General features: G+C 42.3%; 1 protein-coding gene across 2 annotated transcripts; it reads left to right on the top strand.

The window, feature by feature from the left end:
* Nucleotides 1-20,023: 20,023 nt before the first annotated feature.
* On the top strand, nucleotides 20,024-71,392 carry BOD1L1 (biorientation of chromosomes in cell division 1 like 1). Of its 2 annotated transcripts, XM_074992501.1 has the most exons (27): nucleotides 20,029-20,474; nucleotides 21,042-21,166; nucleotides 22,899-23,089; nucleotides 26,118-26,720; nucleotides 27,562-27,711; nucleotides 30,945-31,114; nucleotides 31,345-31,468; nucleotides 31,795-31,939; nucleotides 35,386-35,461; nucleotides 36,440-42,665; nucleotides 44,836-44,903; nucleotides 45,736-45,802; nucleotides 49,018-49,061; nucleotides 50,549-50,636; nucleotides 53,242-53,306; nucleotides 53,518-53,587; nucleotides 54,889-54,962; nucleotides 55,591-55,675; nucleotides 56,898-56,971; nucleotides 57,245-57,317; nucleotides 60,933-60,967; nucleotides 62,756-62,804; nucleotides 64,058-64,092; nucleotides 64,196-64,280; nucleotides 65,110-65,272; nucleotides 68,270-68,413; nucleotides 70,040-71,392. In XM_074992501.1, the coding sequence occupies exons 1-27, from the start codon at nucleotides 20,274-20,276 to the stop codon at nucleotides 70,146-70,148; spliced, it is 9,339 nt and encodes a 3,112-aa protein (XP_074848602.1). In that variant the 5' UTR covers nucleotides 20,029-20,273; the 3' UTR covers nucleotides 70,149-71,392. The 2 variants fall into 2 exon arrangements, with proteins under 2 accessions (XP_074848601.1, XP_074848602.1); XM_074992500.1 differs by lacking the exons at nucleotides 68,270-68,413; nucleotides 70,040-71,392 and adding an exon at nucleotides 67,216-67,792 and having other exon boundaries at nucleotides 20,024-20,474.
* The last annotated feature ends 697 nt before the right edge of the window (nucleotides 71,393-72,089 follow it).

Below are 72,089 nucleotides of genomic sequence, written 5' to 3'. Positions count from 1 at the left end.
TCACCTTTTACATAGGAACTATTTGCCAGTGCCAGGCAAGTGGGTGTATGGAGGGACAGATACTGTGCTTAAACCAAAATAGGCACTAGTAAGCACTTGGATAGAGAGATGGTGAGAAACAGGGATTGAAAGACAGAAAGTGTGCTGCATGCTTGATTTATTAAACCATTAAAAACATGGTTTTTAACTTTGTCCAGAAATGAAGAGACAATCTCTCCAGTTCTGCATGTCTCCCACTGATCTTCACATACCAGGGTGGCCTCACCTATATGGAACATTTGGGCTACGTCTACACGTGAAGCCTACATCGAAATAGCTTATTTTGATGTAGCAACATCGAAATAGGCTATTTCGATGAATAACGTCTACACGTCCTCCAGGGCTGGCAACGTCGATGTTCAACTTCGACGCTGCGCAGCACAACATCGAAATAGGTGCAGCGAGGGAACGTCTACACGCCAAAGTAGCACACATAGAAATAGGGATGCCAGGCACAGCTGCAGACAGGGTCACAGGACGGACTAGCGCTTCCGGGGCAACAGCTAGCCGCTCCCTTAAAGGGCCCCTCCCAGACACACTCAGCCTGTACAGCACGTGGTCTGAGGAGCCATAGGCACACAGACCCCGGGCGATGCAGGCATGGACCCCCAGCAGCAGCAGCAGCAGCCGCCAGAGGTCCACCCAGCCCTCCCGGCAGGAGCAGGGCTTGCCCTGATCCATGCCATGCGGGAGGCAGCTGAGCACCTCCCTGCTACACCGGAGGAGGAGCTGCCCCCAGGGCAGCAGGGCTCAACCCCCAACCCTGCAGCACCCCGCCCCCACCCCCGCCTCACACACCGGCAGCTGTGGAGCTACCCCACCAGCACCGACTGGTGGGAGCGGCTGGTGCTTGAGGAGTGGGATGACGACCGCTGGCTCAGGAACTTCAGGATGAGCCGGCAGACATTTATGGAGCTGTGCCAGTGGCTCACCCCCGCACTCAGGCACCAGGACACTGCCATGCGGCGTGCCCTCACAGTGGAGAAACGGGTCGGCATCGCTGTCTGGAAGCTGGCCACTCCAGACAGCTACCGATCCGTGGGACAGCAGTTTGGTGTCGGCAAGGCCACCGTCGGGGCTGTCCTCATGGAGGTAAGAGAACCAACAGGGGGAGGGCAGGGCAGGGGAGGGGGGCCCGGGCAGAGGAGGGCAGGGCAGGGCCACACACACCCTGCTCACCCCTCATTGGTGCTGTCCCATGTGCTTTCCCTGCAGGTTGTGCGTGCCATCAATGCCATGCTCCTGCACAGGCTCGTGAGGCTAGGGGACCCAGATGCCACCATCGCGGCCTTCGTCACCCTGGGCTTCCCCAATTGCTTCGGGGCTCTGGATGGGACTCATCCCCATCCGCGCCCCGCATCACAGTGGAGGACGCTACATCAATTGCAAGGGCTACCATTCTGTGGTCCTCCAGGCCTTGGTGGACAGCCGGGGCCGTTTCCAGGACATTTATGTGGGCTGGCCTGGCAGCACCCACGACACCCGGGTTTTCCGGAACTCGGGCCTGTGCCACCGGCTGGAGGCGGGGACCTACATCCCCCAGCGGGAGATCCCTCTGGGGGACACCACCATGCCCCTCTGCATCATCGCAGATGCGGCATACCCCCTCCGGCCCTGGCTCATGCACCCGTACACGGGCCATCTCTCCACTAGCCAGGAGTGCTTCAACCAGCGCCTGAACCACACGCGCCAGGTGGTGGAGCGCTCATTTGGCCGCCTGAAAGGACGCTGGAGATGTCTCCTGACCCGCCTGGATGCGGGCCCCAACAACATCCCCCTGACTGTGGGCTACTGCTGCGCCCTGCACAATTTGGTGGAGAGCAAGGGGGAGGCCTTTTTCCAGGGCTGGGCTGTGGAGGCCGGCAGGGCTGACGCGCAGCCACCCGCTGCCCCCAGTTGGCAGGTGGACCCCGAAGGGACCCGGGTCCGGGAGGCCCTGCGGGCCCACTTCGATGATGAGGCTGCGGGGTGAACTCTGCCAGGCCCCCCACTGCTCACCCCTTCCTCCACCACACTCCCTGCCCCAACGCCCACACCATGGAGCACCCAACCGCACCCCCCTCCCACTTTTCCTGGACAAATGACAGCAGGCACTTGTGGCTGAACTTAAACTGCTTTTTCTTTTAGAACTTTTTTTTTTTTTAAACTATAAATAAAACAAGAACAAACTATATACAACATGTGTGGAACCAAAGTAATATGTACAAATAAAACAATAGTAATAAAAAAGTGTGTTCAGTAATAAAAAGAACACCAGGGATCATAAAGGGGAGAACTATTTACATGGGGGGGACGGGGCAAACGGGGGGCACAAAATAATAAGTCCCAACTATATACAAGGGGGGGGCCACGTCCCGGGCCCCTCGCCCCTAAAGTCCGGCACTGGGCGTGGGCGGCCGGGAGCCCCGCCACGGCCGCAGCCCTGTCCGGGGCTGGCTGGGGGCGGGGCGGACCGGAAGACATGCCCGGCGAGTCTCAGCTGGCTCCAGGGGTCCCTCGGCACTCCGGCCCTCGGCGGTGGGTGGCGGGGCGACGGCGGATGGGACGGCGACGTGCGGAGCAGCTGGTGGTGCGGCGGGTGGAGCAGGCAGGGCGGACGCTGCAGCGGCTGGTGCAGCATGGGGAGCCAGGTAGTCCACCAGGCGGTTGAAAGTCTCCATGTAGGCCCCCCATGCCTCTTGGCGCCAGGCCAGCGCCCGCTCCTGCAGGTGCAGGTGCTGCTCCGCGACCTCCAGCTGCCAACGGTGGATGGCCAGCAGCTGGGGGTCCGTTGCCGTCGGCTGGTGGTGGCGCGGGGTCCGCCATCTAGCCCGCCGTGGGGCCGGTCGGTCCTCGGCCGAGGGGCTTGCCTGGAGTGATGGCCCCAGAGGGGTCTCCAGGACCACTGATGCCTTGCCAGCTCTCTCTTCCAGTCCTTCCAATGGTGCAGGTGCGGGACACAGGAGAGGAGCAGGGGGAAGAAGAATGGAGACAGGCGTTAGTGTGGGCCCCAAGCCGTGGCCTTTGTCCCCCCAGCCCTGTGCTGCAGGTTCCCCATCCCCATCCCCGGGAGATGCTGCTGTGATGGATGGGGTTCAGGGGTCCCCCTGCACTGCACCCCGTCCCCTGGTGGGAGCGACTCTCACTTCACTCCACAGGGTCTGACAGGAGAGGTTTCTTAGGCCACAGATGCCCAGTTTCTCCCAGGAGTGACAGCACCAGCTGTCGGAAGAGACAGTCCTTCCAACCCGTCCTGGGGAGAAGACCCCAAGGGGTGCCCCTCTGGGATGCAGCTTTCCCCCTCCTCAGGCTGGCTGCCTTCCAGTTCTCCCTTCCCCTAGCCTCTACCTGTGGCCGCCGCCCTCCCCCTCCATTTCAAAGCCAGCTCGGCTCCTCCCTCCTCTTTGTTCAGGGCAGAGGTGTCACCTGCCAGCTGTAGCCCCACGATCATCCTTTGCCCCTGGGAGCTATTTGGCTCTTGTTGCTTATATCTAGCCTGTCTCCCTTTTGCACTCCCCCAACTCCATCACATGCTGCTGCTGCTGCTGTTGCTGCTGCTGCTGCGGCGGGGTGTCCCACCCCCTCCTCCCGGGGGCCCCTCGAGGTTCCGCTCCCCCCTACCCCGGGGATGGGGCATGGCACTGTCGTGCAGGGTGGCGGGGGGGGCGGGGCTGATGCACTGCTGTGAGGGACATGGCCCTGCTGTCCTTGGGGCCATGGCCATGTGAGCATGTGGGGGGCCCTGGACACATATCTATTACCCCCCGCCCCTCAAGCCCAGGGGTGTACACCAGAGGGGGAGGGACATACCTGTCGGTCCACTCCCACGGTCCAGAGATCCCCGGGGGGCGGAGGCCCGGCTGCTGCTCCAGGATGGCAGGAGGAGGATCTGCAGCCCGGATTCTGCGGAGCAGGAGCCCCCCCCGCTCCTGCTGCGATGTCCCAGGGGTGGGCTCTGGTGGGGAGCCCCCGGGGTGCGGGGCTTACCTCCGGGGCGGACTCCGGCTGCAAGGCCTGCTGGGGCTCGTCGGCCGAGGTATCAAGGGTGGCCAGAGGGGAGGAGGTGTGCCGGGGGCCCAGGATGTCCCTGAGCTCCCTGTAAAAGGGGCAAGTGACGGGGGCGGCCCCAGATCGGCCGGCCGCATCCCGGGCCCGGGAGTAACCCTGCCGCAGCTCCTTCACCTTACTCCTGACGTGATCAGGAGTGTGGGCAGGGTGACCCCAGGCACCCAGGCTGTCGGCCAGCCGAGCGAACGCATCCGCGTTCCGCCTCTTGCTCCCCATTACCTGGAGCACCTCCTCCTCGCTCCAGAGCCCCAGCAGGTCCCACAGCTTGGCCTCCGTCCAGGAGGGGCCCCGCTGACGCTCGCCAGCCTGGCTGCCCACCTGGCTGGGCTGGCTGCCCTGGCTCCCCTTGGGGAGGGTCCCCTGGGGGCGCTGGGGGGGGCTGCCGGGCAGCCATTGCAGGTGCTGGCCCTGTTCTGGGTGGCTGAGGGACGTGCAGGCTGGCCACGTGTCTGGGCTGCTGCCTGCACGTTCCCTCAGCTTCCTGCACAGGAAGGGAGGGGGAGGGGACCTTTAAGGGGCCGCTCCACGTGGCCACCATTGAGCTGAGGGGCTGCAGAGAGCGTCTCTCAACCCCTCAGCTGATGGCCGCCATGGAGGACCCCGCAATTTCGACGTTGCGGGATGCGCAATGACTACACGGTCCCTACTTCGACGTTGAACGTTGAAGTAGGGTGCTATTCCTATCCCCTCATGGGGTTAGCGGCTTCGACGTCTCGCCGCCTAACGTCGAAGTTAACTTTGAAATAGCACCTGACGCGTGTAGCCGTGACGGGCGCTATTTCAAAGTTAGTGCTGCTACTTCGAAGTAGCGTGCACGTGTAGACACGGCTTTGGAGAGTCATAGTTACGAGCATCACCTACCTGATCATGTCCACAAAATTAAAAGCACAGTCTCCACCTAAACCACTAACACATCTGACAAAGCAGGCCGTTGCCCACGAAACCTTAAGCTCCAAATATCTGTTAGTCTATAAGGTGCACAGGACTTCATGTTGTTTTTGAAGATACTGACTAACTCAGCTACCCCCTGATAACTTGTTTCAGACAGTCATATCCAAAGATAACACAATCCAAAGAGACATACTGAAGTTATTCAAAAATTGAAATGCTGTGAAACATGGCAGTCACACCCAAGGTCCAACAGACTCACCGGGCTGCCCAAAGCAGTCAGCCCTCAATGCAGCCCAGAGCATGCCACAGTATGTATGTATGTATGTATGTATGTATGTATGTCGCTCTCTCTCACACACACACCCACACACATGCCATCCAGGGTGCATCACTCAGTGCTCTTAACCAAGCTGCATGGCACTCCAACAGCTCTTTTTAAAAGGCCCACAGCTTCAGTGACTGCCATTTTGCTGCAGCAGTGGCTGCTGGAAGCTTTATGCCCCTTTGAATTGCTGGGACTCCTTTGCCCCTGCTTACAGTGGGCCTGATTACACCACTCAAAACTGCTTGGTTAGACACACTACAATACATATACTAGTGTAAAGTACATGCCATGGTGCAAATATATATATGTAACCCTTCTGCCAGAAGTTGGCAGCAACCTGGGCCGGGTTCCTTTTCATCCATCTCACACAAAACCGGCTCGAGCCCCCACCCAGTAGACTGGGAAATTCACAAACCCTCTGGGCATCTCAGAGAGGCAATTCTTCCCCACTTGCAAGCACACAGTCTGAGTGCAGAAAATAAACTTTTAATGAAAGAGTCAGAAAATTCATATAGCATAAGCTTGAGAAAATGTCACACCCAGAGTTCATAACCAATCATCAAGTAACTGTCCCAGCTCAAATGGATGGAGCAATGTCCCTTGCCTCTCAGGCTCACCAGTCCAATACTGTAAACAGCCAATCCACACACCCAAGCTTTCTTCATACCCCCCTTTTCAAATTCCCCACTTACAACTCGGTCCAGCCGTGCAGGCCCTAAACATCACTCTGATGCATTTCCTCATTGAGACTGAGGCAATGCCCCCTTTATGCTAGTCCGGCATTCCATTGGCTCCCTGCCAGCTGCCCTAGCAGCCATCTGCCAGTCGCACCTGCCGTCTGCTCCCCCTACTGGCCATCCGCCGGTCGTGCCTGCCGTCCGCCAGCTGCTCCCCCTACCGGCCATCCACCGGTCCTGCCTGCCGTCCGCTGGCTGCTTCCCCTACCGGCCAGCTGCCGGTCCCGCCTGCCATCCGCTGGCTGCTCCCCCTACCAGCCGGCTGCCCGTCGCACCTGCCATCCATCTGCTGCTCCTCCTACTAGCTGGCCGCCAGTCACGTCAGCCAGCCCTTTGCCAATCCTCCTACCAACCAGCCACCCACTGCTGTCTTATGGGTTTTGCTGCAGGCAAAACCCTGTGATTCCAGCTCTCAGTGGCATTCAGCTCTGGGCCTAACCACAGCATCTCAGTAACCACCAAAGTGGATTCTCACAGAATAACTATAGACCCATCTTTAGAAGAGAACTAGTCAAACCAGTATTACAGCTGTATAGCCAAAAGGCTTCCAACCAGCTGGTTTAACCACTATGCCTCCCCAGACATCTGATGAAGTGAGTCTTTGCTCATGAAAGCTCACGCTCAAAACTTTTCTGTTCATCTATAAGGTACCACAGGACCCTTCATTGCTGTTACAGATCCAGACTAACACAGCTACCCCTCTGATACTATACCTCCCCACTTTTTCTGTTCACACAAAGCTTTGGGGGGGGGAGCCCTCTGTAATCCATATCTTATACAGTTATGATAAGTGCCCTATCCCCCACAACAACTTAGAGCATTGGTGAGACTTCACAATTCTTATACTGAGTTTTAGCATAAATTGTGATTTTACTCCAATGTGTTTACAATAGACAAAACCCCATTGCTCCCTTGCTACCCATCAGGCTTTGTTTGCAAGCTAATCACATATGCAAACCTTTGCATTCTCACGCAAATGAACTCTGAGAGACACATTCCTCCCATCATTCATCAGCACTGAGTTCCTGCTGGCACATTCCTTACATATACATAGTATATAGTTAAGAAGTCATAGTAATTATTCATAAGACAACAGAGCACCATTAAAAACAGAAAAAAAGAACTTGAGACTGATTTCAGTGCAACTTGAACTAGTGCTATTTCTTTCCAGGAATCTCCTACATTGGATCTTTCTTCTTCTCATAGAAAAAACTGCATGGTTGACTCTAGTTGACTGGTAAGCTGCCTTTAGGATTAAGCCTATACAGTGGTAGGCTGGGATGTTTGATACAAACGGATCTGACAAGCATGGAACACTTGGCAATTTACAGCACATGGGATAGTACATAATTCGTGCCACAGGACAGTATTTCACATCCAGCTTTAGAAATAATTAGCATCTCTTGTTTCTTCACTGTCACTCGATAACAACTAGGATGTCCATGTCACCCATCGACCCGAGCCACATATGTTATCACAGAAGGGGCAGGTGTTGGTAGCTGTTGGAGATGCATGGGGCAGTTTTTGATGCTCTTTTCTTCTTCTCTGCCTCTCCTCATCTGCACTGCAGTGGGACCTCTCAAATTGCACCACCCCCTCACAGATTATCGTTTGCCACTAAGGACAGTCTTGGGCAAAGCTCTCCCAAATATTGACACTGACTGCATTTTTTCACATGTACCTTCAGCATGTCCTTGTATCACTTCCTTTAACCCCCAATGCTCCTCTGTCCCTCCTGCTACTCTGAAAACAGAATCTGTTTTGGGAGGTGCTAATCAGACATTCGAACCATGTGACCAGCAAAACAGAGTTGCTGATGAATGATAATGGCTTCAATGCTGGTCATGTTTGACTCTTCCAGGGTGCCAGTGTTCATCCACCTATCCTCCCAAGAAATATTTAGGCAGCATTGATAACATTGTTCGAGTGCCTTCAAATGACGCTTGTATGTTGTCCACGTTTCACCTGAATACAGTAGCATTGGAACAACCACTGCACAGAAAACAAGTTTTGTCTTGGGATAGATGTCCCAGTTCTTGAAGACCCTTTGTGTCAGGTGGGCAAAAGCAGAGCTTGCAAGGCTCAGACAATGCTGGATTTCCACATCACTGTTGACTTTAGTGGAAAGATGACTTCCAAGATATGGGAAGCGATCCACTTTTTCCAGCAGTTCTCCACTGACTTCTACAGAAGGTACATAAGATTGTCCGATCAGCAAGGGTTGGTGGACCACCTTGGTCTTTTTGAGGTTCGGTGTTAAGCCGAGATTCTCACATGCTTCAATAAAGGCACTTAAGATGTTCTGAAGGGCTCTGGGAGAAAGAGAAGCAACCATGTTGTCATCTGTATACTGGAGGTCCATGATTAAGGTCATGGAGGTCTTGCTTTCAGCTTTCAAGCTCCTCAGGCTGAAAAGCCTCCATGTTCATTCTATAGACAATCCTCACTCTGTCTGGAAGCTTGCAATCAATGAGATGAAGAGTCATGGCAAACAGTAGTGAAGCAATAACACAGCCTTGTTTGACTCTTGTTTTGATCCCAAAGGGGTCACTTTGGGATCTATTACTGCTCAATAGTGTGGCAGTCATGCTGTTGTGAAGCAGCCTCAGAGCAGCCAGTTAATTTATTTATTTATTTATTTTTGCGGGCAGCCAGTCTTTGAGAGGATGGTCCACAGGGTGCTATGCTTTGGTCAGGTCAATGAAACTCTTGTATATGGCTTGATTTTGTTCATGACATTTTTCTTGCAGCTGCCAGGCAGTGAAGATGATGTCCACTGTTCCTCAGAATGGTCAGAAACCACAATGGGATTCGGGGGAAATATTTTCAGAGACTGACAGGAGTCATTTTGCAAGGATTTGTGCTAAGCTTTTTCCTGTCATTTCCAGGAAGGAGATGCCACAGTAGTTTCCACAGTCCAACTTGTCGCCCTTCTTGAAGAGACTGATGATCAGTGGGTCTCTGAAATCTTGTGTCATCTGATTCCCATCCCACATTTTGAGAATTAGGAGGTGGGTTGATTGTGGAGCTCTGGCCTGCCTTCTTTGAAGGCTTCAGAAGGGATTCCATCTAGTCCGGTTGCCTTGTTGCACTTCATCACTTTGATGGCAGCTTGGACCTCACTCAGGATAGGAAGGGTTGCAAGATCAACCCTAGGCAGTTATTGAGGGATTTGGCCAAGGGATTCTAGGACCTTGGTGGAGGGGCAGTTCAAGAGCTCATAGTGCTCCCTTCAGTGAGAAGTAATGGCTTCATTGTCTTTCAAGAGTTCAGTACTGTCCTTTGATCTCAAGGGATTTATTTAATGGTTTCTCAGTCCATAAACAACTTTGGTAGCATTGAAGAAACCTCTTGTATTGCTATTGTCTGTGAGATGTTGAGTTCTTATGTCTTCTCAGTCCATCATTCTTCAGAGTCCTCATTTTACATTGGACTTCTACCTTGGCCTGAGCTTCCCTCTTCATTGTGCAGTTCATGTCACTTTGAGGCAAAAAGGAAAGCTTTTAGGGCCTGGCAATCAGGTGTTCAATGTCCACATTTTCTCATCAAAACAGGCCTGATACTTCCCTGGGCCAACAGACAGTGGTTTCTCCACAAGCTCCAATGATGGCATTTTCCAATTGACACCAGTGTTCTTCCACATCTGCAGGATGTACTGTTGGCAGCTTCCTTTGGAGGTCACTTTGTCTGATGCAGTCCTTCAAACCTTGTACGCTGATCTTTTGTCAGATCTGTATCCATTTGGCTACAATCCTAATCACTATTGTGGATCGAATAAGGTGGTAATCAGTCCAGCAGTCAGCAGCACTAGACACTGCACATGTGAGAAAAACATCTCAACAATCCCAAGTGTGGACAATGACAGCAAGAGGTGCCAGTGCTTCAATCGAGGATGTTGCCATGAAGGCTTAAATTTGTTTTTCTGGAAAAAGAGGGTGTTTGTGATGGTGAGCTTGTGCTCCACACATTTCCTAAGGACGAGCACTCCATTGAGGTCGCTGTTGCCAACTCCTTCTTTCCCAATGGTAGTCTGCCAGAGGTCTGCGTCTCTTCTGACCTTGACATTGAAATCTCCAAAAAGAATAATCTTGTCTTCTTTGGGGGATGTCTTTCAGGACTGTGTCCAACTGGGTGCAGAACTTCTCCTTCACGCCATCTTCAGCATCTAGAGTTGACGCATAAGAACTGATGACAGTTGCCTGTTGGTTTCTGACAAGCTTCAAGAGGAGAGTCATGAGACATTCATTGATGATGGACAGGGACTTCGGATAGGATCTCTGTCAATTTGGTTTTGATAGCAAATACTACTCCATGAATTTGTTTTTCTTCCTTTGGGATTCCTTCCGAGAAAAAATGTGTACCCTCCATCTTCTTCTCTTAGCTGTCCTTCTTCTGATCTACATGTTTCTGCCAAGGCAGCAATGGTGAATTGTCACAGCTCACAGGCAATCATTGCCATGCATCTTTTGGATCACTTATTGTCTGGGTTGTCCATTAGAGTCCAAATATTCCATGTTCCAAAGTTTACTGTTCGACTTTTACCTCATAGAGGTGAACCCACTGGATGTCGTTATCCAGTCAGGGGGCTTGGGGTAGACTATGTTTAGGGCACCTTTTCTAGCCTCCTCTTCATGTGGGTAAGCAAAGCGGATCCTAAATAGGGCTGCTCAGTTGTGGATGCAGAACGCGGACTATTCTACCACCTCAGTCCTCAAAACCGAATGACTGATACATACATCCACCACCTACGTGCTATCACTAGAAGCTTCCAAATTTCACAATCCTGCTCCCGTCACCATTTGCCAATCACTGTGGGGCTTAAGTTTAGGAGAGTAAGTATGTGGAGAAGACACCCATGCATGATTTCTTTTAGCATGCAGGGACTGTTGCACCACAGCCACTACATGATCCTTAATGGAGAGAAGGCTCAGGTCGAATGGCATGGGATCCAAGATGACTGGGAGTCTCCAGTCTGCTGCAGCCTTCATGCACCTTCACAGCCATTGTAGCATCACACTTGCTATCCTCTGTCTGTTCTGCCATTGAGGACCTTCAGGATTGTTCTTCATGGGTGACCCTGCTGGGAGTATGAGACTCCCTATAGCATTGCTCTCCGGTTCACTGGAACCCAAGTAAGCCATGACAAGGTGACAATCCAGAGAGTGAGAGAAATAATTAGAATACAGATGATTGGTTGCAGTAGTTTCAGATTACTGAGCACAACTGATCCATGATTGCCCTTAAATTCCTAAATTCCATTAATGGATTCTTGCTGTCATATCTCTGACTTTGTTCATGGTATGTCCATTGGCATAGGCCACAAAGACTTCAAATTGGAGAAGCATAGCATAATCTTGTGTTTGAAGAATCAACCATTTTGTATTGTCTTGGATTTTTGTCATCTAGCCCATGGAATGACAGTGCTTGGTCTTCAAAAGCCTATTTGAGGAACTGCCCTAAATTTTCCCTTCTTGTATTAATAATACTGATAATAATTCATCAGTCTTCCTCAAGATTATGTTTTGTCTTTGTAGCTGCAAAGGGAACTCAGTCACTTAAGAGTAGATCCACAGCTGATGTGCCATAGCTCCATGATGATATGAAATTTGCACCAGCTGAAAATCTCTCCCTTAATTCACAACTCCTAAATTGCCATCAATAAATCGACCAAAGTGTCATCAGTCAGAGTTATAGGCCAGGCTATAAAATGTGATAGATATTGCAACCACAGGCAGTATCTTCAGCATCTATACTGTATTACACATATAAATGTTCTATGCACCATTGTAGGATAGGAATTCTATTTAACTTCATTGGGGAAGGGCTACCACAGCTACTCCAGGAACTATATCAGAGTGAGTAGGTAATTACTATTGACCCTGAGACAGTAAACAGTTCCAGAGAAGTATCACCCTTGGGGTGGTTTGCACACAGTGGTTTGCAATGGCACCAGAGGCCCAACAAAATAAAACAAAAATGAGTTGGAAAAGACTCAGGGCCTTTCATTTTTTATTCAAAGATGGACATGACCTTTTTAAACCATTTTTTTAACTCCTGAATAAATGTATTCGGCTTATGTACACTGTCATTGTCCTTGCAGAGAAACTAAGGAGTAGGGCTGAATGGACTTAAGTACTGTGGCAGGGTCAGTCTCATTCCTGGGCCCCAGATCCTCTGATCAGTCTGCTGGCTCCACCATTCAACCCGTGTTACCCTTGATGGGGCAGAGGTTGGTCTGGGGGGAACCCGGTCCCACCCACTCGTTCTGGGTTCCGGCCCAGGGACCCTTGATGGTTGCTACCAGCAAGGGCTGACTCCCATTCCTCTTGCCCCTGCAGCTCTTCTCCCTGGGCCACTTCCCCAGTCGATTCCCTCGGTACCTCCTTCTGCTAGTTGTAGCCGTGGCAGCAAGTCCCCTCCTTTGTTTGGCTCCTCCAGCTGACCAGTTCCCCCACAGTCTCCGGTTGGGCTTCGGGCCTCCCTGGATTGGGGTAGCTCAGCCCCCTGCGTTGCTGAGGCCGCTCTCCGCTTTTGTGGTCTCTGGTGTTCCTCCCAGTCTCCTTCCCTCACCTCACTCACCTTTCAAACTCTCCTCCTCCCCTCCCCTGCATGGAGAAGGGCTTATAAAGGTAACCCTGAGTGGGATCAGCTGGCCCTAATTGATTTAGGGCAGCCTACTCCTCAGCTGTTCCCACTTTGATTGTCAGCCCTGTTCTTTACTCATGCCTTTTCCCTCCTGGCCCCACCCTACCACAGTATCTTGAAAAATACGATTCTGTGTGTACAGTTCCAGATAACCTAAACCTGGTTATGTCATGAAGGGTAACTTAGAACTAAAATTGGATTGCTTGAATATTTTGTCTGACTTCAAAGCATGCAGTGGCAGCTCAGTGATCCCTTGCTCTTAAGATCATATGTTTTTAATGATTGCTAGTATTGCAAAGGGATGTTTCCAACTTTTGTAGCTGACCAGAATCACCAATAATTACACGTAACATTTTGTTTACCAGTACAGTTATAGTCTGGTCCCTTTTCACTCAAGATATAACAGACACCATTTACATTTTTAAAAGTATATATCTAAGTTCACATTCATCTTTGTCTTTGCTTGTGTAACCCTTCTGCCGGAAGGAGTTGGCAGCAACCAGGGCCGGGTTCAACATCTAGGGGTTCCTCTTCATCCACCTCACACAGAACCAACTCAAGCTCCCACCCCGTAGCCTGGGAAATTCACACACCCCTGGGCACCTCGGAGAGGTAATGCTTCCCCACTCACAAGCACACAGTCTGAGTGTAGAAAAGAACATTTAATAAAAGAGGCAGAAAGGGCGATTAGCATAAGCTTGGGAAAACACCACACCCAGAGTTCATAACCAGGCCTCAAGTAACTGTCCCAGCTAAAATGCATTGAGCAATGTCCTTGGCCTCTCAGACTCACCAGTCCAATACAGTAAACAAGTCAAGCCACACACCCAACTTTCTCCACACCCCCAATTCAAATGCCTCACTAACAACGTGGTCCAGTCCATGCGGGCACTGAACCTCACACTGATGCATTCCCTCATGGAATCTGAGACAATGCCACCTTTGTGCCGGTCTGGCGTTCAGCTTGCTCCTACCGGCCGTCTGCTGCTCCTCCTACCATCCATCCGCTGGGCGCGCCATCCGTCCACCGCTGCTCCTCCTACCGGTCGTCTGCCAGTCACACCATCCACTGCTCCTCCTACCGGCCATCTGCGCCATCCGTCCGTCGCTGCTCCTCCTACCAGCCATCCCCTGGTCACACCGTCCGCTGCACCTCTTACCATTTATCTGCCAGTCACTGCTCCTCCTACCAGCCGCCCGCATCCACCGTGGGTTTGGCCCGAGGTAAAACCCTGTGATTTCAGCTCTTAATATCTACAAAAGTGGAGTTTCATAAAAACCACTAGTATCCAGCTCTACCTTTTAACAGGTCATCATCATCATCATCAATAACCGTGGGCTCGGCGCCCGTTGGTGTCTGATGCCTCTCTCACTATTTCCTTCCATCTTTCCCTATCCAGTGCAGAGTGGCTTAGCTTCTGTAGACTAGCTCTGCACCAATCTACTACATCATCTATCCATTCTCTGTGGGGTCTGCCTCTCTTATTCAAACCATCCATTATGCCGAATAGTAGGGTCTTGATTTTTCATTCGTCGTTCATTCTGCAAATATGTCCAAATAGTTGGAGCTTCCGTTTTATCACCTTCTGCAGCAGGTTCTCTTTTGGCTGTATTTTCCTATATAATTCCTCATTGGCGACCTTCTGCATCCATTCTATCCTCAGAATCTTTCTATAACAACTCCTTTTGAACGCCAATATTCTTCTTTTCGAATCTTTTGTTATCACCCATGTGTCACATCCATACAACATGCTGCTGAATAAACACGTTTTCAAGACGCTCAGCTTTGTTCTTAAGCTAATTGCTTTGCTTTTCCAGATCTTATCAATCGCCTTCAAACTCACTCTTGCTTTCGCTATTCTAGTCGTTATTTCCTTCTTACAGTCTAGATCATACGTTACGTTGCTCCCCAGATATGTGAACTTCGCTACATTTTCTAGTTCAATACCATCGACACTGATCTTCCTTCCTATTTCCTTATCCCCAAATAACATTGTTTTTGTTTTATTGATGTTCATAATCAGTCCATACTGCTTCCCTTCTTCATTTAACACCCGCACCATTTTCGCTAGCTTCTCCTCATCTTCCTCAATGATAACTATATCATCCGCAAACCTCAAGTTGTTAATTCTTTTCCCATGCACAGATATCCCTTCTACCTCTTCATTGATCTTGTACATCGCTCTCTCCAGATGTGCGATGAAGACACTTGGCAATATTGGATCTCTTTGTCTCATATCTCTACTTGTTTTGAACCAACTTCCCAACTCCCTGAATGTTCTCACCACTGCCTCTGCATTATCACTGATATCTTTCAACAACTGTATTAGTCTGCCATCCACTCCATATGACTCCCACACTGCCCAAGTCACTTTCTGATCTATACTGACAAATGCCTTTTGAAAAAAAATCGACAAAGCAAGCGTATATGTTTTTGTTCTTTTGTCGAGCTTCTTCTGCTATCAGTCTTAGTGCCAATATCTGCTATATGGTACTTCTATCTTTTCTGAACCCTACTTGCTTGTCTGCTATATGTTCTTCTATCTGTGATCTTCATCCCTCTGTCAATATTTTAACAGGTGAGGAGGGCTAATCAAACCAGCCTTATAGCTGCAGGGTCAAGGCACTCAACTAGCTGGTTCAACCCATATCCCTCTCACTTCTACTTTACTTTAAACCAGGGAGCTCTGTGTAATCCATGTCTTATGCAGTGACAACTACTGCCCTGTCCCCCACAACGACTTGGAGAATTAGTGAGATTTCACAATTCTTATACTGAGTGTTAGCATAAATTGTGATTTTACAACGTGTTTACAATAGACAAAACCTCATTGCTTCCTCGCTACCCATCAGTCTTTGTTTGCAAGGTATCATATATGCACACCTTTGCATTTTCATGCAAATGCTCTCTGGGAGACACATTCATCCCAGACTTTAGCAGCATTGAGTTGCTGCTGGCACACTCCTTATACTTGCTAGGATAGGAACCTCAGCAAACAAAGAGCCCATATCCTCCTTCCCTCTTGGCCAATCATTATCATCAATTGCGGCTTTCAGCATTATGGAGTACTCAGTAGTACTGATGCAATAACTTCTGGCTTTTTGCAGAGTACTATGTTGCTGCTTTAACCATGACAAACATGTCTATCCAGTTCCCAGAACAAGTCTGCCATTTTCTGTAGCACAACCATTTTACATTGTTCTGCACACACTCCCTCATTAAAACTATTCTAGTCCATTTTCCCTTCTGTTTTTGTTTCATAAATATTTTCCTTTTTAGTATACATTTCTTAACACCTCAGCTAAGTGCATTTGCTCCGCTGGTTCTGCCCAATACAGTCTGATTGCCTAACATGAACAAAGCCCACTGAGATGTCTGCCAACTTAACCTTAACCTGTTTTAACTTGACCCACGTCATTCTAATACATATTAAAAATCACTTTTCATTTGTATTTGTACCATTATTCATTATAAACATGAGCATTTTAGAAATCCAATATAATATTTCGTTGGTTTTGTTTTTTCTACAATATTAGATGAACCATTTCCATTCTGTTCTACAATTACTCTCATTTTCTTGCTTTACATCATATTAGCAAGATGCTTTTCCTCCTTTCTGAACACAGCATAGAAGTAGAATGTCTTCAAAGATACGATTTAAGCATTTTCTGGAAACATTGATTTTTATGTTGTTTTACAGCTACCTGGAAATTTGCAGAGAGCTTGTACTTCAATAAGTGCCAGCTGCACAGTAATGAGGCAGCAGGTCCACAAGTCAGTCTCAAAAGTTTAGAGAGCTATTATAGGGGTTATGAAAAATGCCACATCCTGATTCGGTTTCAGTGTAGTTACAGTCATTTCACAAGATAAGACTATCAGAAGCAAGAGCCCTGCAACAATATTAGTGGGTCCATTAAGTGCTGCGACATAGGTGTGAACTCCATGAGTGTTCAGGGGCTCAAGCACTCACAGCAAAAAAAATAGTGGCTGCTCAGCATCCACCAGCCACTGTTCAGAGAAACCACTGATTAGCTGTTTGGAAGCTGGGAAAGGGCAGAGGACACAGACAGGTGGGGAACTCGTGGGGGGGGAGGAGATGAAAGTGAGGCTTGAAGTGACTAGAATGAGAATAGGGCCTCAGGGCAGGGTAGAGGTGCAAGACACCCAAGTTAAAATAAGTGTCTCAGTACCAGTGAGTAAAAGCAGCAACAAGGGGGAATGAAGAACATTGCAAAGAAGCAAAATAGATTTTCTTTCCTTCACCTCAAAGGAAGCCAGATATATTAACAACAGCCCTACTCTTTTCAGGTAAGAAGATGAGACACTGTTAGAGACTGAGGTGTCAGAACTGATGCTGGAACAAATTCGCACATTAAACAGCAGTAAGCCACAGAACAATATGTTCATCCTAAACTCCACCAGAACTTAAATGAAGTGACTGAACTAACAAACAAGCAAACAAACAAAGGCAAGAGGCAGGCTCTGATGCCAGCTAACACAGTGGTTCTCGATCAGGGATACCTGTACCCATCGGGAAACTCAGAGGTCTTCCAGGAGGTATATGGACTCATTCAGCTACTGCCTAGTTTTACAATAGGCATACATAAAAAGCATTATCGAAGTTGGCACAAACAAATTTCATGAAAAGACTTGTTTGTACAGCTCTATTTTACATACCCAGCTTTAAGTACAATATTCATATTCTAATCCATTTATTTCATAATTTTATGGTAAACCTGAGTAGCAAAACAATTTGTCAGTAACAGCGTATTGCAACACTTTTGTATTTTAAGATCTGATTTTGGGAGCAAGTAGACTTTAAAAGTGAGGTGAAACGTTAGTCTTGTGTGCTCTCATCAGACTCCTGAAAGGCTACACTTATCTGGAAAGGTTGAGAACCACTGCTCTGTAGTATTCAGGCAATTATTCAGAAAATATTTTCAGAAGTTCTAACAATAGTGTTACAATAGTAGATAAAAATGTGTGTCTGAAAATTCTTGGTACTGGGTACTTAATTTTTTATTTATTTGTTTGTTTGTTTGTTTGTTTTTGAAAAGGGGGTCCCTTATTTAAAAAAAAAGTTGAGAAACACTTCGCTAATACACAAGGCTGATCAAAACTAAACATAGCCTAGAAATTACACACTCATGATTTAAAGATGAGACAGCAGAAAGTATTTAGTGTCTACACTGGCCGTCAGACTGATGAGCACTGATCAATCCAACAGAGATTGATTTATTGCATGTAGTCACATTACAATAAAGTGGGGAAGGTGGGATACTCCTTTTCAATTTTCTCCTCCCCTGCTAAGAAGAAACTGAACCCACATCTCCTTACATCCCATGCAAGGGCTCTAACCATTGGACTAGAAGTTAATATGTAAAACGACACGACAGCCTCCTTCTCCAGCCAAATTTTGAATGAGAGCCAATCCAGTAGACAGTTGCTGAACGTGCTACTAGACTGGGCCCTATACACAAGATAAATGTTGACCCAGTATTTTCCCTGGTTAGCAATTCAACCTGGAGTCTAGAAAGGATATAGGCATCCAAATGTCTAGAGAAATGTAGTAGTGTGCACACTCAGAGGCAGTAATTTACAGAAGTATGGCTACACTGGGACAGACCAATGGTCTATCTAGACCAGGTTCCTGTTTCTGACAGAGGCCAACAGCAGGTGCTTTAGAGAGAATGAACAGGGAATCACTGAGCAATCCATTGCCTCGCGTCCACTCCCAGCTTCTGCCAACAAGAGATTAAGGACACTCATAACATGTGGTTGCATCCCACACCATCTTGGCTAATAACCACTGGTGGACCTACCCATTGTTCCTTGTAAGATGGGTGTTTGTGCAGCCACTGAGATTAAAATGCTGCCCAGCTGATTGAGTGCCCACAACTAGGTTTTGTTTCTACCGATGGTGCACATTTACTTATGCCTCAGTACGCATAAAAACTCATTTCTGCACACAGATAGAAAAAAAACACATGTGGATGGAAAAGATTACAGGGAACACTGAACCTGTCTTCCATGAACTGACCAAGTTCCTTTTGGATTTTGAGTTGTGGCCTTTAACAACATCCTGCTAGATCTGCAGATAGACTGGCTGGGCAGCAGTTGTGCAGAAAAAGAACAGGGGTTTACAATGGCTATGAACCTGGATATGAGTCAACAGCGTGCCTCTGGATTTTACAGAAAAAAACGTCATTTCTGAAATTTAAAACCCCAAAACATTCACACAGCCAAGCATGATAACTGGGCATAAGATTGCTTCTCCCTCAAAATAATTACTCTGGCTGGATCTACACTAGCAAGTTCTTTTGAAAGATTATTTTTTAAGAAGGGCGGGTCTTTCAAAAGAGTCCATGGAGTGTCGACACACAAAAAGCTTTCTTTTGAAAGTAAATCAAAAGAACGTGGAGCTCCTTTCATAATCACTCTTCCTTTACCATTTCAGGGAGAGCACCTCCATTCAAAAGAAAATGTGTAGACGCTTCTAAGGTCCCTTCTTTTGAAGGAAGTCTTCATGTTCAGTGCCTGGCCCACCCTTTCGAAAGAGCAGGGGCTGTGTGGATGCTCTGTTTCAGAAGAGCAGGGCACTCGCTGGATCCACTTTTTGTGTGTGTGTGTGTGTGTGTGTGTGTGTGGACGCACTCTTTTGAAAGCTCTCTGCAGTGCAGACATGGCCCTTTTGTTTAACATTAGAACCGCAAAGTAAGTGACTTCAAAAACCTGCAGCGCGGACACTGCCAGTGCGCTTTGGATTTACATCCATATACGCAGCAGCAAAGGGTTCCTTCAGGAGTCTCACACCTCCATCAAAGGCTCTCTACAGGGATCAGCCAGGGCTGGGCACTGGGCGGCCCGGTGCGATGGGGAACAGGCCGTGGGAGGTGGGAGCTGAGATGGGGCGGGGGGAGGGAGCGGAACCTGTTCCGTGCCTGGACCACGTTCTCATCCCGAGCTCCTAACCCGATCCCGGATTGTGCCGCTCAGCCCTTCTCGGCTGCCACCTCCAGCCAGAGACACCCGTTGGGTCCCACCCAGTTCCCGCCCTCTGAGGCTCCGGGTGAGTCGCTACCCTCAAGTCAGAGCAGAACGAGGGCATCGACTTCGGCCGCTTTACTGAGCATGCTCGGTTCTTAGGCGCATGCTCAGAAGCAGGGGACCTGTTTGCCTCAGCCCCCTCAGGTGCGCGTGCGCTATCGGGCCAAGGATGTGCCGCTCTGGGGCGCTCGCTCTGCTGGTTGGTAGTGGCGACGGCGCTGCGTGCAGCAATGGGGCTGCGCCAGGCGGGCTGGGAAGGGACGCTGGAGCCAGAGATCTCGGCTCGGGTGTTCCCACTCTTGGAGTGGGGGGGTAAGGGCCCCTTAAAGGGCCAGTAGCAGCCTCCGTTTCCCTGGACGAAGCAGCTCCGCACTGTGGCGCCGCTCTTACTCCCCGCTCGTCGTCTCTCGTGTCCTCCTGCTGTGCCCTTTTACTTCCGGGGCAAGGTTGCCGCGGTTGTTACTGTGTAACCAGCCCCTGTCTGGGGCCCGGCTACCGGAGCCGGCAGCCGCCCGAGCTCTGTGAAGGCCCCGCTCCCTCCATGGCAAGTAACCCGCAACCCCAGCCCCCTCCGCCACCCCCCCCTCCGCCACCCCCCCAGCAACAGCCGCCGTTGCCCGGGGCCGCGGCCGGGGGCGGCGCGGTGGAGCCGGAGCTGGTGTCCGTGATCGTTAATCATCTCAAGAGCCAGGGGCTGTTCGACCAGTTCCGACGCGACTGCCTGGCCGACGTGGACACCAAGGTAAGGGGGGCAGATCGCGGGGCGGGAAGACTCTCGGGGCCGGGGATCGAGGAGGGGCTCTGTGACCGAGACGCGCAGGAGCCGGGGCCGGCGGGCCGGGACACTTAGCCGGCGGGTGCTCGCAGTCTTGCGGAGACTACTGCCTTACTAGAGCGCCTTGGCAATAGCGTTCCGCACCGACACAGCAGCGCTTTGCCTCTTACCGAAGCCGCTGTCAGGTTCCTGGGCGGCAGATCCGTGTCGGGTCCTCCTCCTGTTTGACCGAGGAATGAGGTCTTCGGTGTGCTTTCCTTGCCGTCAGTTGTCAAGTGACTGACTTCAGCAAGGGTAAAGAGGCTGGTCCCTAATTCCACGCTGTTGGTGTAGGTTATATAGACCTGCTTCCAAGAGGGGACAACAGATTGTTTTAAGTAAATAGATTTTGGTGTATGGGCTCTGCCAGTCTTTTTTTTTTATTGATTTTGCAGTTAAGACCTAGGGGTTCTCTTAAGTTTCTGAGCCCAGTTATTAGTAAAAAGAGTTTCAAAAAACTTCTCTAATATTTGATCTCACTTTTTGCCCCTTTAGCCTGCCTATCAAAACTTGAGACAACGTGTTGACAACTTTGTTTCCAATCACCTGGCAACTCACACTTGGAGTCCTCATCTCAACAAGAATCAGCTGAGAAATAATATTAGACAGCAAGTTCTCAAGTAAGTCATAAGTTTAGTTAGTATTCTGCTCTTTAAAAATATGCACACACACACCCCCCCAGCGATAGGTGAATGGAAACCTAGATAAACAAAGTCTCACAACTTCTGTGAAGAGCGAATATTGTCTTTGCTTGAAAGGTTGGCATTGTATCAGGTTATGAAGGTCAAAGTAACTCATGCTGTATGTTGTAATATAGTACTGAATTTTTCATGTTTGCATCAGAACTCTGAAAATTCTGCAAGTAGAGGAGTATGGCTTTGTTAGAATGCAAAACAAAGCAAGCAGTCCTGTAGCACCTTAAAGACTAACAATATCATCCAGAATTTGAAGAAATGGGTCTTTCCCGGGAAAGCTCGTTACCTAATAAATAATATTGTTAGTCTCTAGGTGCTACAGGACTGCTTGCTTTGTTTTGTGAAGATACAAACTAACGTGACTATCTCTCCGAGGCTACGCACTTTGTTGGAATGCCAGGACTACAGTCCTCATAAATAAGGATTGTAGTACTACCACTACCTCATAAGTGGGTGAGTCAGCCAATTATGAGTTAGGATTAGGTTTTGCAGGTTAAATCTTGGGGTATTAATAGGATTATGGCTATGATAGGTATGTCTGTCGTAAACATAAGTTTGTTCTTCACTGTCATGTTAACAGAACAAGAATCGTTAAAGAGACTTTATTTCTATAGGTTGCTTAAAAAGTTTTGTAAAAACTTCTGATTAATATTCCCATAAAAACAACTTTGATAAGCATTTATAGTGAGCATAATTTGTGCCATAAACACACTTACATCATTATCCTCTGCCTGATTTTTGTTTTGCCCAGTACACTAATCTTGATAAGTTGTCCAGTGTTGCTCCAATTTGTTTAGATTATGGCTGTCATCCTGGCGACTTCAGAGACAGATGAGAAATTTGAGAACTAATGTTCTGGCTGTGTGAATAGTGAGCCTTTGCCACCTCTTGCGCAGTTAGTTGTAGGAATCAACACTTGAGGATAGGAGAGAGACATGTACTTTGTAGTTAGGACTTGCTAACCCTGTAAATGGAGACACAGTCTCAAGTGAAATGTAGCCACAGACAACCTATCCTGTTTTTTAGGAGTGTGATGGACAAAGGTTAGGCCATTAGGAAGCTATCTGGTTCAACATTTAACATATTAAATACAGGTAAATTAATTATCTGAACTCCACTGTTTAGTAGTTGTCAGATAATGTCAGTCTAAGAAATTCTAATATTAGGGTTATGAGAACAATTGATATAGTGCTGTCACATTCCTCACTATCCTTTCTGCACAGAAATCCAGCCTTAAACTGATTAATAAATACCATCTTATATACATACCCCCCTAAAACCGAGTGTAACTGGAGTGCCTATAAGAATTTAGCGAATTATGGCATGGCAAGGGGACTGATGGTACAGTGTGGTGTGTTTTGTTTGTTTTTTTGTTTTGTTTGTTTTTAACTATCTTTCATATGCTGCAAGCTTTTTGGCAGACAGGAACTGTTTTCAGCTATTTGTTGTTGAGACAATTTGAGTGCTATCTAAACAAAAGTCAGCTAGGAGTGTTCCTGAAGCAAGTAGATACACTGCTTTCTGAGAAGTTAGTGCCTTATTGGAAGTTGTTTGTGAGGAAGAAATACGCTATGGATGAACCAGATCTATTTAAGGTAGCTTGTGAAAATAATTTTTTTGTAAATTTTATATAAGTATTAACATGATTTTATTCCAGGTCTGGAATGTTGGAGTCTGGAATTGACAGAATTATTTCTCAGGTTGTGGATCCAAAGATCAACCACACGTTCAGACCTCAGGTGGAAAAAGCTGTTCATGAGTTTTTAGCCACATTAAATCACAAAGAGGAGGCAAGCCCCAGTACAGCCCCTGCTGAGGAAAAAGCAGATGCTTCTATCCCAGTACAAGGTATTTTGCCATTACTCTGTTGTCTGTTTTCTACCTGGTTTTCCCCTCGTGGCAAGTAGTATTACTCATCATCACTAGTTCTTCTGTTAACACTAAATGCTTGAGGTGGCAGCAAGATGACCACTGTAAAGAGCAGCCCAGTATAATTATTTGTTACTGGTGGGAGGAGGGAAATGAGGCTAACACTTAATCACAATTTCACGTTTACCTGATGTTACCAGGAAATCAGTGTGTCCTAGAAGTGACAGTCTCAAGGTTGAGTACTCACTTCACAATGGGCTCAAGTAGAATCTAGGCTATACAAGATGAGTAGCCAGTTTTGTACAGAAGATTAAACTGTCTTGATGCAGTTCTTCTGTTTAGAAAGGTTTTGCACATTTAGAAGGTCCTTAAAATATAGTACATGTACAGAAGGAACAGAACTAAAATCATAGTCTGATTATTCAATCTTTCTCCCTACTCTCTCTGCCCAGTCGTAGGTTTTGTAACTAAAGATAACCATCCTTCTGTAGGCTCTACGGCCACAGTCTGTAGTATTTATCCTTCAGTTTTTCTACCACTTGGTCTCATGCCTTTAAGATGGGAATGTGTACATTAGTAGAGCTTTGTGCAATTACAAAAGTGTGGATCTGCATCTGATCCACATCCGCCAGGCTCAGTTCCTCATCCAGTCTGTGATTTGGACTTTACTTGTATCCACACCACAGATGTGGAAGGAAGACATCACAGGTCAGTGATATGATGCAGGGAAAAGGCAGGAAGCAGGAAAGAAGGGGCTGGGGACAAGGGGCAGCAGGAACATGGGACTGGGGCTCTGCAGGTCAGTGCTCACCAAGCTGGGAGCTGGTAAGAGGAAGCCTGGGCAAGGCTGGCCTCAGCCCCTCCTGTAGGAAGATTTGGGCTGCAGCTTCTTGTGTTCTTTCCCTGCTGGCGTGTGCCTGGCGGGGGAAGAGGGAAGAGCCCTGTACAGGTATTTGTTCCGCTATCTGTGTACATACGCATCCGATGTGGATATCCATAGATACAAAGTAGATCTCTGCAGATGTGCAGGGCTCTATGCATTAGTGTATACATTGCTTACATATTTCCAGAGTGAGTTTAACTTAACTGTTTCTTGTGCATATTTCTACTTTAACTTTATCTTTTTTGTATTGTCAGGCTACCTGGCTGTTGATAATTGCCTATTTTATTCTAGGCTTAGAGCCTCTATACGTTATCCTTTCTGGAATCTACATTTACATAGCATACTGCTCTCAAATTCACTCATTCCTCCTGGTCTTATCACCAAAATCCCACTCAGTAAACTCTGTTGTTTTCAGGTTTTTCATTACTTATTTGGTCATCTACAGTATATACTTATAAATTCACTCCTGCAGGAAACCCTCCAGCTAAGTCTTCTTCCAACCATTGATTTAATTTAGACAGGCTTATCAGAGACCTGTTTACAACATGAGCTCTTGTTTTTAGGAACCAGAGCATTTGCTTATATTCCAATTCTCTTTCTATGAGGTCCACTTTTGCTTCTTTTTAATCAGGGGGGTTGAGCAGAGCTGCGGTTAACCCTTTCTTTATCATCTTCAAAGTCACTACTAATAGGATGGGCATGTTATGTAACACCACCTACCTGTTCGATTATATCCACATTTGTGTTTGCAGTTCCTCACAATGCAGTATTTCCTATAAAAAGGAATTAATATTCAGTGTAATCATTATTCCAGATTGTTACTAGAGATACTGAAGGAAACAGGGCCTAGCATTGTTTCATGCAGTACAGGAAACCCTCAAAATGTGTGGCTTCATGTTGCATGTAACTCACTTTAATGTGAGTTAAGCAAAACTTAAAGCTGCTCTGTGGCTGTCAGCCTGCCTAGCTGCAGCTGAGTAAGCTAAGAGCCTTCTCCCTGCTTTCCCCCAGTGGCGTTGCCATCAGGCTGACAGCTGCGCGACTGGGAGAAGGCAGGGAGAAGAAGTCAGGACACTGACCAGCCATTGTGGGTGTGATGGAGTGGGGGATACCTGTGTGTGTGTGTGTGTGTGTGTGGCTCACAGAGGGTGTGGGGCTCCTGCTGAGGATAACCCTGACGACCAGGTAACACCTTTGTACTGCAGACAAAGGAGGAGGTGGAGCCTGAGGGGTTTGAATTGGAACTGGGAGTTAGGAAGCAGTTAGTCTGGGCTGAGGGAGAGAGAGACAAAGGAGGGGGCAAGGCCCTGGCTCTGGGGGCCCCTCGGGGCCTCCTCTCCCCAACATGGATTGGACTGGCTGTCTCTGCCTGCTGTACTGACTCCTCTGTACGATGCTGTGTCCTGTCGGCTAATAAACCCGCTGTTTTCCTGCTAAGTGAGAGACTCTCCTGCCTGCGGACAGGGTGCAGAGCTTGGGGGACCCCAGAACCCCATCACAGTGGGCTGCTCAGTTTCCCAGGTCCTGCAGGGAACTGGGAGCTGGGAACCAAGCAGCAGCCTGGTTCCTGGCTCCCTACCCTGATTTGTGTGAAAATTTGAGTCATGCAGGGGTTGCAAGAACTCAACCCCCCTGTAACTTGGGGTTTTACTGTATTGCACTGACCATTCCTGCAAACTGTGGCGTATATGTTGATTTTGGGCTGATGGACAAAATTCAAAAGTTGAAAGACCTCCATGGAAACTGTACGTTGCTGGTCACTCTCTCTCCTTAGAAAGTGAGGCTTTGCTCTGTTAATCATTGCAGCAGCAAAACAGCATTGAAAGCAAAATGTATCTCAGGTAACCAGATCAAAAACAATTTAGCAAAGTGGCATCTTGTTGATCGTCAGAAACAAATGCGGTGATTCAGAATTAATCAAAACTCTCAACTAATTTGATTTTACCTTGACCTTTCAAAAGAAAACTTTATTTGTTTAGCAGACTTCTGAGAATCAAGTTTCATTTGAAAAGCATTCCTTCAAAAATAATAACCAGTCAATATAGAAATACATATTTTTAACATGCTAGAGAAATCCTGGTTAGCTAATATGTCTTTTTTTCTTCTTTTTCCTCATTCCTTAAGGCATTTCTACTCCTGCTCCTAGTACCAACGTAGCTAGTGATGCTCTGTCTATTTTGGAAACAATAACTTCTCTTAACCAGGAAGCAAGTGCTGCCAGAGCTTCAACAGAGAATGCAAATTCCAAGAACAGTGACAGAACTTCAAAAAGACTCCCATCTCAACAAAGTGTTGATGGTAGCACAGAGAGAGAGCGAAATTCAGAAGATTTTTCAGATCAAGATAAACCTATTTGTGATTCTTCAGAAGGAAGCGAAATGGTTGCAAAGTGCGAAGATTTAAATGAACTCCCTTGCCCAAGTGAAGAAATCAAAAATTCAACAAAAGATGTTAACAATTTAATTAATACAAGCAAAGAAATTCCACAGGAAACCGATGACCAGAAAAGTAAATTAACAGATAAAGGTGACAGGAAACCAGAGAGCACTGAGAAAGGGGAAAGAAAGAAAGAGAAAAAAGAAAAGAATGACAAGAAGTTTGACCATTCAAAGAAAAATGATGATTCCCTAAAAGCAAAGGAAGAGAAACAAGTGAAAGAGAAAGAAGTGGAATCAGTCAAACAGTTGGTTTCTGAAAAAAACAGCAGTAAACAGAAGATAACAGAAGGTACAAAAGAGGGTATAGAAAAGGCAATTTATAAAGTATTGTGGAATGGAGGGAAATTTATGGATTGGTGTAGGCCAGGAGTGGCCAGCCAGTTAGGAACTAAGAGGCATGTAGATACAGTGCGAAAAGCCACGTAATATATTATTTATTTTTCTTTATGTAGTTATATAGATTATAATACATACAGATGGATAGATTAAAACATATGTGGCTCAATGCCTTCCCCCTCCTCCAGAATCAGGCACCCCAGGGCCCCTCCCCCAGGGTCCTCTCTCAGCTCTAAGTTGATGACAGTGACTCACCAAAGCTGTTGCCATGCGCTTCTCCCACCAAGCAGTGGGGTGCATGCACAGAGCAGAGGACACTCCCAGCCCGGAGCTCCAAGGAGGAGCCACATTTAATGGCTCAAAGAGTCACATGCGGCTCGAGAGCCATGTGTTGGCCACACCCCTAGTGTAGGCATTCTCAAAGGTGAGCTTAGAAAGTGAAAAAATGTAGAGTCAACAATATAGGTAAATCTTTTTAACTAGCCATGGATGCGTAACAGTATAAAGTAGTCAACAATAATTCTAGTTCCCACTTGCTGCCAAAGGCCAGGACCATCTTCTGAGAAGGTGGATTTTCAAGAGAAGCCTAAATTTTGAATAACTCCGTTATGGTCTGTGGGATCATACTTGTGGTTAACGCGAACATTTGGTCTAGAACTCAGTTTGTGTTCAGAAATAATATGTTACTTCTGTGTAGGAGAGTTCTTAAAATAACAATTAATTTTTTCTTAGGAAATGAGCTAAATATATTGGTTTGATAAGTTACATGATACAACTTTTCTTCTTTTTTTAAGAACATATTTTTGATGAATCAGACGTGGATGTACTCAGTGATATCACTGTTAGCTCTGTCCATACTAGTGACCTCTCTTCCTTTGAAGAAGAAAGTGAAGAGGAAGTTGTAGTTTCTGATAGCACTGAAGAAGGAGAGATCACATCAGATGGTAAACATAATATAAAAAGTATATATGTGTTATCAATAGCCTGTTGGTGTATTTTCTGTCATTTGAATGCAGAATAGATCAAACTGCAAGGTACTATGCAGAATATTTTATCATATGTGTTGCATGATAATAGCAAATCTCTCGTGGTGGATGAAATTCACATCATTTCAGTTGTTAGTAAATAATAGTAAAAATAGATTATTTGGCATTTTAAAATAAAAAGTCCAGTATTTTAGAATTATTTTTTGTGTGTGTTGTCTTTCAGGATGTAGTGATGACACTTCATAAAAATGCCTCTATATTTTGTTCTCTTTTAATTTTTTTCTTTGTATGTGAAATTAGTTTATATGTACATCTGCACTGCATGCTTCTTTCAGTAGATGGAGAGAGTGCTTACATGTGTTACTCTCACTCACATGGATATAAATAACAGAGTAGATGGTGAGGCACAGCTTAGGTGAGTAAGGACATGCCTGAAGGGCATGGTTATGGACATGAGTGCATGCCCTACAGGACTGTCTGCTTGCTTGAGCTTTTGTCTCCCTATCTATGCTGCTGTCTTTAGCAGTGTGGTGTCCTGATGCTTCCCTGCTGTGAGAACTTTTCCTCAACCCAGGTAACTTTTGGAGCCTTTCCATGCTATACAGAAAGATTCTGGTGGGAGGAGGCAGCAGAGAATGACTCTCCAGCAGTGCGGTGCTGACAACCTTTCCTCGCTGCAGTGAAAGGCTCTGGGTTGTTGAAGCCTATCTCTGCTTCCTCCCACCTTCCAGAATCTTAAACTGACATGTTACTACACACCACAGTGTGGACTCAGCCTCCATTGCACTGCAGCATATGGTTGCATATACCTCTGTGGTGGTGCTATTAGTGTGTATTGTGGATGTAGCCTTAGAATGATGTTGAAGCGTGAGCTCAGGTGTACTGTGAGCAGACCATTGGGAGATCAGGGTGTTGAGACAGCCCTAGGATTGCAGGAATTCCCAAAAGCTGTGTGATTTTGGTGGAGAAGGTAGGGAGAGGTCTAGATTTGTGAGGATTTCTTGAAACTGGATGACTGGGCAACAAAATGGCAGACAAAATTTCATGTTGATAAATGCAAAGTAATGTCCATTAAAAACATAATCCCAACTATGCATATAAAATGATGGGGTCTAAACTAGCTATTACCTCTTGAGGAGGAGATCTTAGGGTCATTATGGATATTTCTCTGAAAAGATCCACTAGTATGCGGTGGCAATCAAAAATTAAACAGAACATTGAGAATCATTAAGAAAGGGGTAAATAATGGTACGAAATGTATTGCCTCCTTATAAAGCAATGGTATGCCTGCATCTTGAATAGTGTGTACAGGTGCGGCTGCCCCAGGTCAAAAAAGAGGCACTGGCAACAAAAATGATTATGGTTATAGAACAGATTCTGTATTAGGAGAGATAATAAAGACTGGGGCTTTTCAGCTTTGACACTACAAAGGTAGCTGTGAGTGAGATCTATAAAATCATGACTGGTATAGGGAAAGGAAATAAGGGCTGCTATTTACTTTTCATAACAAAAGAAAGAGGAATTGCCAAATGAGATCAATAGACAGCAACTTTAAAACAAATAAAAGGAAGTATTTCTTCACACAGTCAGCTTGTGAAACTCCTTACCAGAGGGTGTTGTGAAGGGCTAAACGGTAACTGGGTTCAAAAGAGAGCTAGATAATTTCATACAGGATAGGTCCTCAATGGCTATTGGCCAGGGTGGCAGGGGAGATGTCCCTAACTTCTGTTTGCCAGGAGCTAGGAATGAGCAAGAGGGAATGGATCATTTGGTGGTTGCCTGTTTTCTTCATTCCCTTTGGGGAACCTTGCATTGACGATTGTCAGAAGACAGGATCTTGAGCTAGACAGATCTTTGGTCTGACCTGGGATGGCCATTATTGGCCATGTCTACACTAGCCCCAAACTTCGAAATGGCCATTTGCGTGGCCATTTCGACGTTTGGGGCTAGTGTAGACCTAGCCATTATGTCTTCAATGTGAAGACTTCTGTAGTCAACAGAATTTTCTCCTGCTTTGGAACAATTTCTGTGGTCTTCTGCAAGTCTTCACTGTAACATTTCATTGTGCCCAGAAGTGAATGGGCAGAATTGTTAACTCACAACATTATCTGTGACTGTGTAGTCAATGTAAACCATAACAAATAATGGGCAGCATAATCAGCGATGACTAAATTTTGTAATGTATTTCAAGGATTCAGCTCCATTGCATTGCCAAGGCCCAAACATGTGGTATGTGTATTTACTGAATAAACCCAACAAAATAAAATGATAGATTTCCTTGTGTTATTTCAACCAGGATACCTCAGCATTAGCTGATACATAGATGGATAGATTCACAGAGGTCACATATATAGTTCTTGTACAGAAAAATCCATGATTTCTAAATTTACAAAGCTTGTGCTGATTTCTTTTGTATGTGAATTATGCTTGATTTTTGTTTTTTAAACAGATGAGGCTTTACCAGTGCAATGTATCTGTATCCCAAAAGTGTACATGGATATTGTCTTCATTACAAAATTTAGCCAAAACTGATGTAATTTGCATTCAGATGGTCATCGCTAAAAATTTATATATATCCTTAACCATGTTAAATTATACCTTTTATGTAGGTTGAACCTCTCTAGTCCTGCACCCTTGTTACCTGACCAGTGCCAAACAAGAGAATTTACTGAACATGCCAATATTGTCTAGCAGTATTACCAACACTTCATGGCTTACTGGGCTCTGAGATGACATTTAGGGGTAAATTATAGCTAAATAACACAGAACACTGAGAACCAGGACTGGTGGCAGTAAACAAACTTTATGGGACCATGAGAAACTTGGCCACATCAATGATAAGTCAACATCCAAGCTAACTAAAATCATGCTGGTGTATGATTGTTGCCAGATGAGAGTGCTGGATTAGAGAGATTAAACCTGTAGTACCAAAATTGAATGAATTTTTAAATCTAATTGCTTTTCTCAGTTTGTGCAGTTTGTATGTTTTGCATTGTTCTCTCACCAATGAAGTAGACTGATTACTTCTCATTTTAGTAACATTAGGTTATAAACACTGAACTGGAATCTCTTTGAAATAATTTTTTATAGAAAAAATTTCTGTTGGTCATAGATGTTATGATAGTTCATTTTTACAAAGCTAAGCTTTTATAACAACGTAGTTTAATTTACATCCACTTTTTTCCGGCTAGATGAAGAGGAGAAAAACAATCGGACTAAAACAAAACCTCAGACTAATGAGCTTTGTGATGGAAAAGCCAAACCTGTCCGCCATGCATATGTTCACAAGCCTTTTCTGTACTCCAAGTACTACAGTGATTCAGATGATGAACGCACCGTAGAGCAACGCCGTCAGTCTATTGTAAGTTTGAATATGACCACTACTAATAAAAATAATTATTTTTATCAATAAAAAAAAGACCTTTATTTAGCTGTCCCCTCCACCCCAGCCTTGGAAACGCTGAATTCTGCAGAAGTGTAGACAATTACTTATATAACGTTTTGTTGTGTTTTAACGTATCTTCCATCATTCTTCATTTGCATTAATGGTACAAATAAATCACCTTTTTTCATTGTTTTTTCTGTCTTCAGGCCAGAGAAAAAGAAGAGAGACTCTTAAGGAGGCAGATTAATAGAGAAAGACTTGAAGAAAAGCGTAAACAGAAAGCTGCAGAGAAAACAAAGTCTCTGAAAAGTGGTAGTCAGAATGCCGAAGGTGATGTTATAATTACAAGTTAGACTTGGGTGTTTTAACCAAATGAGGTGAAATTCTAGTTCTGCTTAACTCAGTGGGAATTTTGCAATTGACTTCAATATGGCCAAAATTTAATTCATAATGTTATAATTAGTACTGGAATAAGTAAAATATTGTGCAAAATTCTATGTGTAACTTGTTCATGTCCATAGTGATGTCCCTGAAACATCAAAAACAAAACAAAACAAAAGAGGTTTAGTAATTTGCAAACTGTTTACAGTGTCACTTACAAAAATAATATTCAGACATGATTCTTAAACACTGTAATTGTACATTATATATTTTAGGTAAAAGTGGCCTCAACTTGGAAGAGTCTTCAATGAAAGATTTTGAATTGAAAGTTGCTGGTACCAGTATTAAGGATGTTCTTAAAGAGCAAAAGTTTTTAGAAAAAAAGGTTGCCCTGAGCAGGAAAAGAAAAAGAGATTCAAGGTATTTCTTACATATTTTTTTCAGAAATTAATACATACTAGCTTTTCCAAACTAAAAAAAAAAAAAAACTTCCCTTCATTTTTGTAGTCATCACATATACCAATTATAATTATTTCTACTTAAAACATGTGTAAGTGTTTGAGGGGAAGTAAGCTTAATTTGAGGCAAAATATGTAATTTTTAAGGTATTTATTTTAATTTATCACGTTTTTTCTCCATTTAACTCTTTCTCCTAGTTTACTGTATTGATAACACCCTAGTAACCAGCTTCTCCTATGTTACAATATAATTTAAAGTGTGTATTTTGAATGATCACATTTCTGTTATGTGCATTTAAATTTTTATTTTTTCAGTCCTTTTAATGTAAGACTTCCAGTCTCCCAGTTAACTCCTCGTCTCTCTCTTGACTTCTCTCTCTAGTTGTAAGTGCCTTCCCACTAGTGTAGGAAAAGTTGGATTTGCCACTTAAGTATGTTCATGTAATTCAGTAATCTTCCACTGTCAATTCAATCATCAATGCAGTCAAAAATGACAAGAAGTCCCATGGCACCTTATAGAAAATATGTTAGTCCATAAGGTGCCACAGGACTTCTTGTCATTTTTTGAAGATACAGAGTAACTCGGCTACCTCTCTGATACAGTACAGTCAAACTTATTCATTGCCTGATTATGTATATTTCTGTAGCAAGTCACAAACTTTCAATTTAAAACACTTCATAAAAATATAGGCTGGTGTGTGTATATAGACCAATTGATAAGTTATCGCTATAGCAATCCTTAACATATTTGAAGACTATGAGCAGTTCCCTCCTCAGTTGTTTTTTTTCACAAGATTAAATATGCCCAATTTCTTTAACTCTTCCTCATCAGTCAGGTTTTCTAAACGTTTGATCAGTCTTGTTGCTCTCCTAAGAATTTGCTAATCTATCCACATCTTTCTTAAAGTTTGGCACCCAGAACTGAACACAGCACTCCAGTTGAGGCTTTTCCAGTACCAGGAAGAGTGTTTTACGTAAAACACTCAGAATTCTATTACTTTTTCCACAATTGCATTACTTTATTGATTGATACAGACTGAACCTTTCTGATCCAGAACTCTCATCTGGCAACATCCATTATTTGGCATGATTTTAGTTAGCCACATAACCACTTATCATGGGTGTGGCCAAGTTTCCCATGGTCCCATAAAGTTTGGTTACAGCCATCAGCCCTAACTCTGTGTTCTATTTTACTAGTTTGCTGTAATCTACCCCTAACTGTCACCTCCATATTGGTGCACATAACAAATTTCATTCCACGCATGGACAGTATGGAATGGGGGAGGGGCTGAGGAGTTTGGAACGTGGGACAGGGCTCAGGCTGGGACAGAGTAAGCTTGTGGCAGGATGAAGGCTCTGGCTGAGGGTGCTGACTCTGAGGGGTAGGGCTGGGAGTGAGAGTTTCGGGATAGGTATCTCTTATTGGCTGCAGTAGCTCCAGTGGGGCCTTGGTAGGGATGCGTTTCCCCTGGCTGTGGCAGGTGTGTGCTAGCACTGGTTTGGGACTGGGGCACCTCTTCTCTAGCCACAGAAAGTCCAGGGTAGATGGGGAGCAGCACCTCTCCCCACTGCAGCAGGTCAGTGCTGGGACCAGTGGGGAGAGGCACCTTTTCCTGCCACAGCTCGTCTGGGGCTTGAGGTGAGACCTCTGTACCTGCTGCAGCTGTGTGTCTGTGCAAGCCTTAATAAGCAGTTGTGCAGCCATATAGCTTAGAGCATGGGTTCCCAAACTGGGGGCATGCTGAAATTCTGGGGGTGCGGGGGACAAGGCGACCCAGCCACATCCCTATCAATTCTCCTTGCCCCAAGAAAAAGCCCATGCTGGCATTAGCTCCTGCAAAAATGGAGGTTGTGGCATGCGGGTGGGGGGGAGTCCCATATCTGCATGCCAGAGCCAGTGTCTCAGGAAGCTTGTGTGCGGCTTCCCCTCCCCAAACAGCAGGTGCATTTCCTGAGCTGGGTCTGTTGCCCCCCAGCGACTTCCTTTTACCTGCTATGTTCCTGCATGGGAGGCTGTGGGGAGTGGGAGTCCTGGATCTGCTCAGGAAGCTCATGGCTGCCATGAAGAGTGATGAGCTTCTGATGTCATGAAAACAATTTCCAACTTTTTTGAAGAAAATAGACTTTCATGGGAAAAATTGGTTGGTGTATGCACAGATGGTGCTCTAGTGATACTTGGCTGTCGCTCTGGATTTGTGACATTGGTGAAAGAAAAAAATCCAGCTGTAACCACAATTTACTGCATCATACACAGACAAGTGCTGGCTGCTAAAACCCTTCTGACCTACATGACTCATTGAATTTGGCCATCAAAGTTGTCAGTTTTTTGAAGAAAAGTGCTTTAAATATGAGACTTTTTGCAGCGCTTTGCACAGACTTGGGAGGGGATCATAAAACTTGTTTCACATGGAGATACGATCACTTTCCAAAGGGAACGTGCTTTCGAGATTATTCTAATCAAAAGACAAAGTGGAAATTTTCCTCCAGCAGCGGAAAAAAGAAGAGTTATATCGTGCGTTTGCAGACCAAACATTTCAACTTTCACTCATGTGCCTTGTGGACATTTTTGAATCTTTGAACAATCTCAGTTTGAAGCTGCAAAGAAACAATACTGCAAACATTGTAGCGCACCACAATGCTATCAAAGTGTTTAAGGAAAAAATCCAGCTTTGGAAATATTGAACATAAGCTCAAATGCCTAACTTTTTATCTTTTCTGACATTTTCATCACTAGCTAAAAATGAAGGTTTCCAATAATTTTGTAAAGAGGATGTGAAGAATAAACTGGTGTTTCATCTGGACTGCCTTGCTGATGAATTTATCTGCTATTTTTTTAGATAACTTTTTCTGGAAACCCTATTCGTAAATTAGTATACAATCCATTCAACATTGATGTCGATTCATTGCCAGAAGTATTGCAAGAACAAGCACTCAACATAAAATAAAAAAGCAGTCCAGTAGCACATTAAAGACTAACAAAATAATTTATTAGGTGATGAGCTTTTGTGGGACAGACCCACTTCTTCAGATCATAGCCATACCAGAACAGACTCCATATTTAAGGCATAGAGAACCACAAATAGTAATCAAGGTTGACAAATCAGAAAAATATTACCAAGGTGAGCAAATCAAAGAGTAAAGGGGCCGTGGGGGAGTCAAGAATTAGCTAAAGCCAAGTATGCAAAAGAGCCCCTGTAATGAGCTAGAAAATTCCCATCCCGGTTCAAACCACGTGTTAATGTACTGAATTTGAATATAAAAGAGAATTCAGCAGCCTCTCTTTCCAAACTGTTGTGAAAATTCCTCTTCAGTAAAATGCAGACTTTCAGGTCATTAACAGAGAGTCTGTGAGTTGATGAGTTAGACTAAATTGTTGTGACTTTTTTATGCTTTGATTATCTATTTTAGGCATGTTGAAGATAACTGGAAGAAGAAAAATGAGAACACTGAAGAAGATTTCAAAGAAAATCAAAAGACTAATGAGGTTTGTGTCATAAAGCAATTAGTAAACTTTAAATTTTCTCAAATAATTTTCACAGAAATTATCAAATGTCTCATGTTGTTTTAATAGGAAAAGTGATCTAGTAATACAGAAATTTAATAGAGAGAGACAATCAGGCTTTATGATTTTTTCCCCATAATTTCTTGTGTTGCACTAAGTAGGAGGAGTTAGGGAGATTTAACATTCACGGACTATTGTGACCAGCTGTGGCATTCAGACTTATTTGAAAAATTGGAGAGAGTTCAAAGAAGAGCTATAAGAATTATAAAAGATATGGTAAATGTGTCGTCTTATGAGAGATTCAAGAAGTTTCACTTATCAAAGAGGTGATTTTGATCAGTTGGTGCATTGGGAACATATAGGTAGAGAGGGATACATATTTCATAGAGCTGGAAGGGAGCTTAGAGGTCATCTAGTCCAGTCCCCTGCCTTCATGGCAGGACTAATCACCATCCCTGACATCTGTTTGGCCCTGATCCCTAAATGGCCTCATTAAGGATTGAGCTCACAACCCTGGATTTATCAGGCCAATGCTCAAACCACTGAGTTGAACGTCCCCCCCATACAGAAATTTGATAATCAATGGCTCTTCTGGCAGATAGATAAACCAAGATTTAATGGCTAGAAACTGCAGCTTGACAAAATCAGTCTGAAAATAAGGTGCAATATTTTTATGTTGAGAGTGATTAACCTTTGGAAATAATTTACCAAAGGTTGTAAGATTCTTCATCACTAGAAAATTTTAAAATTGTTAAGAATTTATTTTAGAGGTAAGCTCTAGTTCAAATGTGAATTAATTCAGGGAAGCCTCCTAATGCTAATTTTTTCATAGTTGTACCAATTAGAAGGAAGACATTAATTTTGTGTTTTAAAAGAAATAGGATTGTAACTATTTCAGAGACCTAAATTAAGATGATAAAGGGATTCCTCAGTGTATTAAATGTACCAATCTTTTTCTAGACCTGTGAAAAAATCTCTTCTAAGGAGTTGAAGCATAATCATGGGAAGAGTGAAGCAATTAAGCCTGTTAGAAGAGTTTCAGAATCAGTACATTCAACTGAGGAAACCAAAAATGATCCTAAAGTGGAAAGAGAACATAAAAGAAAAACATCTACCTCTCTTCAAATAGAAGGAACGCAGCAGGATACTGAAACAAGAGAGGCCAAAAAGCAACTGGACAGAGCAGAAACTAGTACTGATGAACTGCAGAAGCTGAAATATGCATTTAAAAATGAAAAACATGTTAAAAAAGATGATACAGAGATACAGAATTCGAAAAATGTTCCCAAGAAAGACCTGAAATCATATAAAGATAAAAATGAAAAAGAGAGAACTCTTTCAGAAGATAAATTGATAGTAAAACATAAGAATAAAGGGGAGAGTGCACATAAAGCAAGTGATGATATTGACCTCCCTTCTTTTGAGAGAAACTTGAAAGGAGAGGATAGTACACAAAAGCAAACAAAAGTTCTATCAGATGATAAATGTGAAAGAAAAAGTAAACACAGAAGCGAAAGGAAAATATCAATAACTAACAAAGATGGTAAAAATGTTGCTGAAGAAACATTACGAAAAGAAAATAAAAAAGACAGACACATTTCAACAGAAAAGTCCAGAGCAGAATGCAAGTCCAAAAGGTCATCAAGTGATTCTAGACCTCAGAAGGATTCTCAAGGTAATCCAAAGCAACTTGTTTCTTCATCACAAAGAAGAAGTGAAAGTTGTTCAGAAGATAAACATGAAATAGAATCAGCTAATTCAGATAGTAATTTAAGGCAAGAAGATAGTATTCACAAAGATAGACGAAGATCAAAGAGCTTCTTAGAAGACAAGTGTTTGTTAAAGTCTAAATCTAAGAGTCACAGTAAGCAATCCAAACCAACTGAAACAGAATTACAAGAAGGTTTTACAAAACATCATGAGACTGGTCAGAAACCAGACAAAGATAAGAATATGGAAGAGAATGACACAGAGAAACAACGCAAATCTAAACATGAAGATAAAGTTTTTGAAGACAGCATTGTTGATTTTGAGTTGGAAAGTGAGATGCACTCAATGCATAGTTCACAAAAAGACTTTAGCCACAGAGTTAAGTTACAAATAGGAGAAAAATCTGTAAAAGAGAAACATAAAAGTGATAAAGATTCAGGTTGTTCCAAAGTAGAAAGAAAGCTTTCAACAGAAAGTCAGAAAAACAGAAACTTAAAGCATAGCAATAAGGAAATGAAGAAGAAGGATGAAAGTAACAAATCTGAGGACAAAGATGTTAAAGAAGTGGATGGTAGCCATGAAAAGGTGCAAGGGATTGCAACTATGGATAAAAAGTCAAGTAAGAAATTATCATGTGAAAGTAGAGGAGACTGGTCAGTTCCTGAAATGACAATGGAAGAGGAAAAATTAGCAACTGATACATCTGTAACCAGCTATATTCCAGCCACAAAAAGACAAATCGGGACTCATGATGACACATTACATTCTGAACAAGGAGAACGGCTAATGGAAGTTGATTCAGAACAAACAATGGAAGTTGATTCAGAACAAACATGTGCAAAGGTACATGAAGCATCTAAAACGGAAGAAAAAGGCCATAGTAATTTACTACTAGAAGTGGAATCTGAAAATACTGCAAAAGAAAATATGAACTTACATAGTTCAAAAACTGAATTAAAAAACAGGTTGGTGGATTTCGAAGCAGCTGTATCAGAGTTTCCAACTCCAGTTGATAAAAATTCTGAACAAACCATTGAACCTGAAAAAAATCCTATTAAAGGAATTGATGACCTCACTACTGTGTTCAAAGAAACTTCTGAAGAGCAAGGACACATTAAACAGGGGGCATATCAAATGAACATTGTGTATGAAACAAAAGGTAGCATTTTACTTAATGCTCCTATTACGAAGCAGGCTTCAGAAGATGCTGGAAAACCAAAAAATTTAAACAATATAATCAGTCCTATTGAAGAAAGTGTTTCTTTGACAATTAATTCATCCCAACAAAATGCTTCCCATCAAAAGTCCATGGATACATATTTCTCAGACTTCACAGATTCTTTGCCTAGTGTAGCTGAAGAGGATTTTCATACTGCAGATAAGATTTCTTTAAATAAAGATTCCTTTATTTTAGACAATAACACAATACAAACTGCGTACATGGAACAGAGTAGTCCCAGGGTAGGTTGTGTTATGAAAGAAGGTGAGGTCATCAATGTAGACACTGAAGAAAAAGATAGTAAGACTCATCTAATTGGTGTACAGGCAATAGGACAGAATGTGGGTGATGTAAGTATGCAAGAAGATTATGATCAAGTGACTATGTTAGACAGTGTGCAAAAAAGAAATGAGTATAGTGAGACTGGTGAAACAGAAGGCAAAAGCTTGATAACTGACCAAGCTGCAGATCATACTGATATAAGCATGAAAAAATCTGTTGTAATGAACCAGTGGGAAAAAGAAAGTGATAACTTAAATATAGGCAGTGTTGCTGAGAAAGAAAAAGATACAATGGTGGATGTTTTCAAAAAGAGTGAAGGATGCAATATGGGTGCCACAGTAGACTCTTCTTTGGAGCAAGTTCCTGTGAATATTATAAGAGTTTCCAAAGAAATAATTAAAGACTCTTTTATAGTCCATAGAGGAGCAGGTGATGATGTGATAACTGACACTGAAGATAAAAATGAAAGCAATTCAGTGGGCACCAGTGCAGGATGTGTTGATCACATGCACAACAGTCTGGAAACAACAGAGGCCACTGCAATAGGAACTACCACAGAAAAAATGATTGAGAGTACTGTAATGGCGCCTGGTACAGGAGAAGGGAAAGGTGAAGGTGCTGCAGTGCATTCTGAAAAAGAAAGTGATGCCACAACTACTTGCTCAGAAGAAGAAAGTGAGGGTACTTTAATCTGCACAAGCATAGAAGCAGATGAAGGGTTCACAGCAAGTATATGGGCAAAAAGTAATGAAGGTGTCAGTTTCAGCACAGAAGCAGATGGTGAATGTACTGTTGCAGCAGCTGAAGAAAGTGGTGGTGGTGTCACTGGAGGATTTTCAGAAACTGAAAGTTTCCTGACTAGTACAAAGGAAGGAGAAAGTGGTGAATGCATAGTGATTTATATGGAAGAAAATGGTAAAGATTCAGTAAATGCAGACAGAGTAGAAACTGAAGACAGTGTGAACAGTGCTGGGACAGAAGAAAAAGATGATGCTGTTACTAGTGCAGGCTCGGAAGAAAAATGCAAGACTTTAAGTTGTAGACATACAGGCAGATTTGAAAATACTGTTACCTGTATAGGTGAAATTGAAAGTGATGGTGCTGTGACTAGTGCAGGCACAGAAACAGGTGAAGGATCCATGGGCTGCATCAATTCAGGTGAATTCCAGAATAATAAAACGGGTGGTGGACAATTAAAAGAAAGTGAGGGAGCTGTAACTTGTACAGGTGCAGAAGAAAGAGGTCATGACTTCATAACTGGCTCAGTGATCGGTGCAGATGCGCAAGAAGACAGTGCTGTGACTGGTGCATGTGTCGAAATGGTCATGAACAACAATCTCATGACTGGAACAAATGCCAACAAAGGTGAAGATACTGTGAATGGTGAAAGTGCAGTGAGTAGCACTGGCATAATAACAGAAGATGATGCTGAGATTGCACCAGTCTGCACAGGACTAGAAGATAGCAATGAAGGTTTTGCAGTTGGCTTAAATGAAGAAAAATGTGAATGCGCAATGGACAGTACCGGAGCAAAAGAAGATGATACTATCACTATGATCAGCATAGGATCTTGTGATGATGAAGGCTTTGTGACTAGCACAGGTGCAAAAGAAGAGGATGAAGAAGGTGAGGGTATTGTGACCAGTACTGGAAGAGGAAATGAAGAAATAGAGCATGCTTCTACGTGTACAGGAATAGAAGGTGAGAGTGCACTCGTTTGTATAGGTGCAGAAGAAGGTGAAAGTTCCATTATCTGCATAGTTGCAGAAGAAGTAGAAGCAGAATCAGGAATGGCTGCCACAAGTATTAATAAAGATGGGGTTGACAGCAATACTGGTGCAGCAAAAGAAGCTAATAGTAGTATACTCTGCAAAAGGACAGAAGGGGTCGTTGAGAGTAGTGTGACCAGCGCAAGCATAGTAAATGAAGATGCTCTGGTCCCAAGTACAGAAAAGGATGAGTATGGTATGATATCTATAAATATTGAAGAGTATGAGGGTCCAATGACCAGTGCAGTGACTGATAAAGATAAGGGTCAGTTTGCTGTTGCTGCAGTTGAAGAAGAGAATGACAGTAATGCCGGTGAAAGTCGTGGCAGAGAATGTGATGGTCCCATAACCAGTGCAGTCACAAAGGAAGTAGAGAGTCCGCCTGCTTCTACTGAAAGAGAAGAAAAAGGTAAGGGTGACGTGATCTCTACAAGTACAGTAGAAGAAGAGGATGCTCCCATACCGTGTTCAGCCACAGAAGTTAAAGAAGATTCCTTTAGTGTTGCAAAAACAGGTGAAAATGAAAGCACTGTGGCCTTAATAGATAATGAAGAATTTGAGGCTCCCATGTCTAGTACAGCCACAGAAAGCAAAGACACTACATACGCAGCTAGCAGTAAACAATCAAAAGATGAGTGTACTGTAATTTCCACAAGTGTTATGGAAGAATTTGAGTCTCCCATGCCCAGTGCAGCTATAGAATATGATAGTCAGTTCACTGCTACGAGAACAGAAGAAGCGAATGAGAATACTGTGTTTTGTATAGACATGGAGATATATGAGGTTGCCATGCCCAGTGCCGTAGATGATGGAAATCATCCAGCTGCAAGCAGCAATGAAGAAAAAGATGAGTGTGCTATGATTTCCACCAGTATAATGGAGGAACAAGTGATTCTCATGTCCAGTGAAGCTCCAGAGGATAGGATTCAGCTAGTTGCTGCAGACACGGAAGCAAAAAGTGAAACTGCCATGATCTCTACAAGTATGCAGTATATTGAGGCACCTACACCCAGTACAGCCACACAAGATGAGGATCCTCTCTCTGTTTCCAGAACAGAAGGAAAACAGGAGGCTGCCATGATCACCGGAACCCAGACAGAAGAATGTGAAATAGTCCTGATCAGTGCAGCCACACAAGATGAAAGTCAACTCACTGCTGCAGAAACAGAAAATGATGATGAGGATTCTAGGAGCTCCCCAAATGCAGCAGAAGAACATAAGGTTGTTGAGGGCAGTGCAGTGAGAGATGAGCAGTGTGAGCCAGCTGCTGTAAACACACAGGGGGAAAATGGTAGTTCTATGATTTTAGTTAGAAATTCAGTAGAACATGGAGCTCCATTGCTCAGAGTTGCCAGCACCAATGAACAGCAACACACCGCTTCAAGTATAGAAGGTAAAGAGGAAAGTACTGTGATCGCTCTCAGTACCATGGAAGACTCTGACAGTCTTTTCACCTTCACAGTCATAGAAGAAAGTCAGCTTGTTGCTGCAAACACAGAAGTAAAAGAAGAAAATGGTGTCATCTTCAATAGTCCCAAGGAAATAGAATGCATCCTGTCATCTACAAGTCCAGAAAAAAATGGTAATACTTTGCCTGTGGGGCATAAGGAAGGAGATGAAAGGATAGATATGGGAGAAAAGGAGATTCATGACAACACTGTGAGGGGAGAATCATTAGTAGTTAAGGTCACAGCAGACACTGAAGTTTCAAAACCAGCTGAGGCTACAGTGAACTTCATGACTGTAGATGAAGCCTTCTGCATGGAGATTCATACAGACTCTGCAGTCATTGTTGGCCCTTCTACAGAGATGGGTGCAAGTGGTGAAAGAGCTGATGAGTATATTCCATGTGTGGAAGTTACATCAGAACCTTGTATTCCTTCAGAAGAAGCAAAGAGGAATGAAGATTTTAAAAACACAGACTACAATGTTAACAGTAGCTTATTAGAAAGAAATTTTTCTGACACAAGGACTTCACCTCCTAGGGCACAAACTCCTCTACTAGTTTCTGAACATGGAAGCAAATTGAATGTAAATACCAATCGGGATGAAATAACTGTAGAAGCAAAACTGGGAGAAAAGAGTGACTTCTGTGTGTCACATATGGTTAAACAATTTGAAAATGATGGCAAAGGGAACACCATTGAAGTAGATGATGATCATGGAATCAGAATTTATTTTCAGCAAAATACAAGCTTGCATTCAGGTAAGGCTTTCTCTTCCCTTCCTCCACGCCTTCTGATTTATAACCTGCATGTACCTAATATTTTTGTCATTCCTGACTCTACATATGGGAGGGGGAATTTCTGTTGCATTGTCCTGATGGTGGTGTGTTTCTTTGTTTTTTGAGAAAGGTATAACACAGGGTTAGGAAATAAGCAGCCCGTATAGTTTGCCAGGGTTAGTTCTTGTCAGGTTGCCAAGATACTTTATTTACCTGAGTATCTGCAGGTATGGCTGCTCACAGCTCCCATTGGCCAAAAACCACAAAATAAGGCCACAGGCATCACCTGTGGATGCTCAAGTAAATAAAGTACCTTGGCAGCTGACCAGGGGTTAGTCCTGGAGAATTGCATCTGGCCTGCAGTCCCCGTATTGCCTACGCCTAGTATTATGCCTTCTGATGAAAATCAGCCTCTCACATTAAGGAATGTCTCTTACCTATCTGCTGACTTAGGCAGTCATAGATAATACAACTCACAATACCACTGCTCAAATACTCCCTTTCATTATGGGATTATAGATATCATGAAAGAGATTAATGCACGCAGCACTTGACAAGCATTCAATAAGATCTGAACACAGTCTTATAGTTCATACTTCTCTTAACAAGGGTGAAATACAGATGATTCTAGTTGTTTGTCAGTGGTCAGTTGAAATATGGGGACTTCGACATACAGTAAAATTGCTTTAATTCGGGACATCCGGGACTGGACAGGTGCCGGATTACCGAATTTTCTAGACTATTGCACGTCACCATAACCCCCACGTCCTAGTTCAAACCTCCTGTCACAGCTCACCACGCCCGCACCTCTCCAGCTTTACCATGCTGCACTCCTGCAGCTTCTGCACACTCGCACATCTCCAGCTTCACCATTCCGTGCTCCTGCATCTTCTTCAGTCCCATGTGTCTCCAGCTTCACCTCTCCCACATGCCCCGGCTCCAGCCCCCACATGCCCTGGCTCAACTCCACCCCTCAGTCCCTCTCCCATGACCTCAACCCACTGCCCAAGGCCGCCCTCCCCAACCCCTCCGATTTACATGAATTTTGAGGTACGTGTATCTTGGGGGATTTCTGGACCATCAGAGTCCGGATTAACGGAGTTTTACTGTATTTGGCATTTGATTTCCCAGCATCACAATTACTTCATTGCAGACTTAGAAGTTGGGCTATAAAAGTAAGAAAGCTCTCAAATATACTGTAATAGTGATAGAAGAAATGCTTTCAACATTATAAGACAAATTTTACTTTCAGAAAATATTGACAAAAATATACAGACTATAATGTGTTGTAATTTACTCTAATATCTGTAATTGGCGAACCTGATCAACCTGAAATTTACTATATATACAGTAAGGATAAGTATGGACCATGACAATGCAAACTTTCACTTATTACACTTCAAATCTCCTCAGCCCTGTTTCCTCTGGTGATTGAGTAGTTCAGTCTTCATATTCAGTATTCATGTTCATATTCTCCACTGAAACAGGCACAAGAGTGTCAGTTGTGAACTGCAGCCATTGAGTCATTTCACACAGATCATCGAGCAGCCTTCAGATGATGCCGACCTGTTTAATAAGATTTTAATTAATGAGTTCTTGAAGACTCCAGAATCCATATTTAGACATCTTAGTTGATCTGATTCTCAGAGGCATGGATTACCCTCTGGCTCCCATTTGAAGTGTACATGGGAGGAAGAATCTTCAGCATATTGCAAAAAGATAATCGCATTTAAGCGCCTAATTATGGATTTAAACTTTTAACTTTAGACCTTTATTTTATTTTATTTTATTTTTTTTATTTATTTTATTTGTCCTTTGGTACAACTCCTGAATGACTCATACACTTTTGTTTATTTTGATTTTTGCCTGATGGGGTAAGTTGATATTACGAACAGGATTCAGAATAAAATGGTCAATATTTCTCATAATTTCAAAATCATACATCAAAGTTAAGCTTCATCAAAACGTAAAAAAGGGGATGGAAGGGTGATCTGTATTTTGTGGAGCACAGATTATTTTTATAATTCATTTTGTCACTAAGGTAGCGACATCAGGTCCATCAAGTTCATGTGATATTCCTAAGGAACATCTGTTGTATTGTGGTTCTATACAAATTAATAACATAATTTTTAATCTACTTACATTTTATCAGACAAGAAAGAAACTTTACCAAGCTTGGCTGAAGAACTGGAACTAAAAACAAACTTGAATATTGAAGAGGTATTTCTGGCACTTTGAAAATTATGATATACTCTTCTGTGTAGTTGTGCACGATCTTAAGTTGAAGGGTTTATTGTACATTTGTTTTTATTTAAACAGGATGTGTGTGCAATTAGAATTGAATTTGAGTTGCATACATGCGCCTTCCATATTATTCAAGAGTAGAATTTGTTGCCCGTTCCAGTGGCATACGTCCCCATTTAAATAGCTGTATAATGTCCCAGTTTCAAGGGTTGGTATCCTATTGAGAATTTTTTATGATAAATAGTTTTGAAAATACACTCGCTTAAATGTCAGTTACAAATATCCATATTTAGGTATCTCTGCTCCCCTTTTTTTGTGCTGAGCTGCAAACCTCTTGTTTCAAGAAAAATCCAGTGAATACTAGAAAAATGATTTAATCAAAGGAAGATACTTTTACTGCTGCAACAACTACATATTCTGCTTGTAGCTATTTAGAAGAATTTATAGATGTAAATAAATCTAGATTGGAAGTGTCTTGTACTACAGAGAACTTCACCTGTAAGGAGAATAATCCCTAAAAACTGTCTGATGTTCATGTGCTTTCTCTTGAGATCTCAGTATTATGAAAATCTTTTGTTTTTGTTGCAGATTTAGTAGTTAATGGTGCTGTGCGTTTGGGTGATCTAATACTGCTGAACTAATATACTGTATCAATATTTGATTGAAAAGCTCTTTAAAATCTTGTAATTCAAAGATCCCTTGACATTGCTTTGCCAAGGATCTAAGGCGATACCTGTTACTTTGAATGCAAGACTTTTGTTTTCCCAGAGATGTTGGGTATTTTATTTCCTTTGTATTCCGTTTTTAGCCGCAGAAGTCTAACAGTCCAACAAGAGAAGAACCACATGAAGAGCCCCATACTGAGTGCCTGAAAGGTAGATTTATTTTGTAGTGGTTTAGTACCTCTGTTTGTTTTGGCACTGGTACAGTCACTACTGAAATACTTTGTTCAGTTCTCAGGTACACAAATCAAGAAGGATATTGACAAATAGGAGAGGGTTTAAAGAAAAGCCACAAGAATGATTAAAGGGTTGGAAAACGTGCCTTATCGTGATTGGACTATGTTTAATTTAACAGAAAATAAAGTGGGCATTTGGTTACAGTCTGATACCTGCACTGGGAACAGAAATTTGATAATGAACCCTTACACATCTGTTAGCTAGATTGAAGATCAATGGTTGGAAGTTTAAGCTAGGTAATCAGACTGGAAATAAGGAGTTAATTTTTTACGTTTTTCTAAGGATTGCGGTGTAGTCTCCATCTCTACCAATTTTTAAAAAACCATTCAATCTTAATTTAAAATACATACATATTCTACTGCAAACAGGAATTCATTAAGGAAAGTTCTGTGGCCTGTCTTCTACAGCTGGGCAATCTAGATGATAAAAGTGGTCATTTCTGTCCTTTGTCATGTAACTGTTCATTTTTCTGATGACCATAGTGTACATTTTCATATTTTGTAAGTTTGAGTATTCTCTACTAATTCTTCCACAGATTGAATGTTTTAACTGAGACTATGCATACGGGACCTGAAGCAAAGTGTTGTGTCTGGGTATGCAGTTGCTCCTTCCCATGTTGATTTTGAAGTCAGCTGGCCCCGTAGTTAGGAATAGGACTCTAGTGAGGTGACGGAGTTAGATTAGATGACCCTGGAAATCTTTTCTACCCCTGTGATTTTTATGTTCTTGTGTGCTGTAGGGAAGGATAACCTTGATGGGGTAGGAGATGGGGTGGAGGGGTAGTTAGTTACACCTAAAATAGAATATGGGGGTTTTAAGTCAATTCTAAATATATCTAGGTAGAGACATACTTTAATACCTGCTTCCATTTTGTTGAGTGACATGGCTGAGCCTTTGATAAGCCCTTAGTTAACCTACTTGTATAGTTGGACTTTTTTCTGCTTCTATTCGTGTTCTTCCAGCGCTTTTTAAAAAAAGCCCCTTCTTAGTAACAGAATAAAAGTAACCGTAATTATAAACAGTTATCAGGTGTAAGGATTCCTGTCCTGCCATAACCTCTGCAGAGGCATACCCACCACAATATGCGGATCCCTGTCAAAGTCTGAGACTCCTCAAAGGACAGAAGTCTGCCTCCTTAGAGCTCATTACCAAAGCTAGGAGGAAATTATGAATCAAGGTCCCATTTTGTGTACAATATATTTTTATTATTTCACAGAATCATTATCCTTCCCATGATATTGGCACTGTCCAGAAAAGTTTGTCTGCTGATCCCAAATTCTTAAACATTGGTTTATTTTTGAAAATAAAATATTTTAATAAATGATCGAGAGAAATGGAACACTTCACAAGTGTGGACAGAAGTTTTGATTATGTAGTACTGGTTAGTACAGAAATTATAGGAGTAATGTGCAGTCACAGTAATGAAGGTTTTGACCAATAGTTCAGAGAGACAATCATGTCTACTACTTAGAAAGCAAGGTCATTGTGTACACTGGTGACTGCTGCTTGTGCAGTACTCAACATTTTTTTGTTAACTTATGTGGTTCCAAGTTACAGGATCTGCAAATTCCTGCTGACTTGATATTATTCTTCAGGGAATCATATTCACACAGACAGCTGTAAAGATATAAAAGCTTTTGCTTCATAAATGCATGTAAGGAGATGGGCACTATTTAAATGTGGATCTACACAAAAGATTTTTAAACCTTGAGTATTGGCTGCAGGGTATGATCCTCAGGGGACAGATCTTTTTCATTCTTCCTTCCTTCCTTCCTACCTTCCTTTTTTTCTTTTATACCGGTCTCAGGATACCAAGCTAATTTGTTCTTTGGGATTGCCTTACTTTTTAACGTGCCCTTCAAAGCACTTTGTTACTCTGTCTTCCAGACATGCAGTAGTTAATTTAGAATGTGTGAACTGAACTGGCTAAAGTAATATTTCATAACATAACATAGTTCACAAAAGAATCCCTTTGTCATGTAAATCATGTTAGATATGACACACATTCAAGATTTTAATGCTTTGTTCTGGGTAGAGTTTTTTTTAAAAATCTCTTTGCAGTGTTTGGTATAGTTCAATATACGTAAAAGGAAGTTGTTTAAAAGACAGATGTGTATTCTGTCACTGAATATGAACAGCAGACACAGTAGTTTAGTAGTCCAAGATTCCAAGGAATGTAAACATATCATTGCTGTTTGAGTGGCTAAGATCTAACTTTCAATTAACAGTGCTTTTAAAAATTGAAAAACACCATTTTGCAATCTAAGGATGTAACAGTAAAAAGTTGAATATGTGGAATACTTTTAAACAGATTAACAATATTGCCACCAGAGATTATTTAAATTATGATGGATATTGTATCCTAACTCTGGGATAAAAGGCTTAAATTGCTTGGAATGTCTTTAGTTATTTCAAACCTTTAATATGATTATGTGAAGTTGGTACTTCAGGGACAAGATTTTCAAAAGTGCTCTGCACTTACAAATGGTAACAACTTCTAGCAAATTTTAAACTCTCATTTACACATCTGTACAAAATGGTCAGACTTTCAAAAACGTTCAGAACTCCAGTATCTTCTGTGATTCCCTGTCAGGAAGCAGAGAGAGTCAGTAACTTATTGAGGTGCATGAAAGATCTTTATTGCATCCAGAATTAGAATTCAAGCCTTCTTGGCTTCTAGAATTGTGCTCCGAGTTCTAAAATATGCTTTTTCATCTTTAGAAGGTTACAAAAGTGACATTTTTGTATCTTGCTATTGGAAATACATCAGCTTAGATTCTCCTACTGAGCCTAATGCTCCAGAATGTGTTATGTACTATCTCATGAACAAGCATCCAACTTCATGAGTTTAAATGCATGATATGAAATCCTGGTCACATTGAAGTAAAGAGCATTACATTCATTGTTTTCAAAAGGGCTAGGATTTCATCCATGACTATCTAAATTATATGTAGCCATAAAACATGATAGTATTAAACTACCCCGTCCTTCAGAAATTAAAAACACGTTACCTTAGATGGTATGTTAACTTCACATACACTCAAACCTTTTTGATACATCATGAGGTGACACAAAGTTTCTTCTGAACTTGTTGATTTCCATAAATTCAGGATTCTGTTTTATCGTAACAGAATTGCCACAGAAGAATGCTGCTTTGAAGAAGGACTCTATAGATGTAAGATCTTGTTATGGTTACTTTGTTTTATGTTTGGGATTTACACTGAGCTGTCTCTGAAGGGAAATTAGGGAGACAGGGTGGAGGAGAGAAATACCTTTTATTGGACCAGCTTTAAGAGAAGTTCAACCTCCATCTTGTCCAGTGGGACCAACAGCCAACATGGAAGTGGGTCCCAGGGCAAGGTGGGAGGAGGGCAGCCTAGCTCTATGCTCCTGGAAGGAGCAGGGCCTGAGGCAGTCAGCCCTCAGCACCTCCAGGACTGTGGCACTGTCCCTGCTTCAGAGCCATGCAGAGTGGCAGAGCAGTGCGTCCGCTATACGTTAAAGTGCCCTGGAGCTCTGGCTGCTGCTGCTGAAGCTCCAGCTCCCTTTTGGGTCCCATGGCAATTGCCTCCTTCCCCCCTGCCATACACACCCCTGCTGGTGGGCCTGATCATGTCTCTATTATTGTGGGACCAGCATGGCTGCAGCAACATTGCATACCACAATTTAAAGGGAAACATGTCTAATAGATACAAGATCTGATATAATGAAGTTATATAGCGGTGCAAATTGATGCATAATTGCCACTTTTGGATTTCCCGCATAATTATGCGTAGAGTACCTCAGCTCTTGCCTTTTTGTCTTCGCTATCCAGAGCTTGGTTCTTAATTCTGAACCCATGTTCTCAACCTGGTAGATGTGGAGAGCACTAGGGATGCCAGCATGTGACCTACTCTGCAACAATCTATGACCATTTCAAGACCAGTTCTAGCAGACTTATGAGATGCTTCATTAAGTTTCCTCAATGGGAGTAAAAATAGGGATAATTGAAACTTTGACGGGGCTTTCTGTGATACTATCTGTCTTGATTATACATGGATTTGAAGGTTAAATATAATAGGCTTTAGTTGAAAATATTGTAGCTGTAAAATGTCATGGTATTTAAGGCACGTGCTTTATAACAAAACTGTTAACCCAGATGACAAGGCAATTTACTAAAATATAAAAATAATCTGTAATATAAAATCTTAAACATTTTTTAGAATGCATAAGCATTTTCCTGTCTGAGCTATTATCAGAGAGGGAAAGAACCATAGTTCTACATTATTATGCTAATTTACTGCATTTCTGGTCCTACTAAAGCTTAGTTTTAGAAACTTAGTATCTGCACATAGCTCTGTGCTGTCCCATTAATGTAGATTAGTATGTAGTCCATTGTATTACATCCTTCTCAAAGCATAGAAAATATATTTGATGCTTAAAGAAAAACTCGCAGTAAAAATATGTTAAGTAGAAATTCTGGAAATATTAATAGACCTAGACTGGTCATGTTACTGTTCTGTGATAGTATTGGTATTAGCACTCTAAGAACAAATCATATTCCAGTTCTTTCCTTCTAGTGCATATTTTACTTTGAAAGTAGCAACTTATCTTTCAGCCTTCATAACTTTCATGAATAAAATTAAGTATAAAATTAACTTTTCCATTGTATTTTATGCTTAGGTGGAAAACTCTGACACACAAAGTCTTGAAGAGTGTAGCTGCAAAGAAAGGATAAGTAAGTCTTCAGTGGCCACAGATAAAGAAACAGGTAAATATAATTTTATGTGTACTGTACACCAGAGCTGGTTAGAAAAATGCTGACAGAACCATTTTGGGTTGGAAAATATAGTTGCATAAAAATTAAAAACATCAACTTTGCCAATATTTCCTTTCAGAGAAAAAATGGATGGCAAGGGCGTTTCAGCTTTCTGGAGCAAAATGTTTCCTTTTGAAAAGACTTTTTTTCTTCACATTTTTAAATTTTGTATTGCATCTCATAATTTTATATTAAAGTTGAAATAAAAATTTCAACTGACCAAAAATTATTTTTCTGGCATTCTTTCTTGAAGAATTTCAAAATTTTGAAGATTTGTTCTTAATTTACAGGAAATTCCAATTTCAAACTTTTGAAAATCTCTTCACAATGGAATTTCCATTCTCCGTGCAACTCTGCAGTATTCACACATAGCTAAAAAAAATTTGAAGTTCCATGATAAATGTTTTTTAAATGTGTTTCTCTTACTAATTGTTTTGACATGGAATTACTAAGCCATGACTTTATATTTAATTTTTGGCTTTTGGCTATACCTGCAAAGGGTGATTGTGTGATGCTGCTTGGGAGTGATAGTTCAGCTTAACACACACTGGTTTTGTTTATTATTTTATAATGTTCAGCATGAGAGTGACTCACCTATACCTGTCCTATCCTCATTTTCTCTTCAGAGATATTGCAGGTTGAAACTCCCAAATCTGGCATTCTCTAGTCTAGCAATATCCATGTCTGTTAGGACCACAGGTTTTCTAGAACCAGAGAGTCCCGGAGCTGGGAGGAGGAACCAGTCAGACCAGTTGCAGGAACCCATGGCAGCCACAGCTGGTCTGACAGCAAGGGGGGCCAGCAGCAGCCAGGGAGGTGCAGCAAGAGACCCTTGCCTCATGCTGGGAGCAGTGCTTAGGGCTGGCTGGGCAAGAAGCCATGGCACAGGGAGCGGTGGCTGGAGCTGGCCAGAAAGCCCCAGGCCTGGGGAGTAATAGCTCATGGCGACTCATCTCCAGGGCTGGACGGGAAGCCGTGGTGTGGTGAAGCCCCAGCCATGACTGCAGAAAGCTGCAGCCTGGTGAAGCTGGGGCTGTGCAGGAAGATGCAGCTCAGTGAATGGCAACCAGGGAGCCTGGGGAGGGGAGCCCAGGAGCAGGGGCTTGAATGCTAGCGGCGGGGGGACATAATTGACCTCCTCAATCCAGAAAAATCCCTAGTCTGGGACCACTCAGGTCCCAAGGGTGCCTAAGCAGGAGTTGAACTTGTACTGAATTATCTGATTAGATAGCAACGAAGGGTCCTGTGGCACCTTATTGACTAACAGAAAAGTTTTGAGCACGAGCTTTTGTGAGCTCACTTCACGAAAGCTCATGCTCAAAACTTTTCTGTTAGTCTGTAAGGTGCCACAGGACCCTTCGTTGCTGTTACAGATCCAGACTAACACGGCTACCCCTCTGATACCTGATTAGATAGAAATTTCAATTGGTTTTAGTATTGGACATTTTGAATCCAAAACAGTTAGACCTAAATTTTTAGGAAATTTCATCATTCAGTTACCGTAGCTGTCTACTGAAGTTGAGTAATTCTTTGCATTCATAGAAATGTTATGTATGAAAATCCCTCCAAATAAAGCAGAAGGAGAACAAGAGCAGCATACTTAATAAAGCTAAAAAGATTTTACGAATCTATTTTCTAATGTGCTGCATTTTACCTTTTAATTATAATTGGCTGACAGATGATTAGAATACCTTGCACGTACAATAGCCCGTTGCTAATCACATCTCTCTCCCACAAATTCCATCGGTAGTAATAGGGGCCATTAACCTTTGGTAAGAGAAGTTAAACTTCATTTAAAATCCCTTCAAAACACTATTGAAGGTAAAACTGCTATTGAGTTATCCACTGTAATTTCTACAGTACAGTGGCAGTCTGTAATGGGAAAAATAATCACACATACAAGAGTGTTGTACAACTGTTGATTTGTTGTCAAATTATGGTCAAACATGCCTTTTTTGACATACACTTTAATCATTACATACTTTACTTTTTCTGCAGAATACAAGGGAAGAATATGTAGGCGAAAAGACTAAACACCAGAAAAATCTTACCTTTCTTCCTAGATTTCCCTTATTGCTAGAATAAGGAGACAAAAGTCAGAATGTACCATTTAATTCTTGTGTGTGAATGTTTGTGATTGTAAAAGGCACCTCTCTGATACTTCTGCAGATGTTTCTCCCTCTGTATATTGACAGAACAAATATGGGAAATGCATCTGCAGTGCAAGCTCCTTCGTGGTTCCTGTTTTGGAGGGATTACTATTAGCAGGAAAGTTCAGTTTCAGTATTGAATCACTAGCCTTGTTTCCTGGGACTGACACCAGATATGCCATGTCCACTGGGAATTGGACTGAAGGAACTCAATCACAATGTAAATTCTGAATGGAGGTCTAAATATTTAATTCTGCTCTGTACAATCCAGCTGCAGGCAAGATGCTGCATACAGAACTTGAACGCTCTTCTGAACTACACTTACTGCTCACTTTTCTCTGAGAATTTTATATCCAAGATGTGCCGTGTATATTAATGACTTGATTATTTATATTTTTGTGTTTCAGCACAAGAAACTTCAAATACCATAACAGAAGCAGAAAAAAGCCAGATTGAAGTAAAAGAGAAAGAAGTAAGCATACTTCTTACAGACAGCCTTTACAAAATGGAGCAAAACGTAACCCAGGGTCTTGAAATAAAATGGGTTTCCTGACCCAGAATTCTACATGGGACATGAATAGGCACATATATATTTACTTTGAACTACCAGTGCGTGGGAACAGGTTTGCCTCTTCTGTTCTCTCATGTGGTAAATCTGACATATGCCCACTTTTTAATTACAGGTACCTGATCAGGAAAAAGTAAGCAGCATGCCACGAATGGAAAAATTACCTTCTCAAGAGGGTGAATCAGGTAGCTGAAAAAACTGCAGACACTCTCATATTTATATTCATAACTACTGAGGGTTTGTTTGTTTGTTTTTGTTTTAATTTTTCTGTGGTTTTGTGTTATAGTTGTGTATATATAACCACAGTTCACGTGTCAGTCTGGCAGATTCGTAATAGTGCACCAGATGGCCATGCATTAGGCTCAGGCTTGTTTTCCCATCTTAGTATCTACCTTCAAAGGTTGATTTGGTCCCCATAAATGAGTGGGAGTACGTGGCATCTATCATTGACAAACTGTCTGATTAAAGAATAGCACAGGTAGGTTAGTGACACCTGATCCCAGACCCCTGGCCAGCTGTTTGTTCTCTCTGGGCAGGACCATATTCTCCCTCGCACATTGCATCTGCAGTAATTGGGTATCAGTGGCCCTGCATTGTATTCAAGGGGAACCAACTCTTGCAAGCCTGAGGATCCCAGCAGAAAACACATGATCATGTTCTGAATGTCACAGAGTCTATTGACAGTGGTGCCTCATTTTGGCATCTGAACTAGGTGGAATTTAGCTTGTTGGTAAAGCTTGGGAGAATATCACTGGGGGTTTTTTAACCCCAGTTCAAGCCCTGCTGGAGAAGGTATTGAGGCTTGATCTGTGAGGTGAAGTTGTGGGAGACAGAGGGGAAAAAGAAGTTCCTCTCTGCTAAACCCCCATCCCATATGTTTCATCTGTTCAGCAAGCACATCTGTTGTCACAATCTGTATGGGAATATTGATAAGAACTCTGGTCTGCCCTGGGTAATATTAAATCCTGCATCAGTTACCACTGAAGAGTTTTGTGCAAAAAGGGGATAAAATTGCACCTCTTAAGCATAATTTTATTTTGTGTACAATACGTATTAATGACATTAAAAGAGTAAATACACGTAAATGATATCTGACTAATGGAAATGATTTTTACAAAATTATTACTTATAAATATAGTCAATACACACATATAGCATGTAAAGTAATATTACTTTTTAATCGGGTTAACATGCACTGTTTGAGGTCCATGTGCCATATCTCTGAAACTAAGGTTGGTTGTTATGCCTTTTAAAAAAGCTCTGAGTAATACAAAACAAAGTCTCTTTTCATTGTTTCATATATTTGTTCATTCAAAGAGAAAGGGCTTAATTTTTTCTTCCTGATTTACGTTTTTGTAAGCCAGAGACAACTTGACTAAAATCAGTGGAATTATACTGGTGCAAAAGAGGTGTAAATGAGAAGAGGATCAGGCCATCAGAAGCATAGATAAGAACATTTCAGTTAAATATTTAAACTATTTTGCAGATGATTATACAATTACTCAGGATTTGGAAAAAGAAAACAAACCAAGTCACTCCTCCAGAATAAAGGATACCAAGGTAGTATTATCCATTTTGGTTTTATAGTTCCCTGCTTTTGAGTTTTAATGGGAGTGGGTTCCTGTCTCCCTTGCATGTATGGCTTTGAAGGACCCTGAAGTGGAAACCGCTAGCTGTTTTTCATCAAGAAAGGTTGCATGCACCACTGAATAGCCCCTAGTTACTAGAAAATTAGTGCAATCTAGTATGGAGTACCTCAGTTTATTTTTTTCTCTCCTGACATCTGGTAGGAATGGGTGTCTGAGTAATTGTGTTCAACCAGATTGTCCCACTACTTGCTACCAGCATTGAAATGATGCTCTGTCTTTCTAAAGAAAAAAAAAGATGAAGAGTACATAGCAGGGGTCTCTCAGTAGTACAACTGCTGTTGACATTTCATTAATTTGCAAATACTAAGTCAAAACTGGAGGGATAAAATGTGCTGTAGTGGAATGAGCCCATGACGTTTTGCATGTTCTCTCCCATTGACTTCAGTGAAACTTGAGTGCTCAGCATTAACATTTAAATGAAGATTTATATCACCATAAAGAATGAGAATAGTATTTTACATTCATATTTTTTCAGAGTAGGTGGCAGTGACCTCAATAGTTGTAATAAGATACCTTTTTTTCCAAAAAAATTAATTAAGGAAGTGACCTCTGGAGATACAGCTGAGGTATCCAAAGAAATCACTAGGACGTGCACGCTTCTTTCAAGTGCTGTGGAAGAAAAAGGTAATATAAATATTAATTCAGGGCAATTTACTGAAATTACACACAGTGTTAGCATGTATCTGGGAGATAACACAATGAGAACCCTTATTTCATAATCAAATATTTGCTTTTATTCTCCATTAATAATGTTCATGTCTATAAAAATGTTCAGTCTTGTAGCCATTGAAAAACACATTGTGGTCAGCTTCTGAAACTCCCAAAGAGTTGATTCAAGGCCAGTACAGAGAAGGAGGTCAGGAATGTAAGCCATCCACTGCTTCTGCTCAACTGCATGACCTGGAGTCAGAAAATGGGCATTTTGTCAGAGAAGTGGGAGGGTCATGACTTCACCAGTAGGGCTCTCTGTAGCTCTGGCCATAAATTAAAGCTGTCTTTCGCTGACAGAACCACAACCTGCTCTCCCATAAAGGAACTCCTCCATCAAGTATAGCTGCCTATAGCAGCAAAGTATATAGATTGCATTGACTGTGGGTTATTTAGCGCTATTAATTAATATCTACATTGTACCAGTGCCTCTTTTTTTTTTTTTAAAAAAAAAAAAAAAAGAGGTGACCCTCAGCTGGCTCCCTGCCCTCCCCCGCTCTCTCCCCCTCAGCCAGTCCTGTGGCTGGGGCTGCTGTGGTGCTCGTACTCAGTGCCAGCAAATACCAGCACAAAAAAAGCACTGCATTGTACTAAAAGAAAATAATGTGATAGTGTCCTCTGAATTAATACTGGGTTTCACTTCCTCACCAGCCTTCTCTGCAGAGTGGCTATATACAAATGTGGTACTGAGCTGTTTAATGGCGTCAGCTGTCAATACCAACAGATGTGCTGACAAATCTGAATTAGTTTTGCAGTTAAACACCTATTCATTGCCCTGCCTAACTTTCTGGTTAGTGGTTGTGGGGAAGAAATTAACAGTAGTATCAACAAATGACTCGACTTTGGAGTTTTTGTTATAGGGTCACCCTCTCAAACATTGTAATTATATGACTTTAAATTCCAAAATTCAGGAAAGTAAGTTTCACTTGTCTAATGAAGTGCAGCCTAAACAACATAATACAGCAAAAATTATTAGACCAGTAATATATGATTTAATATTTTATTTAATTTATAGTTGTCCGTCTCACCGTGGCTTATAAAGCAGCTTTGAGACAATACAGAAACCGTAGTCAATATTTTTGAAAGCTTTCTAAACAAAAAAACATGCAATGAAGTTGTATCTTTGTATTTTGTGCAGATGAGTTTACCAGCAAACAGGATACTTGTGAAAAAGCAAAGCAGAATCTGGAGTCTAATTTAAGTTCAGTAGAGGCAAGTAGTCTTATCCATCTCAATTACTTTTGAAAGTTTAGTATTAAAACAAAATTATATTTTGTTGCATATTAATACAGCTGAAGTGAGAAAATAAAATTTTGATTTCACCGCAGCCATAAAAGAAAATGATTTGGTCACCTGGGAATTATAAGGTGACTAATTAAATAACCGCACCATAATGTCCGTTCCAGATTATAAGCCACACATAGTTCTGTCAGCAATCTGAATAAAAAAGCCTGTCTCCCCGTCCCACCCTTTTTTTCTTTTTAGGAAAATCAGCCTGTAATCGTTAAGCGGAAAAGAGGAAGGCCTCGTAAATACCCTCTTGAAACATTACAGAGTAGTAAGTACTATGTGAAATCTTAGATGCCTATATACAAATGCAAGAAGTATGGGTAATAAGCAGGAAGATCTGGAAGTGCTAATAAATACAACTATGACATCACAGAAACCTGGTGGGATAATACACATTGGAATGTTGGTGTGGAAGGGTACAGCTTGCTGAGGAAGCATAGGCTGCGTCTACACGTGCACGCTACTTCGAAGTAGCGGCAGTAACTTCGAAATAGCGCCCGTCACGTCTACACGTGTTGGGCGCTATTTCGAAGTTGAAATCGACGTTAGGCGGCGAGACGTCGAAGTCGCTAACCCCATGAGGGGATGGGAATAGCGCCCTACTTCGACGTTCAACATCGAAGTAGGGACGTGTAGACGATCCGCGTCCCGCAACATCGAAATAGCGGGGTCCTCCATGGCGGCCATCAGCTGGGGGGTTGAGAGATACTCTCTCTCCAGCCCTTGCGGGGCTCTGTGGTCACCGTGGGCAGCAGCCCTTAGCCCAGGGCTTCTGGCTGCTGCTGCTGCAGCTGGGGGTCCGTGCTGCATATACAGGGTCTGCAACTAGTTGTTGGCTCTGTGTATCTTGCACTGTTTAATGAAAGTGTGTCTGGGAGGGGCCCTTTAAGGGAGCGACTTGCTGTTGAGTCCGCCCCGTGACCCTGTCTGCAGCTGTGCCTGGCTCCCTTATTTCGATGTGTGCTACTTTGCCGTGTAGACGTTCCCTCGCTGTGCCTATTTCGATGTTGGGCTGAGCAACGTCGAAGTTGAACATCGACGTTGCCAGCCCTGGAGGACGTGTAGACGTTATTCATCGAAATAGCCTATTTCGATGTCGCAACATCGAAATAAGCTATTTCGAAGTTGGGTGCACGTGTAGACGTAGCCATAGACAGGGGAAAAAGGGAGGAGGTGTTGCCTTGTGTATTAAAAATGTACACACTTGGACGGAGGTGGAAATGGACATAGGAAACAGATGTGTAGAGAGCCTCTGGATTAAGCTAAAAGGGGTAAAAAAACCAAGAGTGATGTCCTACTAGGAGTCTGTTACAAGCCACCTACCCAGATGGAAGAGGTGGATGAGGCTTTTTTTTAAACTAACAAATCATACAGGACCCAGGATTTGGTGGTGATGGGGGACTTCAGCTGTCCAGATATATGTTGGGAAACTAACACAGTGACACACAGACTATCCAGTAAATTCTTGGACTGCATTGGAGGCAACCTTTTATTTCAGAAGGTTGGAACACCTACTGGGGGGGAAGCTGTCTTAGATTTGATTTTAACAAATAGGGAGGAACTGATTGAGAATCTGAAAGTGGAAGGCAGCTTGGGTGAAAGTGGTAATGAAATCATAGACTTCACAATTTAAAGGAAGGGTGGAAGGGAGTACAGCAAAATAGAGACAGTGGATTTCAGGAAGGTGGATTTTGGTAAACTCAGAGAGCTGGTAGGTAGGATCCCATGGGAAACAAGACTGAGGGGGAAAAACAGTGGAGGAGTCTTGGCAGTTTTTCAAAGGGACGTTACTAAGGGCCCAAAAGCAAGCTATTCCGCTGCATAGGAAAGAGAAAATATGGCAAAAGGCTACCTTGGCTTAACCAGGAGATTTTGTGTGATCTCAAAATAAAAAAGGAATCCTAAAAAATGGAAACTAGGACAAATTTTGAAGGATGAATATAGGCAAACACCACAGGAATGCAGGGGCAAGATTAGAAAGACAAAGGCACAAAATGAGCTCAAATTCACTACGGGCGTAAAGGGAAACAAGAAGACTTTTTATAAATACATCAAAAGCAAGAGGAAGACCAAGGATAGGGTAGGCCCATTACTCAGTGAGGAGGGAGAAACAGTAACAGGAAACTTGGAAATGGCAGAGATGCTTAATGACTTCTTTGTTTCGGTCTTCACTGAGAAGTCTGAAGAAGGAATGCCTAACATAGTGAATGGTAGTGGGAAAGGGGTAGGTTTAGAAGATAAAAAAAGACAAAGTTAAAAATCACTTAAGAAAGTTAGATGTCTGCAAGTCACCAGGGCCTCCTGAAATGCATCCTAGAATACTCAAGGAGCTGATGGAGGAGATATCTGAACCATTAGCTATCATCTTTGGAAAATCATGGGAAACAGGAGAGATTCTAGAAAATTGGAAAAAGGCAAATATAGTGCCCATCTATAAAAAGGGAATAAGAACAACATAGGAAACTACAGACCAGTCCGTTTAACTTCTGTGTCAGGAAAGATAATGGAACAAGTAATTAAGGAAATCATCTGCAAACACTTGGAAGGTGGTAAGCTAATAGGGAACAACCAGCATGGATTTGTAAAGAACAAATCATGTCAAACCAATCTGATAGCTTTCTTTGATAGGATAACGAGCCTTGTGGATAAGGGAGAAGCAGTGGATGTGGTATACGTGGATTTCAGTAAGGCATTTGATACAGTCTCGTATGATATTCTTATCAATAAACTAGGCAAATACAACTTAGATGGGGCTACTATAAGGTGGGTGCAAAACTACCTGGATAACCATACTCAGAGAGTAGTTATTAACGGTTCTCAGTCCTGCTGGAAAGGTATAACAAGTGGGGTTCTGCAAGGGTCTGTCTTGGGACCGGTTTTATTTGATGTCTTCATCAACGGTTTAGATATTGGCATACACAGTATGCTTATTAAGTTTGCAGATGATGCCAAGCTAGGAGGGGTTGCAACTGCTTTGGAAGGTAGGTCAAAATTCAAAATGATCTGGACAAATTGGAGAAATGGTCTGAAGTAAACAGGATGAAGTTTAATAAAGACAAATGCAAAGTACTCCACTTAGGAAGGACCAATCAGTTTCATACATACAGAATGGGAAGCGACTGTCTAGGAAGGAGTATGGCAGAAAGGGATCAAGGGGTTATAGTGGACCACAAGTTAAATATGAGTCAACAGTGTGATGCTATTGCAAAAAAAGCAAACATGATTCTGGGATGCATTAACAGGTGTGTTGTGAACAAGACATGAGAAGTCATTCTTCTGCTCTACTCTGCGCTGGTTAGGCCTTAGTTGGAGTATTGTGTCCCATTCTGGGTGCCACATTTCAAGAAAGATGTGGAGAAATTGGAAAGGGTCCAGAAAAGAGCAACAAGAATGATTAAAGGTCTAGAGAACACGACTTATGAAGAAAGGCTGAAAGAATTGGGCTTGTTTAGTTTGGAAAAAAGATTTTTAGCGGGGGACATGATAACGGTTTTCAAGTATCTAAAAGGGTGTCATAAGGGGAGGGAGAAAACTTGTTCTTCTTGGCCTCTGAGGATAGAACAAGAGGCAGCGGGCTTAAACTGCAGAAGGGAGGTTTAGGTTGGACGTTAGAAGAAAGTCCCTAACTGTCAGGGCGGTCAAACAGTGGAATAAATTGCCTCGGGAGGTTGTGGAATCTCCATCTCTGGAGATATTTAAGAACAGGTTAAATAAATGTCTGTCAGGGATTGTCTAGACAGTACTTGGTCCTGCCATGAGGGCAGGGGGCTGGACTTGATGACCTCTCAAGGTGCCTTCCAGTCCTAGCATTCTGTGATTCATGGAAAATAACATTTTAACAGTGATTTTTTTTTTTCCTGAATCTGCTTTTGTTTCCTTTCAGGAGTGGATTCAGAAGTTGACATAAACACTGTGAATGTAAGTGTCTGAATATTTTGTTTGGATGCGCATATTTTGGTCATTTGAAACTATTTTTGAGTAGCATGTAAAAATAAATCAGAAATTATTTCATATAGCAATTGATTTCTGTGAACATAAAGCTGTTCTAAATAACTGGAACTCACTAGTAGTGTCCAGCAGTTTAGTGGTACTTTTTAAATCCAGAATTATATATATAAAACTTTCTTTCAAAAATTATAGCAGTAGTAAAAATATCACACTTTTTACAGATAATTTTATACATGGAGTCTCATACTGATTGCAGACATTTGTAGCTGTTATACCCTATGGGGTGAGGGTGAGGAAGAGTGTTATTTTGCCTGAAGTATCAGGAAAATGGGAAAAGACTTAGCAAAAATTTTGCCTCCTTTCCCACCCTGTTTGCTCCAGCAGGGAGGTCAACGCTTGTATTAAGTACCTAATCTATGAAAGAGATGATCTAATTGAAAAGGTGGTTTGTGTGATTCCTGTATTGTGATGAGAATTTCAGGATGAGCAGTTTGTTTATATTTAAGCTAATAGGCCCAGATCTGTGTGAACAGTAGATTAAGAGCTCCTTGGGTGACACTAACTTTGCAAGTCTTTGCTGTCTATTTTTTTCATATTCTCATACAAACTGCAACAGCTGCTAAAGAAGATACCTTTTCTGGCAAAAGCATTTTTTATCAGTATTGTCCAGTCAAATTACAGTGTGGTATGCTCCTGGATCAGAACGTTTTCCACAAGTATAAATTTGATTGGAAAGTTTCTGACTTGGCATTTACTTTTAGAAAAATGCTACGTCATACAATTTGAACTGGTCCACAGGAGGTGAGAAGCCAGTTGCCCCGGAACTATGTGAAACCCAGGTCATAGTCTTCCCGACTCCTTAGCAGTATGGCAAGCAAGCTGCTGTATAGCCTGAGAACCTCAGGTCCTGATCTTTGAGACTCACTGCTCAACCAGTTTTTCTAGGCTCCCAAATCCTCTTCAGCTTGCTTGGCAGAATTGTTTCAAAGTAATTTTTCAGCAAAGTGCTTTTGGATTTGTTTTGTTGAGCATCTTTCATTGTTCTGGTTTAATTGTGAATTAGTATGAAAACAAATGTGGAAGTCCTCCGTGAAACAGAATTATTATTCTTCATTTAGCTCCAATCCCACTCAGTTTTTTTGGTGTTAGTTAACAATATCTAAAAGCCCCTTATAAGGGAATGTCCTACGTCCCTGTGTGGTGAATCACATTGGGTGATTTACCAAGCAGTGAACATAAATTAGGTCTGGAAGGAGCCTGGTCCGGAAACAGTGTCCTTATAATATGAAGCCTGAGTGGGTGGAGATAAGCGGGGCAGGAGGGATTGCTTCTGATCTATAGATGCTACTAGGGATAAATGCACACTTCAAGGGGAACTTGAGACTCCTTAATGTAGACTCTTAAATTCAGTGTGAAAACACCATTTTTGTATTCTTATCAAGCAGATTGTAATTATGCAGTTTTATTCATCCATCCCGCGGAACATATGGTTGAATATTTAATATAATTTGGTTTGTCTATGGACTAACTTGACAAATAACATGTTCCAAACTCTTGTCCAGCCATGCATAGAGTAAATGCAGACCAGTGATGCTACAAAAAACTAGATAAAAAATACTCTGCATGTCAGTCAGACTTCTCTATTGTTTCTAGTTTTGGAAACATTTTTATATCAATAGAAGTAAATCTTAGTGTTGCTAATGCATTGCTAGGTGTCCCAAGTTCTGAGAAATGTTTGGGGCTTTTTTTTAATTTTAGGTTCAACAGTCTCCAACCCTTCCAACTAGAGGCAAGCTTTCTCAAACAGGTAAGCAAATAAGTCATCCATTTACCTTAAGAGATCTACCGGTAAGAGAACGGGGAGACCTATAAAAATTTGCTTCCAAAAAGTTCTGATGTGTCCTTCCTGAGCTTTTCCCCTGCATTCAAGTTTTTCTTCTCTATAGAATCTAAGTAAGTGAATTGGTGGAAATGTGATGCTCTTCCCTAATCATAATTTTATATAAAATAGAAAGACAGCAACTAGGTTTTTCTCTTTTAATCCTGGTAGGACCTGTTTCCATTTTTGCTTCCATTTATTTCCATGAACTGGATGTCAAAATTGCAAATATTAAGGTGAGGAAGTATAAAATACAAACAGAAAAATGTCCTTACCCCATCTATGCTCAAATGACTTCACTTTCTTAGGGATCAAAAGGTAAATAGAGGTAGACCAAAAGATGTGTACAAGGCAACAGTGGTTTACATGGTAGGCTGTTGTCTCAGCAAACCGGTAGCTTGTTCAAGTATCTAGTTTTTTTGTAGGTTTCACAGCCGAGGGGAAATTTTTTTTTAATTTATTTTACATGCGAGAACTTGCTTTTGCCATGAGCCTTCTTCTTTCTGTTACAAGGAATTTGGTGCTGCCAGGTGGCAAAATTCCCTGTCATGGATACAGTAGACTTTGTTTCAACATAGAGTAAAGCAGGACGTAGTTAGAGGTTGTAAGCACCTCCTTCAGTGACAGCACATACAGTTTACCTCACAGGTCTGGGAGCTGCTTCTAGGGCAGTTCACCTGAAGGAGATTGTATATGCAATTTTTTGAAAAATGCATCGCAGACATTCAGGAGTATTAAATGAAGGATCCAGTCTAACTTTACATGAATAGGACCTTTTGATTTATGCAAGAGTTGCAGTTCGGCCCTAAAACTCTGTGCTTTTTTGTTTGTGCCGTCCTTGTCTGTTAACTAGCAATTGAAACAGTTAATTTTGCTTTTTCATTGAGTAGAGTGACATTTACTACTGAAATTAAATCAGTATATGTAGTGTCATGTGACCTAAAAATCTTAAAGACCTACATCTTTTTAGTGAATAGATCATCTCTCCTTTTTTACAAAAAGAAAAAGAAACCTTTTTTTTCAGTTGGTTGGCTGGAAAGAGAGCCTTTAAAATCTGTTTCAGACTGCTTTGGTGGTGATTATACAAAGCCAACAAACTGAGTTTAGAAACTTCCTTTTTAAAAAGCTTGATTAGTAAAGGGAATTAAATTTCATTTTATATTTGTGTTTCTTCTTTTTAGCCAAAGACTCATCCAGTAAGAAAGAAACAGGAAATGTAAGTGCAAACCTTTTTACTGAAAGCCTCTAAGCAGTATACTGAAAATGGCCCACTCTCTCAAATTTCATCAGTCTTGTTTGCTTTCATTTCATTACCTCAGCAAGGTGACGCAGGAAGAGCAGAGATGATTGTGCGTCGAAGAGGAAGGAAGCCTAAATGTTCTGTGATTCCATCAGAGGAAACTGGTAAGAAACAAAACTGTGGTTGTCTTAACAGACTGAAGAGTATACAGTGTTCATGTGTTAAGGATGTTAACAATTAACCATTAAACCGGTAAGACTCACTCTAAACTTATGAGGCTTACTGGTTATGGTTAACCATCATGGACTGGAGCAGCCCGCGTTTGCCACAGGCAGGGGTTAATCCAGTACTGCGGGGCCACTCCAGATGGGGGGGTACTCCAGAACAGCCCCTATTCACTGAGGCCTAGCCTGGGAATGCCGTGAGCAGGGGCTGCTCTGGCCAGGCTGGAGCACAGCAGGGGCTGCTCTGGCCTGGCCAGAGCAACTCCTGTCCAAAGCCTCCCCAGACACACATACGCCTTAGTTTAATCAGTTAACTGGTTAAACCTAACATTTAACAAGTTAACTAGTTAAACAGGATTTTACATCCCTACTAGGTGTACATTAAGTTGTAACAAAATCAGCTTTATTATGTTTTCCCTTTCATTGGGGGAAAAAATCATTGGGTTACAGCTAGTGTAAATATTATGTAAATACGTGTAAATTGCTATAATCTCATGTCAAAATTGGTACATCCCAGACGCTTCTACAAACCCCCATGACTCTTGTATGAATTCTGGCTGTGAACCACAGAAGTAAACTATTGCAAATGTGTTTTGAGAGATTAAGTCAAACAAGCGTAAATTAAAAGTGTAGAAGGCTGAAGGAAATGGAAAATTACTTGTTCTACTCTTGTGTCCCATTTTAAATGCCCTTTGTAAACCAAGTGTCTATACCTTTTGAAGGGCCTTTCATGAAATTATAACGCATGTAAAAAAACTTTCATGGACAGAAACACTGGAACCAGAAAGAAAACGTCGGAAGTTGACATCTGCTGTGGAAGAGGAAATGAAAGAACAGGAGGAGGAAGAAGATGAAGATGATGATGGTGAAGATGATGATGAGACACATTCTGGAGCCACAACTAGATCAGCCACAAGATTAGAGGCTCAAAGGTAACATTCAGCCAGCTAGTAATTTAAAAAGAAGTTGTTACCAGATTTCTATGAGAGACAGAAAGTTGACTAACTTCAGAGTTTTTTGTTTGTTTACTTTTTTTAAATAGTGTCTGATATTGGAAAAAGTCTGTCAGGACTGCATACCCAGACAGTAACGCTAGTGTTAACAATCCCAGCTGTTCAACAAGGTGGCCTACAAATTGCAACTCTGAGGTCTCTATTTCGCCCAGCCTATGGCACCATAGTTGTCATCAGAGCCTCCTAGTGCAGACATAGCACACCAACAGAGATTTTTCTGTTTGTATAGGAACACTGCCTGTCGAACAACATTAGTGATGAGAACAGAAGCACTCTTCCATCCACGTAGTTGCATTTAAGCTGGCAGTTCACATCCTGACCAATGTAGCTAAGCCAATACAATTGTGTGTATACCAAGCGCAAAGCAATGGCTTTGCATTTAAACTCGTAATACTCCGTACCATTCCTCCACTTATCATGGAAACTGATGTGCTTTTAAGTTTTCACAGGAATTAAACTGACAGAGATTATGGTGGGAATGGTAAAGCATGTTTACCAGTAACTGGAACAAATGTGTTACTGGGTTGCATGTATAAAGAGCTGAGATTTTAATACTTCAAAGTTTATCTTTGTAGCTACAAAATTTAAAGTTGTGAGTGATTTGTAATCCTTTATAAATATTCTGCCTCGTGTCATCATAAAGTGGGTTCTGGTATCATCTTCAGCAGTTGTAGATGTACTGAAGTTGGCATCAGTTCATGCGTCTCTCAAAATGTCATGATAGCTAGTGATATTTTTGCTTAAAGAGGTCAGAGACTAAACCACAGTACCAGGCTTTTTTCCATGACATGCTGTCATGTTACTCAGTGGTAGTCAAGTGAAGAAAATGCAATGGAGGGGGAGAATATTAGTCCTAGCTGATAGAAACTATCTAGAAAATGTATGTTCATAAAATGTAAAGCCTTCTAGAGGAGAGCAGCTAGTTGTGTGCTGACAAATGCTTCATGTGCTTAATGGATGTGTTCCATCTGTTTGTCATAGCTAGGTTGCCTGGTAGAGAATTGGCTGTGGCAATGAGTGAATTGTGGTCTTTGGACTGGTATCCATGTACTATGTGCCCCTGAAATGTTTAATCATCTTAAAAGCATATTTATATGGAATGAGAGTGCATGTTTACCCTGGTCTAAATGATTGGTGTTAATCCAGGATGACACTTTTTACAAAGGATCAATGGCTCTGTTCGTGCCAGCATTATGTTGCTGCTGTTAATAGGTTCATAGAGCTAAAATCCCCCTTTTTCTTCTTTTAGTAACATAGCCTATAGGAATACTGATAAACATCGCTTATCTAAAAGCTTTAATTCAACCTACAAAAAATCCAGGACATCATTTTGCTGATACAAATTTGCTTGAGTAAGCAAATTTCCACAAGGACCATGCTGTGGATTTTGAACTTGATGGCTACTATACTGATCATAATACCAACAGAGAGACAGACAGACAGGCATACTTTTCGTAGGCCAAACAAGCCACTTCCAGGTTACTCTCTTTTTTATGGCAATGCAAAGGAAAATGGCAGGCGTTTCCATACAGAAAAAACGATTCCAATCCAAATTGTAGTAACCCTGTTTCTGGGAAGAGGAGCCAGAATTAAGGAATGGTACTTGGTCTTTCCAGAAGTCCAACTTTAAAGTCCTTCAAGTAAGCTCATATACAAAATTGGAGTACACATAAACCTAGTATTCCAAAAAGTAGTTCTGACTGAAGCAAACAGTTAGGCCACCCTCTGTTAACACAGCAGGTAGGCTGGACAGTCTCTGTTCTCAAAAATCAAGAAGACCCCAAGAATCCCAGAAGACATTTATCTGTATCAGGCATATAAGAACTAATTCCAGGCTCCTCTTTATAATCTTTCTCATATAGGAATTTCTCAGCATTTGGGGACAAAGGGAATCTGGGTGATCTAGTAAGCAGAAAAGAGGCTGCTGACTTCATGCTTTTTCCTTTTGTACCTGGAGACCATGGAGGAAGAAAAAGAAACAACACCAGAATTTTCAACTGCTATTTCTCTCCTAAGAATTTATCAAAAAAGCCCGGTAAGGGCACCGAACCAATCTGCAGTACTAAAGTAAGAAGTTTTCAGTCCAGTGGTCCCTTGAGATTAGAGAAAAATCTTGTTTCCTAATGCCAGATGATAACCAGTCATGTGAAGTGTAGCGCTGTCTCTTGAGTGACCCACCAGAATTTCTGTCAATGTAGATGGATGATCTGGTGCATTCTAGGGGTTATGCTCAATGCAGCCACAAGTTCTTTTCTAGTCTTTCCGTACCGGGTCACTCTTCCATTCTGGTCCCATGGTTGCACCATTGACTCTGCCCAGTGCATGGAATCCAGTGTGGGACGTGTAAGAACACCTGGAAGTCGCTGTGGTACCAGCAGTCCGTCTGTTTGACTTGGAGTCTTTCACAGCATCCAGGGACTTATTTTCACTCATGGTGCCCCCAGCTGTGATGGGAGCCATTGCTGGCTCTTCGGCATTGAGCTCCTTCCTGGCACCAGGATCACTGGCACCTTCTAAATGCAAGTTAGCCCTGATTCATTCATCGTGACCATCTCTGATCTGCTACCCGTCCCCAGGCCCTCAGTAGCACATGGTGACAGACAATAGTACTGTGCCCTGATGCTTACTGAAGAGGACCTGTGCATGCAGCTGAAGAGTCGCCTTCTGCACCCAGTGCATAATTTAAGGATCAGGACAACAAGAATAAAGTACAAACTTCAGTTCTGGATTTTTTAAAATGTACTCTTTGCTCCCAAACTGGCAGCTCTGATTTTGCATTGACAGTATTGATGTCTTGTTGCAAATGCCATGTAGTTTAATTTCCTGTACTTATTACATATGCATGTCCAATACGATTTAACTGTTTTGTTTTAGTCACTCATTAGTCTTATAAGAAGTTTTCTGGTACCATTTCAGAAAGCAGCCAAGCAAGCCAACCACCCGTGCTGCTTCTAAAGGCAACAGCCCAAGTCCCGTTTCTCCTAGAAAACACCAAAATTCAGCAGTAAAAAAGAGGTCGCCTAGTGAGGCAAAAATTAGCAAGTCTCCTCCATTGGCACAGTAAGTATGAAAATAGAAATATCTTTTACTGTTTGTTTTAGAGATGATTAACTTGGTCCTTTTTTCTGTATTTGTCATTTACTCTGATGCTGAACTGCAAAGAAAAAGTATGCCACCCCCTGCCTTTCTCTGATATCCCAAAACTGTTTCAAGGGATTTTTCCCCATAATTTTTTCTGCGCATTGTTTTACATTTGAAATATGAGGCTTTCCAAAGTGCTAAAGTAAAGACCTTAGCAGTAGTCACACACAAGGCTTTAATCTGAGCTGCAATTCTTTTTGGCATGGAGAAGATGCTGAGGCCAGGAGGGCTGCAGTTCAGGTTACAGCAGCATGAGACATGGCTATTCCAATTCTCCAAAAATATTCCTCCTTTCTTCAGATGGCAAGGAGCCTTTGAGGCTTCTGATTTTTCAAGTTTAAAAAAATAGCAATGGGAGGGGAAAGAAGAAAGGCATTTTTTTCCCCATATTTAAGTTTGAGGCTATCTTTATGTATGATATGGCAGCATCAAAGAGCACAAATAATTGTTTACCTTTACATAGACCCTTATTTGATTAGTATTCCTCTAGTGTTTGGCACCAAGAGCACATATACTACTTAAATAACTTTCAGCAGTAGTAGCAAGCATGTATCGCACACTGACTGTTAAAGGCTGCATTTCACTTCGCGGTGGCCACGGTCATGTGTGATTAGGGTTAGGGCATGATTGGTCTATAGGTGCATACACAAAGGGAAGTGGGTAAAGTTTCTTCCCATTATGCTCTTTCCTGCACAAGAGACATGAATCAGTTGCTCTTTTAGGCTACGTCTACACAAGCGGCTTTTCTCGGGAAAACTGGGCTTTTGTTGGGAAAAATTGTGATGCGTCTGTACGCCATATGCACTTTGTTGACAGTTTGTCAACAAAGCCCAGCACGTCCACTGGCAGTATTTTACCTTTCCCCATCCAAGTATAACACCTCTCTCAACAGCATTGTGTCGATAAAACAGCCATGTAGATGCTCTGGGGCCTTTTTGTTGACAGATGGAGCTTCCGGTTCACCCAACAGCCCTGTTTGAAGAGCTTCTAGTCAGCTGTTCTGTCGAGAGAGGGCCAGGCAATCTGGCTGCTCTCTGTTGACAAAATGGATTGCTCTTTTGTTCTGCTTCTATGTATAGATGCAATATGTTGACAGAAGTTTTTCTGGGAGATCCCTTCCAACAGTGACTTCTGTTGACAGATGCTTCTCATGTAGCCGTAGCCTTATTGTCTTGAGTGAAGGAACTTGAACCCTGCTTATGTCATTCTGGGACACAAACCAGCCCCGCTCAACCTGCTCGCCCCTCAAAAAAGTGTGTGTGTGTGTGTGTGTGTGTGTGTGTGTGTGAGAGAGAGAGAGAGAGAGAGAGCAGAATTGGCTGGCTATTGAGGCTGAGTGTAGTGAGCATGATGCCCCTATATTGCTGTGCAACTGAGCGGGGTGGTGTACATTAGGTTGTTGATAGATGTAATTTCCCTTGGTATTTTCCCCTCGATGGGGCAGCTGCAGGAGTGTCCCTCTAAGCAATGTGCCTAAAACCCCTTTGAAAATACAAATTTTATAAAAATTCTAGGCGTTATTAATAACTATTATAACTTTTTCAGGTTAAAGATGCAGGCTAGCAAGCGTAAAAGGGAAGCCAGCCCACCAGTGGTACGCAGAAAAGGCCAGCTGAAAGTGGATGAAACGCCATTAAAGAAAACAAAGCGATAATTGTTTCCATCTGATAGTATTCATGGAGAAGTTGAAAAACAAAGAGTGAGGTCTCTGCATCTGTTTTGTTGCGTTAAAGCAAAGGGATTTGCATGTGCTTGTTTCTGAACTCTAACTTCATAGGTGCAGAACTTGTTATATTTTAAACAGCTTTACAAACTTGTTTACACAGAATATTCTACTGATTAAAATACATATTCTTAGTATTTGAAAGGAAAGCAAAGTAATTACATATTTTAACCCTGACTCAGCAAGTCGGGATTTCCCAGTGTGACATGCTTATAGAGATGCTTCCGATCCATCAGGCACCAATGGCCTACTAATACTCTCTGTATATAAACTTGTAAAAATACATTGTATTTTACTGTGTACGGATCTAATCAATGATGAACACTTTATTTATTGTTTGGCGAGGACTGGTCGGTAAACTTCAGTACATACCATAGGTTTTATTAATGATATTTAAATTTTATGCAGCCGTTAGTAGGAACTTTTTTTTTCAGGGCTGTCTAAAACCTGCAATTCTCTGAAATATGCTCAGACAGTTAGTATTCTCTCGCATGTATTAAAGTAGATTAGAATAATAAAGAAGACTGTCTTCCTTTTCTTTTCACGTTCATAAACGTATATAAAATAGACAATGTCATCTTTTCAGATAAAATTTTCATCTCTGAATTTAGTACCAACCTCCAAATAATACTAGTTTAGGTTTGCTCACACCATTTCAGCCAAAACTACTCTGAAGTACAACAGGCTGATGTGTTTTGTTTCACAACTTAACTGCTCTTTCAGTATTTGTCTTTTTCAATAAAGAAAGACCCATAGAAGTGATATTTGAAGTTAAATAACTGGCGCTACAATATTTTATGTTACATTTTATACACAGGTATTAAAAAATAGAATTTGGTATTATTGCCAGAGTCCTTTTTTTAATGTATATTAAATCCCAGAAGAACAAATGTTCAAGTTAAGTTTTACATAAAGTTAAGCTTTTCTTATGATCAAATTTGTTTCTTGCAAATGATATGATGAGTTGCCAAATAACCTGAGATTATTTTAAAATGTTCTGTTCATATTCTTATGTTTTATAATTAAAATAAGCATTCTGTGGGTTTTTGGGGTTTTTGTTTTGTTTTGTTTTGTTTTTTTTACTTGTTACTGTAAGGCATATATTTGTCAGATATTCTACTTGGTTTCTTACTGAGATTTTATATATAAATTATAAAATGTTTTCCAAAACCCGAGTCGCACTGTTTGTTTAAATGCATTAATTATGTCATTGTGTATTTTTTTGTATTGTACTTACAGTTGACTTGGACAAATTTCTTGCATAATCTGTCCCTTTAGAAAGACTCTATATCACTGTTGAGGTATCATATTTACTACAAAAGTAGTTTGGACACCTCATTAAGTGAATCTATGTCCTGAAATTAAAGTTCTCCTTCAGTGAACCGATTACATTATTCAGAGTTACCAAATAGTCTCAAAAACAATGAGGAATTCTGTAGCACTTAGAGCTTAACAGAAGTTGCTAGAGGACTCCTGGTTATTTTTACAGAAGCAGACTAATAGAGACAGCCTTCTCAGACAAATATTCTCAAATGTTTTAAAGTCTGTTAGCAACTCTTTCTCCCTAGAGTTTAAAAAATAGAAAATAATAGTTACACTTTCTTTTAGTATAGTTCCATAGTTTGTTTAAAAAGTTATTCTTCAATACTTGCATTTGTTACTTTTCCCTAGTTTGTAGTCCCCACCTCTGGGCACAAAGATTAAATTTGGCAGGTTCCTGTAACTTCTTCAGTGCACATAAAAAATTTATTTCGCACATGAATGGAAAAAATCCACACATATGAAAAAAACCCAGAGGGAATATTGTACACCTCTTCTACACTACAGTTCCCACTGGGGAACTATTGTGCCCTTCTCAACAATACAGTTATA

The sequence above is a fragment of the Carettochelys insculpta genome, chromosome 4 (genome assembly GCF_033958435.1).
Source record: "Carettochelys insculpta isolate YL-2023 chromosome 4, ASM3395843v1, whole genome shotgun sequence".
Lineage (NCBI taxonomy): Eukaryota > Metazoa > Chordata > Testudines > Carettochelyidae > Carettochelys > Carettochelys insculpta.
This window is presented reverse-complemented; position numbering and strand designations above follow the sequence as displayed.

What these genes read in the sequence shown, in the direction of transcription:
- BOD1L1 (XM_074992500.1), top strand. Translation starts at nt 20,274, where the DNA reads ATGGCAAGTAACCCGCAACCCCAGCCCCCTCCGCCACCCCCCCCTCCG. An exon ending in AAATACAAGCTTGCATTCAG is followed by an intron (nt 42,666 to 44,835) that starts GTAAGGCTTTCT and finishes ACATTTTATCAG; the next exon opens with ACAAGAAAGAAACTTTACCA. An exon ending in CCAGAATAAAGGATACCAAG is followed by an intron (nt 54,963 to 55,590) that starts GTAGTATTATCC and finishes AAATTAATTAAG; the next exon opens with GAAGTGACCTCTGGAGATAC.